Raw genomic sequence first — 72089 nt, 5'->3', positions numbered from 1 at the left:
GCACATCTTGCACACAGCCTAAGAGGGCTTCCCCTGGGGAGTCCCAGGTTGGGAAGCCTATCAAAGGGATGTGTTGCATTTTAGTCAACGCCCAAATGCGGGAATCTGTGGGAGTCCAGCTCTGACCTGCTCCTACCTTTTGAAGGGTTCTTAGGTAGAGCAGAGAGGGATTAAGAAATGACAGATAAAGAGAGATCTAGACGATGAGAAGAAAGACAGAAACACAGGATAGCTTTGGGAGGGCCTAGATCAATACCCACCAGCCTCATCCTTTATTCAAAAGGGCTTTTTATAATATGCCAAGGGGACAGGCAAAAGACCTCCCCCTTGCTAGATACAGCCAAGTGCAGCCCCTTCCAAACACCTGGTAACCACACCCATGACCAAATCATCTCCTCATGCAGCCCTGCTAGGTAAAGCAAGCTCAGATTCTCTGACCCTGAGTAAGTTCTCACTAGGCAGTCTCTCTGGGCTCCCAAACCCAAAGATTACTTTTTTCACTGAAACTAAAGCTAAAATTCTAGATTTTTCATTGGGTAGCCACACTTCTCCGAGTATACTTAACATGCACAGTCAGGGCCTAGGGATATACCTCAGTCGGTAAAGTGCTTGTGACTTCAGCATGAGGACCTGAGTTTAATAACCTAGAAGCCATATAAAAAAAGTAGGCATGGTTGTTCATGCCTATAATCCCACTGCTGAGGAGGTTGAAACAGGGAGATCTCTGGGCCTCACTGGCTGGTCAGTCTAGCTGAACTGGTAATGTCCAGGTTCAGTAAGATACCATGTCTCCAAAACCAGGGTAGAAAGCAATTGAAGAAGTTATGAGATGTTGATCTCCAGCCTACACATGTATACTTTCACTCCCATATATATATATACCTACATATACGTGTATGTACACATACCCATACATACATAAATACATACATAAATTTAAGATGCAAATCCCCCTAAGAGGGAAGTATCTATGGGTCTTCTTTGAGTGAATGTGCAGAACAGAGGGAAGAAATGAGGGGGGGGGGCTGAGGCGGGGGAGGGGGGACAGAGAGAGGAGCACATTCTGCACCCAGGTTCTGCACAAGTTTCCATAGCAGAATGTCCAATACTCACACTTTTCAGTGGATGCCAAGGAGGTCACTCACATCCTTCCCTACCTGAGTCCACAGAAGACTTGACTACCTGGTAATGTCACTCCTTGGGCCAGTCCTGGGACCCTCACCCAGGCAGAAGCACTGCAAGCCTCCAGAGCACAAGAACCTAGAAGATAAGGCGGGGGGGGGGGGGGGGTGCGCTCCAAAGTCTTCCCAGAAACAAGACGTTTTTTGGATCTAGGCTGCTGACCATGAGCCAGTTCGGACAACCCCACCTCATCTGGGCAGATAAAACTCCAAAAGTACCTTCTCCTCGTTGAGAAGGCAGCTGTGGCCTAGGAAACTGAATTTAAATCCCTAGTGGTCCCCTTGGCTCTGTACCCAGCACAGGATACATCCTGCACTGCCATATCTGTGGCTCTGGCCTAATCTGTGGCCATGATCACACTGAGGCAGGGCAGGTAACCTACGTTCTAGTGGTGGCACACCAGGGCAGAGGGTCCCATACTTCATTCCACATGCCCCCTAGATTCCTTGAAGTACCCTTGACTCCCCAACTTATCCCACATGTGGACCCCAGAAAGCCCCTTTGCACTGGTATATCGAAGGGAAGGATTTTGGTTTTCATTTTAGAGAAAGGAAATATGCAAATTGAAAACAACCTGTTTTAAACTCCTAATCTTTACTGGCTATCTCTTGGTCTCTGGAAGTGATGGTGGGGGGTCAGGATGGAAGGAATGGGGGTGTGGTGGCCTCTTCAAAGACCTCCCCAGTCACTGCCTCTTGTCCACTCTCGACATACCTCTCCTTGACACCCTCACTGGGCAACTTAACTTTACAGCTTTATGTAGAACTTTCCAGGGTCTTGGATGGAAATCCTGGTGTATCTTAAAATGGGGCTTTTATTAAACGTTTCACATGACCAAGCAGATATACTGTATGGGTGTTTTAACATCCATGTTTGAAAACTCTGCTAGCTGCATACTCCACTGCAATCCACAGCCTGAGAAACAACCATAACAGTCCTTTCAGTTTCATCACTAAATTTAGAAGCAAATGTTTTCAGAATATGAAATTAAATCATAAAGGTCAGAGGACAATGAATAATGTGTCCTGTGTGGTTAATTATACTGGTTAAAAAAAAAAAAAAAAAAAAAGGCTCTCCTCGCCTCAATATAAAAAACTGTGTATAGTTACTTCACTTTGAAATGTCACAGGGTTGCCTGATTTCAAAAAAAAAGTACCAAAAAGCACAAGAATATTTATATAATACTGAAGAAAAATATTTCTTAAGAGAATCTAACATTTAATTCTTTGTGGCTTCTCTTGTCCTGTGGCTGGTTTATAAATAGCACAACTCTCTGGGCTATGGAAATTAAGGGTTCATTTTTTTTAAAATGTCTTTTCAGAGAAAAGAGCCAAATGATTTAGCTATAGCAAAGAGATGTTTCCCAACAGCTATTGGATCTGATGAGCCACAATAATCATAAGGTAGATAGAATTACACGCCATCTTTTCCCAGGATGAGATCACCCATTATACTTATAACCAAACAAGATGCTGTTTTTATCTACCCATGATAGTTCAGACTTCAAAAGTAAAATATTTCTGAAATACTTGAGTGAAAGTCCTTTGTCTATGTAATTATTTTTACTTCTGCTGTAATTAAATTGGGGGGTTTAATTGGGAATGAGTTCATCCTAGAACTCTGTTCAAACAAACAAACAAACAAACAAACAAACAAAAAAGCCTTGTTGCTGATGGCAGTAATGGAAGCAATATCCAGTGAGTGTCTAGCAAATCCTGACCTGTGATGGGTCCCCCCCCAAAAAAAAAAAAAAAAAAAAAAAAAGGATCAAGCTTGCCTTTGCCATTTACATGATTTTGTCCTCCATGCCTTGGAAGAATTGAGAAGGATTTTTCACTCTACAAGTGTATTTCCCACTACCTTGGAATTGAGATTCATGCTTCTGCTTAATATAGCCACAGCAGTGAACACTTACTAAGTATCAGACACTGTATTGGATGTTAGGAAATAAAGCTAAAGAGTCTGGTCTTTAACAGACCATAGTCGTATGTGCCTATAATTCTAGCACTCTGGAGGCCAACCCAGAAAAATCATGAGTTCAAGGTCAGCCAGGACTACATAGAGACCGTTTGAGGAAGAGACAGTAGGAAGTGAGGATGGAGAAGGAAGGAAGGAAGGAAGGAAGGAAGGAAGGAAGGAAGGAAGGAAGGAAGGGAGGGAGGGAGGGAGGGAGGGAGGGAGGGAGGGAGGGAGAGAGGACTAGGTGTACCAGAACATCCTTACAAGAGGATCAGGAGTGCATAGTAATTCTCAGCTACATAATGAATTCAAGGCTACCTGAGACCCTGAGACAGACAGACTGACAGTCAGACAGATAAACAGACAGACATGGGGGGAATCAGAAGAAGAAGAAGGAAGAGATTGAGATTCATTTCTTGGTAGTCAAGGAGCCTAGTCAGCTGGGGGAATGGTGGTGACACACGCCTTTTATCCCAGCACTCAGGAGGCAAAGAAAAGAGGACCTCTGTGAGTTCAAGGCCAGCCTGGTCTACAGAGTGAGCTCCAGGACAGCCAGAGCTGCACAGAGAAACCCTGTCTTGAAAAAGAAAAAAAAGGGAGCCTGGTCAATAGAATTCAGACCATATATGAGTGTCCCTGCATCTGCGCCCTATGGTACTATAGCAACATCACAAGATGCTCATTAGTCCACCCCACAGCACTAAGTTTAGTTCAGAGATTCAAATTCTTTATGACTTAGTTAGAGTTTCTAATGCTGCGATGAAACTCCATGACCAAAAAGCGAGTTGAGGAGGAAAGGGTTTATTTGGCTTACACTGCCATATCGAGTTATAATCTATCATTGAAGTAAGTCAGGACAGGATCCTGGAGGCAGGAGCTGATGCAGAGGTCATGGAGAAGTGCTGGCCTGCTTCCCATGGCTTGCTCAACCTGCTTTCTTATAGAACCCAGGACCACCACTCACAATGGGCTGGGCCCTCCCCCATTGGTCACTAATTAAGAAAATACCTTACAGATCTTATGCAGGCATTTTCTTAATTGAGTTTCCCTCCTCTCAGATGACTTTAGCTTATGTCAAGTTGATACAAAACTATCCAACACATTTCACTGAATGTATTTCTGAAGAGACAGGGGCATGTTTGCGATGGTATGGTCATAGACTACTTGGTCAGTTTCTCTAGGGTCTATCCACGCTCTAAACTGTTTCCAGTTCTAACTGGGGACTCTTGGTTCATCACCATATCATCTCAGACACAGGGTTCATTAGCAAGCCTATGTGGGATATAGTATTTCTACTCTGTGGATGACAGTATGAGTGTTTATCTTTTTCAGACACTTCTGTTTCCCTGATGCTATCAACCTACTTAAAATTCCACAGTTGAGCCAGGTGTGGTGGCTCACACCTCTAATCCCAGCACTCGGGAGGCAGAGGCGGGAGACTCTCTGGAAACTCATTGCCAGCTTTGTTTGCCAGCCAGAGCTATACAGTGAGACCCTGTGTCAAACAAAACAAAACAAAACAAAACAAACAGCAAACAAAAACAAAAAAGTCCATATTTACATTTTATTACTAGAGGAAGGTGAGGTAATGGGTTTGCATTCAATTCATCCTCACTAGGTGGAGAATGGCTTTATCATCTGACATGTTACTTGCCCCAGATTCAAATTCTGAAAGAATTTATTTTGTTTTGATCCTTTTGAACTCAGTGAGAGTGAAATTCATTCCTCCAGAGAGACCTTAACATGGTTCCAACTTCTGGCTTCTTCAGCTGTCGGTTACCACCCTATCCCTGTGGGTCACATCACTGAAGTGGGGGGGGGGGGCTGCAAACTATTGGCAAACGCATAATGACCAACATAGGCGTTTATGGTGGTACTCTCCTGTGTCGTCACAGGACTTCACTGCAGCCATGGTTCCAAAGAGTCAACACATGTACTTTGCACTACACATAGCATCAGTCTACACAACACCAGTGCACACCTGCCTGAATCACCTTGGTGCAGGTTCAAGTTAGCATTGTAGTGATTTCACTAACCTAATATTTTCCTACCATCATTCTTCAGCATTGTATTAAATTAGTATATCTTGGATTTATATTATCATATAATGTTTGATTTTTTTTAAAAAAACTTTGGTTTAAGTTGCTAGCTTTCTGTTTGACTTTTTAAAAATCACTAAATTAATTTTGGCTTGATATTAGGATAAAATTTCTAAAGTGGCCTAAAAAGATATGTGTAGGATTCTGTGCTCTGTACTCAGTGGCATCCTCACCTTTGGCTATTGTAAAATCAAAATATCAATCAACTCTGAGAAACATTGAAGACGCTCTGTGTCCACTGACAGCAAATATTCAGTCAAGATTTAATTGTCTGTGTAAATATAAACAAGAAGGGCCAGCAAGAGGGCTCATGGGCGAGGGCACTTGCTACCAAGTCTGACCAACTGAGTTCTATCCCCAGGACCCACATGGTAGAAGGAGAAAACTGACTCCTGCAACTTGATCTTCAGCCTCCACAGTGCACTGTGGGACATATGTGATGTGCCCCTCCCCCTAAAATAAAATAAATTTTTTTTTTTTCAAGACAAGGTTTTTCTGTGTAGCCGACTGTCCTGGAATTCACTCTGTAGACAAGGCTGGCCTTGAACTCACAGAGATGTGCCTGCCTCTGCCTCTCAAGTGTTGGGATTAAAGGCATGAGCCCCCATCTCCTGACAGATAAATATTTTTTTTTAAAAAATGTAAAACAAGAATATCAGTATCAGTATGCAAAAAAACAGTATAGAAATTTGCTTTCATCTTCAATAAATGGTAAAATTATATGTATACCAAAGCATTGTTTTGAAACAAGTTTGTGTGTAATTTGTTATCAGTAAATGCTTTATTTGCGTAACTATTTTATATACCTGTGTGCTAGTTAGTTTCTGTTAACTTGACACAAACTAGACTCATTTGAGAAGAGGGAACTTTATTTGAGGAACTGCCTCCATTACATGGGCCTGTGGGCATGTCTGTAAGACATTTTTCTTGATTAATGGTTGGTATGAGAGGACCCCGCCCATACCAGCCCTAGCCCATATTAGCCTCCTGTGGCTAGAGTCAGACTTGGGCGGATGGTTATGGATTATATAAGAAAACAGGCTGAGCAAATCATGGAGAGCAAGCCAGTACGCAGCACCCCTCCACGGTATTTGCTTCAGTTCCTGCCTCCAGGTTCCTGCCTTGACTTCTGTCTGTGATGGACTGTAACCTAGAAGCCAAACATGTTCTTTCCTGTCCAGAGTTGGTTTTGGTCAGTGTTTTATCACAGCAACAGAAACTGAACCAGAATACCCTATATATCTAGAGGCATGTAAAAGTTAACATGGGTGAAAGAAAAAAAAAATTCATGAATGGAAAAAGTTAAAGAAGCCCTGCTCTGGCCAGTGGTTTACAGGGCTTCTTGTCAGTGAAAGACAGTGAGCCCTTCTGTGAATCAGCCAGGCTCAGGGTTACTGATTCAGGAACCATTTACTCTTCTATAATTCTTTCCTTTTCCACTTCCAAATCAATGAAAACATCCCCTGCCTCCAGCCATTCTCTCCTGCTTGTCTAAGTTCTGTTTTGTTTGAAGAGGTTTCAAGAAGACCCCAAATCAAATGACATGAACTGTAGACTGGTGAGTTGCAGCTTCGGACAAGGAGAGCCCGAGGCTTTCTCAGCCTCACAGCCCTCTCTACCCTCCCTGTCCCCATCCCTGTGCACTGCACAGGGGACAATCACCGCAGCAAGTGAAAACAGGCGTTAGAAGCTGGAGACACCTTGCAGTTCTGTGACCAGCTGCTCTGCTTCGTCAGCCTAGTTCACCGTCCAGTCAGTGACATCTACCTGTTACCTACACATTCTGAGTTTCTGTCAGAAAACTGCGGGTGATGTATAGAAAGAAATATGGTCAAATCGTCTATATTTACTCCCCCCCAAAAACAAGCTGCAAAGGCGGTAAGATTGGGTTCCTTCAGAAGGTCTTGTTTCCCACTCCTGGCCCCATGAAGGAAAATGAGGCAAACCAATTGTTGCTGGATCTGGAAGATCCGGTTTCCCTGCATGCACACACTGGGGTGCAGAGCAGGCTGTTATACAAACTGCTGGGCATCTGTCTTGCTGAGGAGGAATGTAGAGCATTGCCTTTGCAGAGCCGGGCTGTTACACGCCTCGGGAAAGTGTGTTGCTGGAGCTGTCTCGGGGACACCAATAGCCAGAGCTAAAGCCATTCCAGTCCAGGGGCTTTTTCTTGTGAGCCTTGTTCTTGCGCGGACTCAGTGAGACAGCAGCTCCTGTCTGGCACCTCAAACCTGTATGTCTCCTCGGCTGTTCCCCGCCCACCCTGCCAGTGGCCAACACTCACAGTCCCCAGCTTCTTCAGCGCCTCCCACCCGGCTTGCTCTTCACTGCAAGACCATCTGTCCTCACAGACAAGCAAAGGTACGCAACAGGAGCCTAGAGGGGAGTAGGCGGCTTATAAACTCACTGTCTGTTAAGGAGTAAACAAGTTCAAGCGGCTTGATGGAAAAGTCTCCCCACTTTTCCATCTCAGGATGGAAAAACCAGCTCAGGACTACAGCAGGGCTTGTCAAACTACAACGATCAATCCAAACCCTGAACGGAAACCTGTGTGTGTGTGTGTGTGTGTGTGTTTGTTTATTTATTTATTTATTCATTTTGTTTTTCCAGACAGGATTTCTCTGTGTAACATTCCTGGTTGTCCTGGAACTCACTCTGTAGCCCAGGCTGGCCTCAAACTCACAGAGATCCACCTGCCTCTGCCTCCCAAATGCTGGAATTAAAGATGTGTGCTGCTGGGCAGCGGCGGCGGCGGCGGTGGCGGCGCTATGCCTTTAATTCCAGCACTTAGGAGGCAGAGGCAGGTGGATCTCTGTGAGTTCGAGGCCAGCCTGGGTTACAGAGTGAGATCCAGGGAAGGCACAAAGCTACACAGAGAAATCCTGTCTCCAAAACTGCCCCCCCTCAAAAAAAAAAAAAAAGATGTGCGTGACCTCTGCCCAGCTACACTTTTATATTTTTAAGGAGCTATAAAAAGTAATAATAGCCAGTGAGAGGGCTCAGTGGGTAAAGGTGCTTGCTGCGAAGCCTGAAGACCTGAGTTCAATCCCTGGGACTCACATGATGAAACTCACATGGTGGGACTCACTTGCTCTCTGGCTGCCACACGCATCCCAATGGCACATGCACACATTTGTATGTGTGTGGGCGATCACACATGCACACACACGTGCGTGCGCATGTGCGCACGCGCACATACACACAAATAAACGAATAAAAAAAGTAATAATAATAAACAGGGACTGGGGGAGTGACTTCCATACTTACAAGGTCCAGTGTTGAATCTCAGTACCACAATGAATGAATGAATGAATGAATGAATGAATGAACGAATGAGAAAATGACAACAATAAAAATCCAACACAGATTAAAGGTGTGTACCACCACCACCTGGCTCACCCACTATATTTATTATCTAGCCTTCACAGCAAAAGCAGACTGCAAGGCTACAATACTTGTTTCTCCTCTGCCGGGGTCATTGTGAGCTCTTGAAGGTGAGTTCAGCTCCAATCACTCCTGACCCCTCACTGTCCCCCCAACTCAAAGTCCTGCAGATTCTGTGGTGGTTTCCTTACTCTCAAAAAGGGACTAAGCTACAACCAGCCCCTAGTGAAGGTACCTCTTCTTCAGAGTCTACTTGTTATAAGTTGTGTAAATACTAGTCTACCCTTGACATGCAGTGTTCCCCACCCCCCACCCCCACCCCCGCCCACAAGGCACAAGTCTCTAGGATTTTACAACCAGGGGTAGACACATACAAACCCAAGTTCAAAGAGACTATCACACAGCTAGAACTCAAGTCCATTCCATTGTAACAGAAAATATAACCAGCTAACGGGCTCCCAGGTCACTGTATGAGGGCACTTGCTTCTTGTAGACAGACTGAGTCCTCAGGTATGTACGTCCCCACGCTGAGTCCCCAAGCTGTCTGTAGAGCATGAAGTGAAAAAAGACAGGTATATTATTTATCAAAGAACAGCCTTAATACACACATCTGATGGTTCATGCCCTTGGGTCAAGGTCCCGGCCTTTCTGAGCAGTTCTAGACAATGCCTCTACCAACTCCGGGCTTCTTAGGGTGAGGTCTCCCAGGCCCTGGGCTGACAACTCCCCTCCCTGTCTGCCTCTTACAATCTCCCAGTCTTCTTCATGCAGTTGGCCAACTTTCCACCAGTTACTAAGAACATTCTAGAGCTTACAACCTGGATTACCCCCAGGTCACTGGGGCTGAGGTTACAGGCATGCTCGGTCTTCAGTGATTTCCTTCATGATTCATCTCGGTTTATTCCCTTAGTTAGTTTATCCTAATTCTCCCCCACCCCCACCCCTTCACCGATTCAGCCCTCAGAAGGTAACCTTATTTCCTATTTCCAGGTTTTGTGGAAGGTATTTTATTGTTATCTCATCTGCTGCCAACAAGGTATTTTTTTTAAAAAAATCTCGTTTGAAGAAGAAAAATCTCCATTCAGTGCAACTGTTTTTACTCTAGTTTTAAAATTAGCTACTTGAATTCAGGCACTTAAGTTGGTATTGCCTGACTTCACGAGGCAGTAAATTACGAGACTGGGTAAATGATTGAGGACACCCGGTGAAGGCCCTCTGCCTAACGTGTCTGGTTTGGACTCATCACATCTTTAAAATCTCTGACAATAATCCAAAGGAGAGAGAAAACAAAATTCTACCATAAAGCAACGAAATAACTTTGCCTCTACTGTCCCAGGTCAGAAATATCTTTCCTGTTATCTTTCTTTTCCCTTTTTCTCTCTGCTTCCCTCTCTCCTCCCCGGTCATGCATGGAGCATCTTCCCTGTGTTAGGCATAGTTTGGGGGAGTCTGACCTGGGAAAATATGATATAATAAAAGATTTCTAGTCAGCCAAGCATTGGTGGTGCATGCCTTAGATCCCAGCACTCAGGAAGTAGAGGCAGGCGGACCTCATGAGTCTGAGGCCAGCCTAGTCTACAAAGTGAGTTCCAGGACAGCCAGGGCTACACAGAGAAACCCTGTCTCAGAAAATAAATAAATAAATAAATAAATAAATAAATAAATAAATAAATAAATAAAAATAGGAGATTTCTGCTCTGTTGGGGTTTATATTCTAGTTTGGAAAGAAAGACCTTTATCGAAAATAGTCTGGAGATGTAGTGCAATCAGTAAAGACCTTACATAACATATACGAGGCCCTAGGTTTGGTCCCCAGTACCTCCTAAACAAGGATTTGTGGTTGGATCCCAGCATCCAACATTTGAGAGGTAAAGGCAGGTCATTCTCAGCTACGTAGGTAGTTTCAGGCAGCCTAGACTGTATGAAACACTGTCTCAGATAAATTTTTAAAAAATCTTAAATTAAAAAAAAAATCCTAAATGAATAAATCAGTAGTTGGTAAGTGCTATGCAGAGCATACAATTAAATGATGTGCTCGAGAGTGATTAGATGACGTCATCAGTGACAGCCTCTCTGAAGGGTGGCATTTTAGACGAAATTTGAATGTCAGGAACCAATCAAAAAAAAAAAAAAAAAAAAAAAGGAGAACACACAGGAAGATGAGGATGGAGAACAGGACAGGGACAGCAAAGGTCAGGGACAAAGCCAGACGGACAGTAGGGACAGGCTAGGGAAGGGCGGGGAGAAGGAGACCAATAAGAACAACCTCCCATTATGAGGCTGTGAAACGAGCAAGTGGCAAATACCCCCATGACTTCCTCATTTAGAGACCATGGCCATTGTGATTGCTTTATGCGACCTTGTTTTATTTGCCCAGTTCTTAAAATGTGTGATAAGGAAGGAGGGGGACACCATATGGGCTGGTTCAACCTTCATGAAATTGGCCCTGGCCACGTTCATGGTGTATCTTTTCCAAATTTACTAGGCTGTGACTCAAGCCAACCATGACAAATGGTATTCGAGAAAGCAAAAGGGCAAAGATGTTTAAACTGTATTGCTGTGTGCCTCAGTGTCTCAGAGGTCACGGGTGTTGAAAAGCAAAGGGTAAAAAGGCAGGACCACGGGGGGAGTGACTCCATCTGAACCGTTTTATTAAGGTAAATAAACCCTCCCCTGTGGAAGGTTGGAAATGTAGGGATTCGGAGTGTCTATATGTTTCTTTCATTCCAGTGTGTGTAGAAATTAATAGAAAGGTAAATTGGACCTTAAAACATGTGTTGGATCCAGGCGTTGTTGTTCAGCACTTGAAAGGCTGAGGCAGGAGCATTGTCACATGAGTTCAAGGCCAGGGCTATAAGACTTTGAGAGAGAAAGAAAGAAAGAAAGAAAGAAAGAAAGAAAGAAAGAAGAAGAAAGAAGAAGAAAGAAAGAAAGAAAGAAAGAAAGAAAGATAGAAAGGAAGGAAGGAAGGAAGGAAGGAAGGAAGGAAGGAAGGAAGGAAGGAAGAAATGGAAAAGGGTGAAGGATAGAAAGGGGGAAGCTAAAAGCAGATAGCTCAGGCTGTAAAATCTTTGCTATGCAAATATGAGGACCTGAACAGAATTCATAGCATCCATAGAAGAAGCAAGGCATGGTGGTACACACTAGTCATCCCAGCCTGGAGAGTCAGAGATGACTGCTGGGACTCACTGGCCGGCCAGCCTAGCCAAATCAGTGAGCTCCAGGTCTCAGTAAGAAAACCTGTCTCAAAATACAAGGTGGGCCAGGCAGTGGTGACGCACGCCTCTAATCCCAGTGCTCAGGAGGCAGAGGCAGACAGATCTCCGAGTTCGAGGCCAGCCTGGTCTACAGAGTGAGTTCCAGGACAGCCAAGGCTACACAAAGAAATGAAATCTCAAAAAGAACAAAAAAGGTGGGTGGCTCCTGAGGAACAATATCCATGGTTAACCTCTGATTTCCACGCATACATGCATGCACATATAATGCACATGTGCCCTCTCACACACATATACCCATGCACATTCTCCTTTTAAAGAGAGGTCTGAGGTCAAGGGTTTATAACTCCATTGCTCTCTGTTTATTTAAGGTAGAGCCGGCTCTGAAAAGTGATAAGCATTAATTAGAATTATAATGGGCTGGCTAATAAGTACACTATCATTTATTCATTATTCATGCCCATTGGTCAGCACAGGCTCTTCCTGGTAGGATTTGTGTTTGTGGGGAGGTACTGGGGATTGAATCCAGGACTTAGTACATGGCAGATAAGCACTCTACCACCGAGCTACACCTCAATACTTAATTTTACTCAGTCCTTACTGTCATTTTTATTCCTAGACAGAATCACCAAGTGGACTGGCCTGAAACTCAACAGTCCTCTTGCAGGGTCCTGCAGAAGCACTGGGGTTATAGGCAGGCACCTCTGCACGAAGCTGTGACAGTGTATTTGGGAAATGAAATTAAGGCCAGTAAGGTGGTATATCCCTGTATTCCTAATACTTCAGAGGCTAATGAAGAAGGGTAACCAGTTTAAGGCCAGCCTGGGCTACATCGCCAGAACCTATCTCAAAAACAAAACAAAAAACACAAGAGGTTGGTGGGTGGGCAGAGGAACTGAATTCACATGAAGAAGTTGAAATTTTAAATATGCAAGCTGAACAAATCATAGCTGGCATTACAGAACTATTTTCCTTAGCAATGGAAGACTGATGCTTCCTTTATTCAGCATAGGGACTGTTGCCAGACATTTCCTGGGGAGAAGTAAAGAAACATTTATTCACCCTCAAATAGAGAGGGTACCAGCAGACCAAAGACAAGATTCCATCCACATCCACATTGATGAACCAGTGAGTTTATCAGAGTTACTTAATGGGTGCACAGGTTACTTAACTACACTTCTGGAAGCCTCTCGGGCAACTTACAGTCAGTTACACCAGTGAAGAGACCCCCTTGGTGACACAAGGGGAGCTATACTACTGAAGGGTCCATCCTGCAGTCACCTTCAACCTATGTAACCTAGGGAGAGAAAACCCTTGTGAGGAACTCAGGAAGACTCACAAGGCTGGATCTCATGAGGGTCTCACACCAGTGCTCACAGATACCCTGACTCAAGAAGGCCATAGCCATGTCCACCAGAGAGGAACCAATGATATGACCGGGGAGTGTGGTTCCAACTGGGAAAATAACATTCTATTCTGCTGGATAGGGAAGGCCAAGGCTGGAGAAACAGCGGCAAAGTGTTATTCTCTGCCTTTCCTCTACACCTGCACCACTGTTTCCCAAAGGATCGTTTATCTAGAGGTCATTCACAGTTGATTGTGTCTGAAGTATTATTTTTAAGCCAGGCATGGTGGCTCATACCTGTAATCCTAACATTGCAGAGGCCCAATGCAATAGGACTGCCAAGAGTTCTAGGCTAACCTGGGCTATATAGCAAGCCTGAGCCTTACTTAGTGTGAGACCCTGCACCCATAGTGACAAGCCACATGTAAATGTACATACATTTTTTTTTCTCCATCCTATTTCTGAACCAGAACCTCTACCTCTGGATTGGGAATATAAATTTCTGCCTGTTCTTTGGAGGACTGTAATGCGCATGTATGTTCTGAAAACCACAGTTAGCTGCCAAGCTGTATAGCCCCGAAGCAGGTGCTAAACTTCTTTAAGCCTCGGTTTGCCTATAAAACAGGAATATAGGCCGGGCGGGTGGTGGCGCACGCCTTTAATCCCAGCACTCAGGAGGCAGAGCCAGGCGGATCTCTGTGAGTTCGAGGCCAGCTGGGCTACCAAGTGAGTTCCAGGAAAAGGTGCAAAGCTACACAGAGAAACCCTGTCTCGAAAAACCAAAAAAAAAAAAAAAAAAAAAACAGGAACACAACGGGTTCTTTCCTCTAGAGTTATTGGAGTTATTGTGGGATCGAATGACGTGTAAACTCTCAGCACATCGCTCTCCTGTTCGCTGTCATCGCTATTACCGCCCGCTGTCATTTTTCATGTCATTATTCAGTCACCACGATTCAGGTCATTCACACATGGGAGTTTTTCAAAATCAAGCACAACTATGTTCTTTGGTTACCACATTAAGAGAGCACACCCCTTGACAGACTCTTGGTACCATTTCCCAGGTTGCTTTTTATTAATATGTCAGTGCTCTGATTCTTTAGGCTGGAAAGGCTGGTACCCTAAGCCATTCCCACCCAGGTTTCTAGCAGCATCCACAGAGCTTGGCGTAAAGCTTGGAGGTCACCTTTGGACCTCAATGTTTGACATATTTTTGCCCTGCCTTGGAAGATGAGTTTACATCCCTACTTCTGAGCTGAAAGTTCCTCTGTGTGTGTGTGTGTGTGTGTGTGTGTGTGTGTGTGTGTGTCTCAACTGGTGTTCCTCAGGCTCCATCAACCTTGTTGTTGTTGCTTTGGGTTTTTTTTCGTCATTGTTGCTGCTGTTGTTTTATTTTAGTTAGTTTTGTTTCTTTTTTTTTTTTTTGAGACAGGGTCTCACTATATATATAGATATAGATATAGATATAGATATATATCTGGCCTGGAACTCGCTATGTAGACCAGACTGGTCTTGAACTCACAGAGATCTGCCTGCTTCTGCTTCCTAAGTGCTGGGGACTATTGGCATGCACCACCATGCCTGGCCTAACCTTGTTTTTGGAAACAGGGTTTCTCACTGGCCAGGAACTCATCAGGTGGGTGATGCTACTTGGCCATCGAGGCTCAGAGATACTTCTGTCTCTGTGTCCCCAGAGGCAGGATTTAAAAAGCACAGGGCCACCATGCTAGCTTCTCTCTGTGTATCCTGGGGATAGAACTCAAGTCCTCCTGCTTGCAAGGCATCCATTCCACTGACTGAGCTATCTCCCCAAGCCCAAGATAGAAGTTCTTTATTGACCTCAACAACATACCAACTGGTTTAGAATCATCCTCCAAATGTTCTGTTATTTTGTCTTTATCCACCCCTCCAGTGTTGAGGACCGAACCCAGGGCCTTGTGCTTGCTAGGCAAACACTCTACCACTGAGCTAAATCCCCCAACCCCTCCTCCAAATGTCTTAATTACATATCACCATATATTCACACTGTCCTTTAAAAATGTGAACAGAATTTAAAAGTAGGGTCCTCTCTTTGGCTGAGGGGCAGCAATCGTAAGTCAGAAGAACCCATGGGGGTACTATAAGAGCACCCCTCGAGTGGAGAGCCACACATCACTTTCTCATCTTGCTGGTCTTTGAAGGGAGAACTTTACAGCAGAACCCTTCCACTGCCTCTTCATCCGAACACTTCAAAAGCCGTTTATGAACTGTCATTAAGCTCCAAGCATCGCTGTGACGTGGATAATTACTCCAACCAAAGAAGGAAGAAGATAAGTGGAGCAGATTCCTAGGCTAGGCTGAGTCAGCCACAAAACCACCAGGGAAAACTTTAGTCCTTGCAACGAAATATTCCTGCACCTGTTTTCCCCAAATGTCAGCATAACATTTCAAACTGAGTTGTTGAGGGGTTGGGGAGACGGTTCAGTTAATAAAGCACTTGTCTTGCAAACACAAGGACTTGGGTTCGATCCCATCAACCCCGGAACTCAGTCCCGCAAATCCATGCGTAAAAGCTGGCGGGCACACAACTGTAATACAAGCCCTGGGAAAACAGAGGCAGGTAGAGCATTGGGTCTCTGTGCCTGGACAGAGTAACTTACTTGGAGAACTACAAGTAAAAGACCCTGGAAGGGGAAGAAAGGAAGAAAGGAAGGAAGGAAGGAAGGAGGAAGGAGGAAGGAAGGAGAGAGAGAGAGAGGGAGAAAGAAGAAAATGGGGGCTGGTAAGATGGCTCAGAGGCTAATGAAAGGCACTTGCCCCCAAACCCTGAAGACCTGAGTTAATCCCTGGGACTCATACGATAGAAGGAGAAAAAAATAAAACACCTAACTCTCAAAGTTATCCTTTGACTCCCAAACCATGTGCCATGGCTCTTACACACACACACACACACACACACACACACACACACACACCACACACACACAATAAATAAATAAATAAATAAATAAATAAATAAATAAATAAATAAATAAATAACATAGTGAAAAGAAAATTAAGGTGGACAGTAGTTGAGGAACAAATCTAAGGCCGGCCTTTGGACTTTATACGTGTACCCAAACATACACATTTGTTCCTACATAAGAAACAAAACAAAAACTGACTTGTTGAAAAGTTGATCTTTTTTTTTTTTTTTTTTTTTTTTTTTTTTTTAACAAAAACAAACCCGGCTCGTCTAACCAGGGGAGGAGAAAAGGAAAGCCTGACTGGTATCTTGGGGAAACAGCCGGGTCCAGCTACTCTGAGATCCTTTATGTCCCTTCCTCATCTTCCCACCTCCCAGTAACTGAGCTCCTACACTCGGATGCTGGCCAGGGTAGAACAGCCTGGGTTCCTGATGGCTGGCCCAGCTTGGCTTGACGAGCATTGCTGAGAACCATCCCTACCAGACAGAGAACCATCCCTACCAGACAGAGAACCATCCCTACCAGACAGAAAGCGTTGTACTCAGCTCTACCCCATTCTTCTCCAGCTCAGTTTCTGCTAAACATAGCTCAGCTCCCAGCTGGCAGGACTCTGAACTATTTTTAGCTGGGTTCAGAGATCAGGCCAATAAACAGAGATAGGTACCTGAGATTTAGCTCTAGTTTAAACACACACACACACCACACACACACACACACACACACACACACACAGAGAGAGAGAGAGAGAGAGGAGAGAGAGAGGAGAGAGAGAGAGAGAGAGAGAGAGAAAGAGAGAGAGAGATTTATATGTTTTATTCCTTTCATTACAATTGATAGTGCCTTCATTTTAAATTTTTTAAAAAATTAAAATTCAGGCCAGGTGGCTGTGGCAGTGGCGCACTCCTTTAATCCCAGCACTGGGGAGGCAGAGGCAGGTGGATCTCAGTGAGTTTGAGGCCAGCCTGGTCTACAGAGCGAGATCCAGGACAGCCAGGACTACACAGAGAAACCTTGTCTCTAAAAAAACAAACAAACAAAAAATTGTAATTCAGGGGAAAGAGGAGAAAGGCCAATAAAGCAAAGAAGAGAAAATCAAAATGGCCTGTAATCCTATTTATTGAGGTATTGTACATGCAACACACTCTTCATAACGTACTTTTATGGAAGCACGTAAGTATATGCTTGCTTAATTACCACTCATATCAGCATAAAGCATCCAGCATTACACCAAGTTCTCACTTGCCCCTTCTTACGAAATGTGCCCCAGAGACAAATCCTTGTCTGACTTCTAACACTTTTCATTAGTTTTATGATTTTCGTTTCATTTAAGGATCGTTGTTCTGTTTTGATGCCTTGAGACAAGGTCTCTTGTGGGCTCTTCTAACCATAAACTCCTAGGTAGCTGAGGGTAAAGTTGAACTCTTGATCCTCCTGCCTCTGCCTCCCAAGTGCTGAGATTACAATTGTGCACCTGTTTGTACACTTCATGCAAATGACACCATGCAACTTAACATTTTTACATCTGTGTGACATTCATCTGTGTTATTACGTGTAGAGAGGTTTGGTTTTACTGTGTAGAAGTCTACCTTACTCACTTGCTGTGGTTTTCTTTATCGGCTCTTGCTGTGTGGCACTTAGCTTGTTTCCAATTTGGGGGTTATTACAAGTCAACTTGAAAGTGAACATTTTAGGGCATGTCTTCTAGTGGGTCATATGCACTCATTTCTTCTTAATACATTGTAGAGCTAGAACTGCTAAGCCACAGGATAGGTTCACATCTGGCTTTCACAGTCACACCAATATTCTGAAGTAGCCATACCATTTTACATTCTCACCGTCAATGTGCAGAGTTCCAGTGGGCCTGTATCTTCACGAACACTTGATAGTATTTGTCTTTTAATACTAGCCACGTTATGGTTTTCAGTATATCCCCTAAATGTGTGTTGTGTACCTTCTTAGATACTTGATAAATAATATTTAGAATTCTCTATGAAATCTCTGTCCTTTTATTTTCTCATTGGTTTTAGGAATTGAGTTTTGAGATATATATATATATATATATATATATATATATATATATATATATATATATATATATGCAGGAGGAGTTCTCCATATGGTTATCCAATACCAAGTGGCCAGACCTGAAATCATATATATACAGGTAACATTATACAGATTCAGCAGGTTGTATATTTGTATACTGATATAATTTATACTATACTATATATATATAAAATAAAGAAAAAGAGGCCATGAATTTAAGACAGAGCAAGGCATTGTATGTGGGAGGGGTTGAAGGGAGGAAAAGGGAGGGGGAAACGATGTAATTATATTTTAATTTAAAAAAAAAAGAAAAAAGAGAAGCCGGGCATGGTGGCACACGCCTTTAATCCTCGCACTTGGGAGGCTGAAGTAGGCGGATCTCTATGTATTTGAGGCCAGCCTGGGCTACAGAGTGAGTTCCAGGCCAGCCAGGGCTATATAGAGAGAAACTGTCTCAAAAACAAACAAACAAACAAATAAATAAATAAATAAATAAATAAATAAATAAATAGAATAAAAAGTTCTTATTTTTTTATGAAATCCTACTTATCAGTCTTTCGTCTCACAGTTAGTATATTTTTCAATGTTTAATATCTTTGATGTTATTAATATATTCTCTGATTTATTAACCACAAGCTGTACTTTTGTCATTAGGACTCTAATCCACTTCAAGTGAATTTTCATAGGCTGTGAAGTAGAGATCAAAGCTCTTTTTATAAGAAGATTAGATAATGTGAGAACAGTATTGATTGAAGCCAGGAGTGATAGCTCATGCTTGTTCTAATCCTAGCACTTGGGAGGCTAGGCTGGAGAATCCTTGTGGATTCGAGGACAGCCTGGGCTACAGAGTGAGAACGTCTCTCAAAAAACAGAAAGAAGGAAGGAAGGAAGGAAGGAAGGAAGGAAGGAAGGAAGGAAGGAAGGAAAGGAAGGAAGGAAGGAAAAAAGAAAGGAATACAAGGGACTGGAGAGATGGCTCAGCGGTTAAGAGCACTGGCTTCTCTTCCAGGGGATCCAGGTTCAATTCCCAGCATCCACACGGCAGCTCACAGCTGTCTGTAACTCCAGTTCCAAGGGATCTGACAACCTCATACAGACATACACACAGGCAAAATATCAATGAACATGAAATAAAAATAAGTAAAAGACACATATGTCCAAAATCTCCAAGACAGAATTGTTGATTTAAAAGACTCTCCAGGACTGGGGATATAGCTCAGTAGTGGAGTACTTGCTTAACATGTATGAGACCCTAGGTTTGCTATTCTGTACCACACATGACCATCCAGCTTTTCCTCCATTGTGTGTGTATGTGTGATACTGTATCTAGACTCTAACCTCTCTCCTACCAATTTGTCTATTCCCGTGCCAATATCACACTCTAGTCATCTTGTATTAACTCTTTTAACCTGAGAGTATAATCTGTCTGCTTTGATCTTTCTCTTCAAGATTGTCTTGTGTATTTTAGATCTTTTACATTTTCTCATATATTTCAGTGTCAACTTGTCAGTTTTGACCACCTTTCAAACAACAACAAAAAGGTAGTAGAAGTTTCATTAAATGGATATTGAATCAAGGCTGGAGAGGTGGCTCATTGGTTAAGAGCACATACTACTCTTGTCAAGGACCCAAGTTCAGTTCCCAGCGCCCACATTAGGCAGCTCCCATCCACCAGTCACTCCAGCTCTAGGACATCTGACAGTCTCTTCTGGACTGCAAAGGAACCTGCCCCTCATACATATACACAGCCACATGGAGATGCACACACATACACATAATTAAAATATGATAAACCCTTTAAAAAGTAATTAAACTCTAAAATATATTTAAAAGAAGTATATTGAATCTGTAGATAAATTTTGAGAAGGTAGATTTTTCTTTTGTTTATTTCCCTTTGTTTTGTTTTTAAAAGAGCATCTCGCATAGTCCATAGTAAGGCTCCCAACTTACTATGCAGGAGAGAATGATCTTCATGATTTTCCTGTCTCCACCTCCCAAGAGCTATGTTAGAACTCCTTATATAGACCAGGCTGGCTTCAAACTCACAGAGATCGACCTGCCTCTGTCTCCCAAGCGCTGGAATTAAAGGAGTACACCACCACACCCAATCTAGATGGACTTCTTGATCCTGTGTTTCCCAGTTGTACTGAATGTGATGTATAACTCCATTTCTTTGGGTCTTTAACCATAGTCTACTTTTCTCACTTTATAGTGTTAATGTATGTGTAACTATGTCATTAAACATTCTCCTAGAACATGACATTTAATGAACTCATGGTATCTACTATTTGGGAATACCATACATTAACTTCATCCCTAAGCATTGGGCATTTATTTCTAATATTTTGTTCTTATGACAAATTTGGAGATAATCCACATTATAAATTATCTTGGAGCAAAAGCACTGCTGTGCAGAAGGATGTATCTGTGCACATGGATGCGTGCACATGTGTATAGTGCTGGAGCTAGAATCCAGGGCCTTGTACATGCTAGGCAAGTACTCTATGACTGAGCTACATGCCCAACCCGAAAAGAGACTTAAATTGTGTACGTGTATACTTGTGTGTGATATATGTGTGTGTTCACATAAATGCTTGCATGTGTGCATGTAGTATACAAGTTCATGTGAACATATGGGTGTGAAGGCCAAAGGCTGGACTCAGCTATCTTCTTCAGTGGCTCTCCATTGTAGTTTTGGGACAGGCTCTGTCACTGAATCTGAAGCTCACCCATTTGGTTAGGCTAGCCGGCCAATGAGCTGCAAGGGCTCCATCCACCTCCGGTCCTTTAGCCCAACACTGGATACATGCCACTGTGCCTACGTTTTATTGTGGGTGATGGAGACTCCAACTCAAGACCTTATGCTGGTGCAGGTCACACTTTGCAGCTGAGTCATCTCACCAACCCCCACCAGAAGAGACTTCTGAGGAGTAAAGATAAGACCTTCCACCCACCCAATCACCAGAGAGAGAGAGAGAGAGAGAGAGAGAGAGAGAGAGAGAGAGAGAGAGAATTCTTGGTCTGTAGAATATGTTGTTATATTAAGCATGTGGGTTTTTTTTTTTTTCTCATTTTCTGACCAAACAGGTTATACGTTTTTGTGACTCTGACAAATTCTATTCTATACAGGAAATTCAAGATTTCTAAAAGCAAAAGGCTAAAAACACATTCCACTCAATCCAGGTATGCTGTGGGATGTCTTTCTGTACTCTGTGAATATATGTTGCTATGACTGGTTAAAAAAGAAGCTGCTCCGGCCTATGGCGAGTCAGGTTATTGCCAAGCAGGAAATACAACAGAGAGACAGGAAGGGGAAGGGCAGAGTCAGGAGCCACCAGCCCGACACAGAAGAAGCAAGATGACAAGGCAGAACTAAGAAAAGGTACCAAGCCACGTGACTAAACATAAATAAGAATTATGGGTTAATTTAAGTATAAGAGGTAGTCAGTAATAAGCCTAAGCTAATGGCCAAGCAGTTATAATTAATATAAGCTTCTGAGTGATTATTTTGTAACTGAGCCACAGAACTGTGAGGGCTTGGCGGGACCAGAGAAACCTTCTGACTACACAGATATGAGAGAAATTTTGTTTTTAACTATTATTAAAAATGATGATTTTGAGGCCGGGCGGTGGTGGTGCACGCCTTTAATCCCGGCATTTGGAAGGCAGAGCCAGGTGGATCTCTGTGAGTTCGAGGCCAGCCTGGACTACCAAGTGAGTTCCAGGAAAGGCGCAAAGCTACACAGAGAAACCCTGTCTCGAAAAATAAAAATAAAAATAAAAATAAAAATAAAAATAAAAATAAAAATAAAAATAAAAATAAAATAAAATAAAATAAAATAAAATAAATGATGATTTTGTGGCACTTTCTCAGACTCCTGATTTTCTCGGCTATACGTAGAAAAAGGAGCCAACTATGGTGGTGCACACCTGTGATCCCATCACAGAGGAGGAGCAGAGACAGGAGACAGGCTAACCTAGGCTGCCAGTAGCAGGCTAGCCTAGACTATATTATGAGTTCAAGGCCAACCGGATCTGCATAATGAATCCCTGTATCAAAACAAACAAAACAAAACAAACAAGCAAAAAAAAAAAAAAGGGCTGGGGATGTAGCTCAATGGTAAAAAGTATGCCTAGTACTCTGGGTTCAATCCCCAGCACCTCTAAAAGTAAACAAGTAAATGAGGTTCCTGACATTAAAATCCCTCCAACTTTGAACATTTCACTATTTCACTAAGTTCATGGGGTCAAAACAGATGGATGAAAACAACCAGTACATATATAAGGAAAACAGAATGAAGGAAAGTATATATGCTAAGCATAAACAATATGAGCTGCCCATCTGTGATGGTTAACACTGATTGTCAACTTGACAGATCCTATGGTCACCTAGGAGACAGGCCTCTGGGCATTCCTGAGGGAGGTTATCTAGATTAAGTTAATTAAGATAGGAAGACCTACCCTAAATGAGGATGGTACTATCCCATGGACCAGGCCCTGGGCTGAACAAAAAGGAGAAAATAAATTGAGCACCAGCATTCATCTCCCTCTGTATCCTGATTGCAGATGTGATGTGAACAGTGGCCTCAAGGTCCCGCCACTGTGGCTTCTCTATCATGGTGGGCTGCACCCTGAACTGTGAGCGAAAAGCGACCTTCCTTCTTTAATTGTTTTTATTAGACATTCTGTGGCAGTATTAAGAAAAATAACACACAGTCCAAAATATGGAAACTGACACAAATATATAGATTTAAACATGAATAGTCAATACCCAGTTATCTTCCTTAAGTAATCAGGAGAAGTGAACAAGAAGTTCATAAATTAAAAGTACAGTAAAGCTCGTTAAAATAGGAAATTAACACGCCATCAGCCTGTCATTATATATACATATATATGTGAACTGGCAAAAAGAAATAGAAATGGTTAAAATGCCAAAAATTCTTTCATGGTTATGAAGTATTCAGCTACACACACACACACACACACACACACACACACACACACACACACCAAAAAAAAAAAAAAAAACCTACCATTTTACAGGTAGCTTCCTAGAGCTGAGCATGGAAGTTGTCACTGGGTGAAGTTTCCTGGGGAGCTATGAAATTACTTCTGTTGTTAAATAATGATTCCTAGCCAGGTATGCTAGGTCATGCCGATAATCCCAACATTTGAGAGGCAGGAGAATCAAGAATTCCAGGTCAGTCTCGCCTAATAAGACCCCATCTCAGCAATGCAAACACACACAACAACAGTTATTCTAACGAAATAATGTAGAGCTGGGCGGTGGTGGTGGCGCACGTCTTTAATCCCAGCACTAGAGAAGCAGAGGCAGGCAGATCTCTGCGAGTTCAAGGTCTATAGAGATAGTTCCAGGACAGCCAGGACTACACAGAGAAATCCTGTCAAAAAAAAAAAAAAAAAAAAAAAAGGAAGTGGAGGGGGAGAAAAAGAAATAATGTAGATGAAAAGGAACAGTTTACAGAATTTGGACATATTTCTTGTTTGTCCAGATACTGAAGTAAAAGAACAAAGCAACAGCTAAACAGGAAAATGAAGTCTTCAATAGAAAATGTATGCCGGGCAGTGGTGGCACGCGCCTTTATTCTCAGCACTTGGGAAGCAGAGGCAGGTAGATCTCTGAGTTTGAGGCCAGTCTGTTCTACAGAGTGAGTTCCAGGACAGGCACCAAAACTATACAGAGAAACCCTGTCTTGAAAAAACAAAAAAAAAAAAAAAAAAAAAAAAAAAGAAAAGAAAAAGAAAGAAAAGAAAATTCATCTATGCTTTCATTCAATAAACATTCAAGTGGGTACTATCAGAAGAAAATGAATTTTGTTTGTTTAAGATAGAGGCTCACTATGTAGCCTAGGCTAGCCCCAAACTCACACTTCTCCTACCTCAGCCTCCCCAGCGCTAAGACTGCACGCATGTCCACCATGCTTGTCTAAGGAAAGGGATTTTTAAAAAAGAAAAGAGGAGGAGGGAGAGAAAGAGAGAAAGACACACACACACACACACACACACACACACACACACACGAGAGAGAGAGAGAGAGAGAGAGAGAGAGAGAGAGAGAGAGAGAGAGAGAGAATTCTTCCTTAAATTTGGACTCAGGGAGATAACATGAAATTTGTAGACATTCCTTTAGGGCTTAATATGTCCAGGTTGGAAGGGATTCACTCTTAATACATAACCCTGAGAGGTGGCATGATGACTAATATTCCGTGAAACCTGATAAGGAAATAACCTTAATATTAAACAGAGCATTCCAGCACAGGGAAGCACCATAGATTGTTTCGCTGCTCATCATCTGGCCCAGTTGTTAAGGGGCAGCTCTGGGATTTGGTTGGAGGTCACATGGCTCCAAAGCTCGCTGCCCGGACTCCCACACCTACTGTCTTGTTCACTTTTTATTAGGAATTATGGGGAAAGAAGTGGCAATAGGTACAAAGTACCACGGGAGCATGAAGCATAAAACTGTGGGTTTGGCAGGGGTAGAGAACAGAGGGCGGGGCCGGATCAGGGAGGACGAAGATGTAGAAAAGGCAAAAGACACACCCTGGATTGGGCAAGACATCGCACACCCAGCTAGGTGTTTAGATGTTATCCTGAGGACAAAGTGCAACGGCTGAAGGATGTAAACTGGTGAATGGTGCAATCGTGCTCGTCTGGTGAAGTGGGAGTTGGAGGATGGGGGAGGAAAAGCAGGTTGGAACAGTGCGAGTGCTGAAGAGGATGAATTGATATTCTCCCTCTCTTGCCAGCACAGAAGCCTGATGAAGGGAAGGACCGGGGCTCTGCTTTATCCGCAGCACAGGGGCGATGCCCAATAACTACATATTAAATGAACGAAGTACAGATCATTTCTTGTGTCAAATAGCAACGAGTTTCCACTCTCCTGCCTCACATTCCAGGTCCTCCAGGCCTGCCTTCTTAATTATCCCATCGTATACAACACAGTCTGCTCTGGAGGTTCCAACCTCCCCATTCCTCTATAAACTTCACCTGGGGCCGTGAAGAATCCTCCTGTCTCCATCTCCGCCTCAGTCTCCTGGCCAGAATGAATCTCTTTAACAAGTTCTGCTGCGTTTCCTTTTGTTTGGTTTTTGAGATCTCCATCAGTGAAAAGTGGGGGAGGGAGTGGATAGTGTTGCGAGGGGATTTCCAGGGACAATGTTTCAAAATATAACATTATTTAGGAAAATGTTCCCTAAGTAACTCTTTGTGTTGAGACAGGGTCTCACTTTGCAGTCTGGCTTTGAACCCACATCATAGGCCTGTTGGCCTTGAACCCAAGATCCACCTGATTCTGCCTCCCAAATGCTGGGGTTATAGATGTGGACCACCAATAGCTGGCTCCCCAAAGTGATTCTACAACAACACACCAGCCGCTTGAACTGCAAACCGCTGATGTAAACTACCCAATGCTTCAAATCTTTTTCCAGCATTGGTGCTCTGAAGGCTTTGCATGACCCCTCTGGCCTACTGACCTCTTTAAAATTCATTGGAACTCTAAAAAAGCTTAGGATACAGCCCACACCTCCAGAAACAGTCATGCTGTACTTGAATAAGATAAAGGTATAAAGGTTTCTCTCTCTCTTTCTTTCTTTCTTCCTTCCTCCCCCCCCCCCCCCCCCCAAGACAGGTTTCTCTGTGTAACAGCCCTGGCTGTCCTGGAACTCATTCTGTAGACCAGGTTGTCCTGGAACTCACAGAGCTCCTCCTGCCTCTGCCTGTGATTAAAGGCACGTCCCATCACAAGATAAAGTTTTTTTTTGTTGTTTTGTTTGTTTGTTTGTTTGTTTGTTTGTTTGTTTTTTACAGGAATGTAATGTTGACCAGGGAGCTACATAAAAGGGCAGGAGGCTCCCTGTCCTTCCCCTAGTAGGAGCTAAAAATCACTGTCCATGGTTCACTTCCTAGAAGACTTCCTCTACCACCCAAATTGACTGCTTCCTTCCCGATGTGAGCCTCAGCCTACCAACACAGCAGTCCGCATCCACTGCCCTAGGCCCTACACTTGTCTTCTTCTCCCTGCAGACTCCAGAGCTGCTACCTAACTAGCCCTAGGCAGTTGGAGGCTAGTTAAAGCCTCTTAGCCTTCCTTCCCATAGCTTCTGTAAGCATTCTCAGCTTACATTCTCAGCCTGTGTCCCTGGGGTGTGTCTCCGTGGGTTGAGTGCTCACCCCTCACAGTTCCCAGCACTCCATAAAACTGGGCGTGGTGGTGCATGCCTGCAATCCTAGTACTCCAAAGGTAGAGGCTAGAGGCTAGAAGTTCACCACCGTCCTTGGCTGTTTAGCCAGTTTAAGGACAGCTTGAACTACAGGAGGCCTTGTTTAAATAACAAAACAACAGCATGTGGCATCTCCAGTCATTGGGTTTTCTGACAAAAATGCTATTATCTATGGTATAGGCACAGGGACACAGAGCATCGCTATGCGGACTGACCTAGGTACTAGAGTTTGAGGTTGTGTATCGCATTCTCTAGGTGGTCTGTGTAAGCTTGCAGTGGGAGAGCAACCTCTTGTAAGCAAGGAAGATGTCATCCTCTGGGCTGCTGGCACTGTTAAACACTTGGGGACACAACAAGAAAGAGTGGTCATTGCTGTTATGGTTGCCCTCGAAAATAAAATTAAGAATGTGGGCCGGCAGGGGATGCCAGGTTCTAAGATGTCAGAGCAGGAAGGAGAGAGGCAGAAAAGAGGAATGTCTTGCATAGCATGGTATCTCTCAAGTAAAAATCTGGGAGTGACAGAGAGGAGTAGAAACAGCAAGGTCCAGATGCAGGTTCCAGTTTCAGGATTACGTCAACGAGATTAACTTTTATAGATCTCAACTTCTAGTTAAAAGTAATTGTGTCTTTTTTTTTTTTTTAAGTTCCTAGCACAGTCTGTCCACTCCCTGTTTTCCTTTTGTCCTTCCATCCCCATCCTTTGGTTAAGAGGCCAACTTCTTCTTAGCAACCAAACCCCCAGACATCATAGCTACACTGAGTCCACCCTGCATATAGTCTCAGAGTTATCAGAGCATCCCTGCCTTTCCAGTCTATGAGGCCAAGCTTTGGGCCAGGATCATCTGATAGTTAGAAGAGAATTTCCTTCATGCTTATTACTCAGGGCAGTAGAAACCCCTGTGTAGGTGGAGTTTTTTGTCAGGACCATCAGCTTCCCAAATAACCACACAGAGACTTCTTATTAATGCTCAGCCAATAGCTTAGGCTTGTTACTAACTCATTAACCCATTTTTTTTAAATCTATGCTCTAGCACGTGGCTGTGCCTTTTTTCAGCATGGCATGTTCATCTCCTGCCTGCTCTACGTCTGGCTGGTGACTCTGCCCTTCTTCATCCCCATGCTCTCTTTTTGTCTACAAGTCCCGTATAACCTAACTATTCTTGGCCATTTATCCTTTTATTAAACCAATGAAAGCAACAAATATTCACAGTGTACAAAAAGATTGCTGCACAGCACCCCTGAGAGGTGTTTTCTGCTATGCCAAATTAGAATTTTTGGGGAATGTTTTCCATTGATGTTTCAAAGACCGGCAGTTGAAGTCCACACTGCTATACTTTCCTATAGTTCCATTAAGGCTCAGATAGGTTGTGCAGACCAATCTGGAAATGCGGCCTTTGTACCACGGTCTCTGTGGGAAAAAAGAGTCTGTATTCCAGAGCAATTGACTTTTTGGAGTTGAGCCAGTTCCTAAGTTGGGGACATTTTGTACACTGTTACATTATATATGTGTGCTTCATCTGTGTGTCTTAGAAGCAAAGACTTGCCAGGGGTAGAGGATACCATAAAGAGTATTTTAGTAATGGAAATCTTTTGTAGTTAATAACACCCAAAGTCAGAAGATGGATTGGGCTAACATTGTCCAGCTACTCTGGTCTTCCACCTTTGATCTGATTCTTTTCCTGCAACCCAACTTGTTCTGTGGTCAGTTTCCCACATGGTCAATGACTTTGCCAAAGTACCTCCTTTAGTGCAAAATCAAACACAGTTTCTTGATACTCAGCTTTGCATTTCACTTTAGAAGTCTGTTCACTGTAAGATTTCTGTAAATATCGCTGGAAGGTGGGGGGAGTGGGCACACACCTTTGATCCCAGCACTTGGGAGGCAGAGACAGGCAGATCTCTGTGAGTTCCAGGACAGCCTGGTTTACAAAGAAGTTCCAGGACAGCCAGGGCTATACAGAGAAACTCTGTCTTAAATGCCCCTCCCCCCTAAAAAAAATTCTGGGAATAACAGGGACCACAGGGTATTTCAATTAAGAATGTATGTGTTGGGGGTGAAATGGCTCACTTTGTAAAGGCGCTAGCTGTTCCAATCTCTGGAACCCATGTAAAGGTACAAAGGCAGAATCAACTCCACAAAGTTGTTCTTTACATGTGTCCATGCACACAAAGATTCTCACACACAATAATCATACAACTTTTTTAAAAGAACAGATTCAGTGAACTGGACCTACCTAAAATTAAGGTGTAAATAATAATTCATAAATACTATATTTAATTGGTATCTCCTACCTAAAAGGATTCGTTGGTGATAAGTCTAACTGCAGTGAATATTTATCACAGCTACATTGGTTTTAGTTTTAGGAGATATAAGCTGTTCATTTTTATGTGTTCTTACAGAAGATGTATTGATTTCATGACATTTTAGAAAACTCATCTTGGGCTAGGGATATGTCTGCTCCATGGGAGAGCACTTGCTTAGAGTGTGTGACGTTCTGTGTTCCACCCCCAACGCCCAAAGGAGAAAGAGAGCGGCAGGGAGCAAGTGGAAAGGAAGGAAGGAAAGAAGACAGAGGTCAGAGATTTATTTACCAGAGTCAGTTGAAAGAGAAATTTCGGAAACCGTTCAGGTAACTGAAAAGGCGAGCGGAACAGTTTTGGTCGTAGAGACCAACTTGTATTAGTGAGAAAACATTTCAAGTGTTTCCTTTGAAACAAACTTTCACTTAGTATATTTTTTTTCCTCAGCAACAAGTAGCTATTAGTGAGCTCTTGGTGTCCTGTTTGAAAGAGAAACATTTTTACCGATGTAGAGCACAGAGCTTGTTGTAACAAACTAAGGCTGACCTAAATACATACTGGCCCTGTAATCTCTCTACAAGATAAAAGGAATGGCCACAGACTCAGCTCTTCAACCAAAAAACAGCCACCATTGATGGTGACTGTTCTTCTAACCTTAATTGCCCTCTATTAACAGTTTTCTATGGCTAATTAACCCTTCAGTCATTAGGGATTTGTTTTCTATTCAGTTTATCTTGAAGGATCAAGATGAAAAAAAAATGCTCTACTCCATGTGGTGTGTGTGTGTGTGTGTGTGTGTGTGTGTGTGTGTGTGTGTGTGTGTGTGTGTGTGTCCCTGTTGGGGGCCAGGATAAAGCAGAAGTCTTTGCCCAAGATCAAGGAGGAGACATTTGTGCTTTAATTATTTTGGACTAAGGGAGGATAGTGTGTATATAATAAAAGTACATATGTATGTATAAATATTAAAAAATGGATAGTGTCTAAAATGACTGAGGACACGGATTATGCCTAGTTTCCTTTCCTTTCTTTCAGTTTTTGTTATTTGTTTGTTTTTTGAGACAAGGTCTTATTATTGAGCTCTGGCTGTCTTGGAACTCACTGTGTAGATCTCCCTGGCTCTGCCTTCCCAGTGCTGGCATTAAAGTTGTGTGAGTCACCACACCCACACCCGGCTTTAGTTACTTTTCTATTGCTGTGATAAGACACCATGACCAAGACAACTTATAAAAGAAAATCTTTAATTTGTGGCTTACAGTTTCAGAGGGTTAGAGTCCATGATCATTGTGGTGGAGAACACGGTAGCAGATAGGCATGACACTGAGCAGTAGCTGAGAGCTCACATCTTAAGACAACCAGAAGACAGAGCAGACAGAGAGGCTGGGAATAGCAAATGGCAAGAGCCTTCTGGAACCTCAAAGCCCACTCCAGTTGGCATGCCTCCTCCAACAAGGCCAGACCTCCTAATCCTTCCCAAATAGTTCCACCAACTGAGGACCAAGTATTCAAACATGTGAGCCTATGGGAGTCATTCTCATTCAACCCACCACACCTTCTTGGGAAACCAATGGCTTTTAAGCATGTCTGCATATAACAGAACCCTAGTTGTGGATAAAGCTTTAAGTTCTTTTCTATGGGATTCACGGGTCCCATGAAAATTGTAAGACACCTAGTTAAACATTCCCAAGTTTTCTGAATTCTTAAGCTCATGAAAGAGATTTAGGGAAGTATTGTGGAATAATCTTTTTGTTTGTTTGGTTTTTGTTTGTTTATTTTTTTGTTTCTTTAAGATAGGGTTTCTCTATGTATCCTTGGCTGTCCTGGAACTCACTTTGTAGACCAGGCTGTCCAGGAACTCACTCTGACCAGGCTGGCCTTGAACTCAGAGATCTGCTTGCCTCTGCCTCCTGAATGCTAGGATTAAAGACCTGAACCACCACTGCCCGGCAAGAATAATTTTTTTGTACACTGTGGAGATGTGTCTTTGTTAGGGCACCTTCTGAATGGTTTAATAAAAAGGTAAATGGCCAATAGCTAGGCAGGAAGGGGTTAGGCAGGACTTCCGGGTAGAGAGAGAAGGAGTGGAGATGAATCTAGGCACAGGAGAGATGCCAGAGGACACAGAGAGGAAACAGGAGGTACAAGATGGAAGAGAGGTAAAAAACCATGAGGCAAAATGTAGATTAGTATAAACAGGTTAATTTAAGTTATAAAAGCTAATTAGAAACAAGCCTAGCTTTCATAATTAATAAGAAGTCTCCATGTCATTATTTGGTACAGAGAAAGACTTGCTACAGAGAACTGACATAATATCTACCTCCATCTGTAATTGACCTCTTCTCTGGTTTCTAAAAAGCAGAGTCAGTTTTGTGGCCCGTCTTTAGCAAATCAATAGGATCTAACACCATGCATTTTGCAAATAAAATTGCTCATTTAATCTAATCTTCCCCATTCTTGGTTTCCTTTTGTTTCATTTTCTTCTGTACTTCTAAAGAGATATTTTTAGCCAGACAGAGCACGCCTTTAATCAAAGCACTTGGGAGATGGAGGCAGGTGGACCTCTGGGTTTGAGGCCAGCAAGGTCTGCAGAGTGAGTTCCAGGACAGCTAGGACTACTCAGAGAAACTCTATCTCGGGGGGAAAAAAAAATTTATGTATATGAATGTCTTGTCTTCATGTATGTTTGTAAATTATCTATGTACAGTGTCCACAGAGACCAAAGAGGGCATCAGATGCCCTTGGACTTGTTAGGTCTCAAACCGGGGACAGAAGGCTGAGGTGCCTACTTAACATATCAAAGAGGCTGCTGTCCACCACGTTCTCTCAGCATCCCTCAGTCTCTACCTGTACAGGGTGACTGGCATACCCTACCTCTTACCCTAAACTTCTCCAGCCCAATGACTGGGCTGCCCTTCCCCATATGCATCCATTTTAGTTGGTTACCTGCCCCCCCCTTTTTTTTTTACCTTTTGCCCTCTTGGATGCTGCACTTGGTGTGTGTGTCATCTGTCCCCGTCCCCCCCTCCCCCCACTCCTCACTATACTCAGTGTCATGTCCACTCTGGACTCTCCCAAGTGTCTCTGCCTCTGACTATGCTCTCCCTTTTATCTACAATAAACCTTCTCCTCCACCATACCTAGGAGCAGTCATGTTCTTTCCTTTTTTTATTTCTTGTTTTCATTCACAGCTGAAGTTTATAGGTGGTTGTGAGTCATCATGTGGGTGCTAAGAACCCCACATGCTCTACCAAAGCAGCTAGTGCTCGTAACCTCTGAACCATCTCTCCAGCCCATGTATTTGTTTAAATTTACCCCAACTGTCAGCACTTATTTAAGTTAATGTACATCTTTCCTTCTGGAATAAAGTTGGGTATAAATAAAGTGGACTTGAACAAAATACCGTGAAAATGAGCCATTTCTTCTCCTCTAAAAATCCCCAAAGCAAACTGCTAGTTTTCACAGATTACTCCAGAGTCTGTGTAATCTACATTAGCTATCAACATACAGGCTACATTCTAAAATAAAGAAACAACTAAGGGGGTGTTTTAGAAAATTCTAGCATTCATCTGGACATGTAAAGTACTTGATTACATACTGTTTTTGCCAAAACAACACACACACACACACACACACACACACACACACACACCTACCTTAGTTTCTGCTCTCCAAGTTTGTGTCAAAGCATATGCACGTTTGAGAAAGAACATTGCAATTTGGTACACATTCTAGCACTAGATTCCTGGGTTTGAATCCCAGTTCTCACGTTTGTTTGGCAACTAACTCATTTAGTGTCCCAGATAGTCTTACCCACAAGTAGAGGTAATAATGGTACCTGCCACCTAGGGCTTGCTGTAAGGATTAAATGAGATGATGTTGCGTGACATCTAAATTAGTGCCAGGATACATGATCTCAGTAAGTGTTAGCTATTAGTGGTATGTGAGCGAGAAAAGCATACCCAGCCGTGCGCTCTCAGCCTCATGAAGTTTGATTTCTGGAAAAGCACCGGTTTGGGGATAGGTAAAATCTTTGACCTGAACTCCTGGGATCTTTGCCTATATCTTTTCCGTGGCTATTCTTCCTACTGTCCTTTGGTGGCAATTTAGGTGTTGGAAGAAAAGGTGAGCAACGAACCTTTCCAAGTCCCCGAGTTTCTATTTCTCCCTGTCTTGTATGAACCAGATACTTGGTGGGTGGTGCAGCCACAAAGATCAACGTGGTGTGTTTGGTGTCTTGAGACAGGAACTCCTGTAGTACAAGCTGCTAGTCCTGTTATGTAGTTGATGATGACCTTGAGCTCCTGAATCTGCCTACATCTCCCAAGTGCAGGGATTACAGGTGTCTCATGCCCAACAAACGTTGATGTTATTCTCTAGGAATCGAGTGCAGGAGAAAAATGTTTAAGTTATCACAAGATTATTAATCTTCATAAGAAGATTAAGCAATATAATAGAGCAACGAATAGAAAAGCACTACAGAAAAGTGAGATCTAGAGTGTATGGAGATGTAAGATATGATAAAAAGGTTACAGAGGCAGAAACCGGGAGCGTGTAAAATCTTATTACTGATGACTGGGGCCCACTTTGATGCTTGTTTCATCCAGGGCCACCTGGAGAATCAGCCCCACTGGTAAAAACGATAATAACCCCTCATTTGCAATGTCAATATTTTTCAGCAGAGAAGTCTCCTGCTTCCAACACGAGTAACTGCGGCACACGTTTGTTTCCAGCTCAGCGGAACCATGAGGAACTGTTTGCAAAAAGCAGTGAACGGAACCAAGAAAAGCAAAAAGCAAGGCGGGAGGGACGCAATCGCTAACTCTGCGGAAACTCCAGGCCCCTAGGTAGCAAGAGAAGAGAAGAAAGGTCATTCGTGCCTACGCGGGCTCCGCGTTCGCTCTGCGCAGCCAGGTTGGCTCCGCCCTGCGCCTGCGCAGTCCGCCACAATTCGGCGCAGTGTCTCTCTCTCTCTCCTCTCTCTCTCTCTCTCTCTCTCTCTCTCTCTGCTCCCCCCTCTCCCCCCGAAGCGGGAGGGAGCCGCACCTGCGCGTTAGCTGCGGCGGAGGCGAGGGCGGGGCGGGAGAGGGGGGGGCGGGGTGAACGTGGCGCGCGTGCGCACGGCTCTGCGCGGCTCGGCGGCGGGCCCGGGCGGAGGGGGAGGGCGGGACGCTGAGGGCGGGGCTCTCCGCGGCGCTGGCGAGCTTTGCGGAGCTGGGCGGTGCCGAGGAGGAGGAGGAGGAGGAGGAGGAGGAGGAGGAGACGGTGGCGGCTGGGGTCTGACGCGGCCCGGTTCGTGGGGCGCCCCCCACCTCCCCTTCCCCTCTTCTCCGCTCCAGCTTGTTTATTTATTTATTTTCTAGTGGGTTTCGCCGGGCGCGCGCGTGTGTGCGTGCGTGCGCGCGTGTGTGTGTGTGCGCGCGCTCTCGCTGCTCGGCGGGGAGGGGGTGGGGGGAGGGCCCGCGCGCCCGGGGGGGAGTTGGAGCCGGGGTCGAAGCGCCGCGTGACTCGTAGGTGAGAACGCCGAGCCGCCGCCGCTGCCGCCGCCGCCGCCGCCGCCGCCGCCGCCGCCGCCGAGAAGCCCTTGTTCCCGCTGCGGGGAGGAGAGTCTGGTGCCGACAAGATGGCGGACGGGGAGCTGAACGTGGACAGCCTCATCACCCGCTTGCTGGAGGGTGAGTGCGGCGCCGGGCGGGCCGCGGGGCCCTTCCCGCTCGAGCCGAGCCCGGGGGAAGAGGGCGGGCGGCCGGGCCTCGGTGGTCCCGGAAGCCCCGGAGCGCGGGATGGCAGGCGGGCGGGCCAGCGGGGAGGCCGGGCCTCGGCCCGAGGACCATCGGCGGGTACCGTCTCCGCTGCAGGCGGCGGGGCCTCGGCTGGACCGCTGGGCCGGCGGCCTCCGCTCACCCCTTCCAAGAGAAGGGGCGACGGGGCCTGCCGCTGGGCTTTGTGTGTCCGTGGAATGTGTGTTTCTTCTCTGTTCTCTTTGTGCGTTGCCCTTGGCTGCCTCCGATCGTCGTTCCGGTTGTGAATTTTACCCCCCCCAAAAAAACCCTTCCCAGGAAGGCTCTTGGATCGTTTGCATTTTTTTTTTTTTTTTCCTGGATGCTCCAGAACAGCTTAAGGGGAGGATAGGATGAATAGTTGGCCATTTCTTATCTGGCGTACAAAAATAGTAAAAATCTTGGATCGGGTTAGAGATGTCCGTTAGGAATACGAAACGCCCGAATACATGGGGGCTGAAGGGATTGATAATGGGGGGCTTAAAATTATAACACGTTTGAGCCGAGTTTAATTTCTGCGCAAACTTAGTAAATGCCTGTTGTAACAGCCTCTGGGGCTTAAAAGGTATTTACAAGTCTTCACAGCACTTGAAGTTCCGGGCTCTCATGTTTTTTATTGATTAGTTAGTTGTGTGTTGGTGGGAACATGAGGAGGAAAGAGAAGGCTTGATAGAGAGACCAGTAGTTTTAAATGTATTGATCTGTTGCGGGATACTATTCAAAGTTAAGGGCGGGTCTTGGTCAAAAAAAAAAAAAAATCCTTTTACTCTAAAATTCGCGTCGTCACTAATTGTTTGGGGAGTGTGTAAAAAAGAATTGCCTTTTTGAATGATTTAAGAGTCGTCTTTGTCAGACATCTAATGAATGCGTGTGTGCGGCTTTTGTTTACTACATACAGCGAAGCAGTTTGTGCTTATGTTTGGAAATTTACCAAAGAGGATTGTATGGGGAGGGGTGTGACTTTTTCAACTGAGGTACAACGTTTCTATTCCTTGTTAAAAAAAAAAAAAAAAATCTCTGAATATTTGCTCCAGATATTAAAGCTTTCCAGCAGCCTTAAGGCTGAGAAAGAAGCAGAAGTTTTTTTTTGTTTTTTTTTTTAACCAGGAACTCTCTCTTATTTACCTTTTCCTTTAGTATCAAGTTATTCCTGGGAGGCCCCCTGGTGCTTGCTGCGTTCACTACTTGGGACTGGGTCTGTGAGACGTGTGTTTAGAAAAAAAAAAATTATACTTACAGTGCATGACTGGCTTTATAAGGGAAATATAGTTATTTAAAATTTTTTTATATCTTGTTAGTCTTTGGAGAAGGGGAATTTAAGCCTACCTATGTCTTCGTATTCTTTAAAGTTTAAATCTGATCGTATCTCAGCTTATTCATATTTAAACTTTTTCATAAATACCTAATAGCCGATTCATGTATTTTAAACTGCTCTAGAACCCTTTAAATCAAATGTACCTTTATATCATTACAGATACTTTAACTAGTAGAGGGTTGTAGAGAAAGGGGTGAAAGCAGCCTAATGTTTGGTTCTAGCTTCAGTCACCCCCAACCCCCTTTTTGGGGAAGAATTCTTGTCAAGATACATTGTTCTTTTTTTCTAGTGTAGCAACTGTTTATTGACTGCCTGTGCCAGGCACCAGGAATCCAAAGATAAGACACATCTCCACTGGAGGAGCTCAGTATAAACAAGCCACTCCAGTGTTTTGTAGCCTTCTTGCTCTTCCGATGTTAAACACACAGTTTACTAGTGGGTTTTTTTTTTTTTTTGCAGTCTTGTTCCTTTATCCAATTGAAGATTATTTACCTTGACATCTCCCTGTTACTCTGAAATATTACCAGTCCCTCTCTTCCTCCCCAAATCTGGACCTGTTCAAATAATTGTCAAAGACTTGGATTTTCTAGTGAGTAATTTTAGTCTTTTTTTTTTTTCCTTTACTTTGGTTTTTAGAGATGTTAGGTGCTAATTTACATCATTCAAGTGTTGCTATTTTGCAAAGTTGCCTAGCAGAATAACTGGTTATATTTGTGTGTGTGTGTGTGTGTGTGTGTGTGTGTGTGTGTGTGTGTCCTGAATGAAAGTAAACATTTAAATTGGACCAGTAAAGATACATAATTATGGTTAGAATACATTTCAAAAGACTTCTATCATAGCAAGATTAGTGGTCATTGTATTGAAAAACCATGAAGAGAACATATGTTCTGTGCTCTAAGCACAAATATGATAGCCTTGTGAGATAAAATTTGTGAATTCAATATGTTCAACCATTTTAGTGTATGTACACTTAAAAACATCATGTTGTACCTAAGAATATGCAGTGTTATCTGTCAATTAAAGTTTGCTTTTGGCTGGGCAAAAGATGTGGCTGGTATATGTCTTTAATCCCAGCACTCAGTTGGTAAAAGCAGGCAGGTCTTTCTGAGTTTGAGGCCAGCCTGATTTTACATAGCAAATTCTAGGCCAACAAAACAAAACACCTTGCTTTTGTAAAACTGTTTCTGTATTAAAGGAAAAAAAATGACCAGGATCTAGTTCCATTTAAAAGTGCTTACTCTATGTCACAATATATTCCTTTAAAAACAACTTCTACTGTTTTGTCGCCTGTACTGACCTTGTAGAATAACTCAACAGTATTCTTGTGATTTATCATGATTGATTGATTATTTAAATTAAGACTAGTTTGTATAAGGTAAGCTAGAAAACCCAGTAAAAGGTTTTTGCTAAGAGTAGTTGTTCTGTAGGTATCTGAGGTGGAAGTGGGAATCCCCTAGGGGCTTCAGGTCACATTATAAATGCTATTTATTTTGGAAGAAGTCAAAAGGAATAAGTGGAACTATGATGCTTTTGGGAGGAGACTCAAATGGTGCTCTTGGAGGCCGGAAGATCTCCTAGAGCTGGAATTCAGGTGGTTGTGAGCCACCTTGTGGGTGTTGGGAATCGAACCTGAGTTTTCTCTAAGAGCAGCCAGTGCTCTTAACAGCTGAGCCATCTCTCCAGCCCAAACCTTCCCTTTTAAAATGACGGCTTTATGAGATGCAGTTCACGGCTTGCCTGTAGCTGGTGTGTTAGTGGTTTTTAGTGTGGTCACGGTGTTTTGCAGTCATCACCACCGTCAGTTTTAGAGCATTTCCACACACATCTCCCACAAAAGCCCCGTTGCCTTTTTCCTTCATCTGTCTAGGTAACCTTTAATCTGCCTTCTGTCCCCATGGATTCGCGGTTCGTGCTCACTTCATGTAAATGAAAGTGTATGTGATGTGGTGGTTTTTCTTTTCTTTTGAAACATTTTGAAACAAGTTGTCACTATGTAGCCTTAGCTGGCCTCAAACACGGAGAGATGCTGCTGGGATTAAAGGCTCCGGGGCCTCTTTTAATGTTTTTAAGTTTCATCCATTTTGTAAAATGTATTAGTACCTCATTCCTTTTATGGCCGAATAATATTCCATTTTGTCTACGTACCAGTTTTCAGAAATACTCACTGGTAGCTGGCTATTTCGGTTGTTTGCCCTTTGGACCATTGTGGACAATACTGCTCTCAACGTCTGTGTTTAGGTTTTTGCATGGACTTAGGCTTTCGTTTTCCTAGAGTGTGTTGCTAGGAATGGAATGCCTCGGCACATGGTAACTCTGTGGTTAGTGTTTGGAAAAACTTGTAGACTGGGTAAAGCCCCTTTACTGGTTAAATTGCTTAAAATTCAGGCCCAGCAGTTAAAAAGACAAGGTTGAAATGCTAGCTGCTCAGGCCACCTCTGCATCCACAGGGAGCATCATCCTACTGTATGTATCATACTGCGTGTGGGTGTGAGGCAGGACCCATTAAAAATAAGAACAGGCTAGAAAGTAGAGGAGCTCATTGGAGGTAGACTTTCTGGACAAGAGGTGAGTCTAGCATTCATAGAGAGTGACATTCTTTTTGTAAACTAAGTCATAGATCACTCCCACCCCCCTATTAAATAGTTCCAGCAAATAAAGGAAGCTAATTTGAGAAAAACAATCCATGCTTATTTTTAAATTTGCTACTTAAATCTAGCCCTGGAAGTTTTCTATGAAGTTTCCAAATTCAAGATAAGAATTCATTGAGATTTAGAAATGTATTTGAATTTCTATTCATGAAGAAAACTGTAAATTACATCTAGCAAGATTTTTCTTTTGTTACTGGGGGGGGGGGCGCCCCCACCCCCGCCCCTGCCCTCTTAGGTACTGGGGACTGAACGAAGGACCTTACACTTGCCTGCTAGGCAAATGCTCTACTAGTGAGATACTTCTCCAGCCCTTTTTAATTTCTGTTTTAACAAATTCTTGCTAAGGAAGTAGCCGTTCTGGCCTTGAGCTTACTTGTATCCCAAGTAAGCCTTGAACTTTGAATCTTCTGACTTAGCTTCCCAGGCAGCTAGGATTACAAGTGTATGCCACCATACTCTACGTTTATCATTTAACAGACTGTTCATTCTCCACAGCCACAATGGCATACTCATACCAGTAAACAGAATCATCAAGGTATTTTTACATGACTAAACTCTCATTGAGTATTTCTGAAACTAAAGTCTCAGAATTAATTTCAGTGTCAGTAGGCAAGAAATGGTTTAGTGGGGTATGTTTGGACTCTTGAGTCTCCTGGGATTTAGTTTTGATCGGGTACAAATTACAACCTCTAACAACCACTTCTGTTGTAACTATAAATAACCATTTCAAGGGCTGACTTTCTCTAGGAAAAAAGCATCCATGAGGTAGAAGAGGGAAGTCCTCGGTGTGACTTGGGGATAGACACTGTCAGTTGGAAAATGGTTCAGCTGCATTATATAGTTGATTAAATGTTAATAGATCCAAGAATGCTATTTGTTAACCTTGGAGGTCTCATCGTAAGAGACTTTAAGACTGGATGAAGTAGTAGAATAGATACAAAGTTTCCAGTGTTTAAATTTTTACACTGAGCTGTTGAATTTCATCATTGGCTGTGAAGTACTATTTCTTTGAAATGGCAGGTTTTTGTTTGCTTTTGAGAGTGTCTGTTAATATGTAAGTCTGGTAGCAATAGTTTGTCAGGCATGTGCTTTCCTTTGAGACAGTTACTGTGTTGTGGTATGCAGCAGACATGTTTGGATACTTTGCATTTTCTCATAGATGATTAAAGATGTAATTGCAGGAGCTGGGCGTAATTGGTCATTCTTGCTGCTTTTATCACAGTATTTTATGGAATCGCATGGCAGTGAACACACAGGGTTCTCAGTAGTTAGGTGCCTCTGATCTACTGTGTGTCAGAGGCCAGCTGTTATGAGCATATTGCTTCTGTCCCTCAGTACAGATGTCCGTGTAATGCAAGGGTCTGTACTTTGCACTGGGCACTTCTTTATTCCTGAGCTGTGTCGCCCCAGCCTGCTTATCAACATTCTCCACTCTGAACTGTACCAGCTCTTTGACATCTCACAGATCCCCTTGAGGATTCGTGAAAAACACTGTCAAGTTTTACTTCCTGTTGCTATAGACAGACTTTTGTGCTCAGTGTGGAGCACCTATACAGAATTAGGAAGTCTAGATGAGCAGACATTAGTTAGCGTTGGGGTGCTGAGGGGAGGGATGCATCAGTGGAAGTGAAGAAAACTATCAGTAGTTAGTGAGGATGACTAGGAGGTTGTGAGGCCCACATGGAAAGGGGATAGAATTGCTTCTTCTTGGTTTCCTGCTGTCCTTTCTGTTTTAGAGAAGGCTGCAGGTGATGGTTAGTGAAGGAGTACTTTAGTGTGCATACAAGATCGCAAAGACACATCACAAAGCCTTTTTAGTTTAAAAGACAAACCTGAAGCCGGGTGGTGGCGGCGGCGGCGGCGGCGGCGGCGGCGGCGGCGGCGGCGGCGGCGGCGGCGGCGCACGCCTTTAGTCCCAGCATTTGAGAGGCAGAGGCGGACGGGTCTCTATGAGTTCAAGGCCAGCCTGATCTACAGAGTGAGATCCAGGACAGGCTCCAAAAGCTATGAAGAGAAACCCTGTCTCGAAAAAACAAAACAAAAAAAAAAACAAAAAAAAAGAGAACAAAGCTGACCTGTATTGGAAAATTTTCAAACAAATAAAATTATAATACAATGGTGAGTACAGTTTGATGTTTTGTTTTTGGAATTACTGGAATGGAATTCTTTTGGAGAGAATTCAGCATTTTACTTAAGATTCAAAGTAAGCGTTTTCAATGTTGATCATCAGATTTGATTGTAAGTTCTCTCATCTGTTGATGCTGATCTGTAATGAGATTTTATGTATTTAATCTTGAAAGATGCGCTTTCACACAGATAGGGGCTGCCAAATGCTAACAATCGTCTATAAGCATGTGATTTTTTTTTGTTTTGTTTTTTTCAAGACAGGGTTTCTCTGTGTAGCTTTTGAGCCTGACCTGGAACTCGCTCTGTAGACCAGGCTGACCTCGAACTTACAGAGATCTGCCTGCCTCAGCCTCCTCAGTGCCAGAATAATCAAAGGTGTGCATCACCACTGCTCCACTAAACATATGGTTTTAATTGAGCATGTTCATTACTTAGAACACATTTATATATATATATAATATATATATATATATATATATATATATATATATATTTTGTTTTGAGACAGAATTTCTCTGTGTAACAGCCCTGGTTGTCCCATAACTTCTCACAGAGATCCGCCTGCCTCTGTCTCCCAGTGCTGGGATTTAAAGCATGCACTACCACACCTAGCCTTGAGTGGTTTTTCTTACCCTTGGATAGTTGACACTTGTTACTAACGTGCTAAGCTGTTGGGGAGCTAGTGTTCAAACTGAAGTGACTACAGAGTTAGCCTGTGGAATAGCCAGTGTGGAGGTACACGTAAGAAGGTTTTCAGTTCAGTGTGACCTACAGCAGAATCTGCTAAAAGTTACAACTGATGGTGGTAAAATACACATAAAACAGGGAGGGGGAAACCTTAGCTAGCTGGACAATTTTATAAAGCTTGTGAAATTGTAAAATGTCTTTTTTTTTTTTCTTTTTCCGAGACAGGGTTTTCTCTGTGTAGTTTTGGTACCTGTCTTGGATCTCACTCTGTAGACCAGGCTGGCCTCGAACACACAGAGATCTGCCTGGCTCTGCCTCCCGAGTGCTGGGATTAAAGGCGTGCGCCACCACCGCCCGGCCAAATGTCTTTTTTTAAATTTACTAATTATGTATACAATGTTCTGCCTGCAGGCTAGAAGAGGGCACCAGATTTCATTATAGATGGTTGTGAGCCACCATGTGGTTGCTGGAACTTGAATTCAGGACCTCTGGAAGAGCAGCCAGTGCTTTTAAACTCTGAGCCATCTCTCCAGTCTTTGGTATTTTTAAAGTCTATGACACAGATATTCTGCAGAAAAAGTACCTTAATCTATCATGTTATCAACCAGGAGTATCAATAACCAACTTCATTTGCTCAACCATTATCAGTTTTGTGATTATGTTGGTAATAGATTGTAACTTCAATTTTGTTTAATGATAAAAGTTTTCTGAATTAAAATTACTTAATTACTATGCATTTGTCTGTGTGTAGCTAATGAGCACATGAGTGCAGGTACCATGGGGACCAGAGGTAGGGAACCCTTAGACTGTGGCTACAAGAAGCTGGGTGTGGAACCCAACAGATCTTCTGCAAGAGCAGCACATGGTCATAACTGCTAAGCTCTTCAACCCATGAAAGTTATTCCTAATTGTTATTACTGATGCAGAATCGTTTTAGACAGGCTCTTAATATGTAATCCATGCTCCCTTTAAATTCAAGATCCCCCTGCCTCAGACCACAGAGTGCTGGAGTTACAGGTGTACATGTGACCTCACTACCCAGCACTTAATGCTACTTAATAAGTTCAACTTCAAATTGTAAGAACTCCCCACTACACACAGTTTGGAAACAGTGTAAGTCATTTTGACAATAGTGTTTTCATTTCCCATGCTATTAAAAGTTAAAATAAGTGAGATCTTTACTCTCATAAACCTACAACAAATTATTTCCCAATTCCCTATAGCTTCCTTCAGACCGTAAGTGCAAAAGCAATTTCCACATCAAAACCCATTTACTGTGCAGCTAAGCAGCTTCCACCTAGCTCTGTATTTGGAAATAGTCAATATGTAACACAATAACATGTTAAAAGACAAAAGAATTGTAAATCTGGGTGGTGGTGCACACCTTTAATCTAACACTCTTAAGACAGAAACAGTGGATCTCTTTGAGTTCAAGGCCAGCCTGGTCTACAAAGCGAGTTCTAGGACAGCCAAGGGCTGTTACACAGAGAAAACCTGTCTCCAAAAACCAGAGAACAACCACTCAAAATCATCTCTCTCTCATTTTTTTAAATTGTTGCTATCATCCCCAGTGTCCTTAATCCGGCTAATAGTCTTTAAAATTATTGTCTCAAGATATTTTTAAAGATTAAAAAAAAAAAAAGAAAAAAAAACCAAAAAAACCAAAAAAACAAACTGACTGACCAACCAAATAACCCCCCCCCCCAAAAAAAAAGTCAAGAATGCTCCCAGAGCTTAGAAGTCATGCCTTTCAAGTGACAGCGACAAGGATAACTGATATGTCACCTAAACTACTAAAGCCCAAACAGAATGACTTTTTTAAGACAGCAGAAGAAAAGAATGCTTACCTAGAATTCCAAATCTACTGAGAGTGTCCTTCACCAGTAAAGGCAAAAATAAAGATAAGTTGGAGCAGAGAAAATTGAGATGGCTCAGCAGTTAAGAGCAAGGCTGCTCTTGTTCAATTCCCAGCACCCACATGGCAGCTTGCAACCACCTGAGACTCCTGTCCCAGGGAATCCAGCCTCTTCTTCTTCTGCAGGAGGAGTTCACCAATGTGAAATATGCGGGAAAACACTTATACAACTTAAAACTAGAGGGAAAAAAGTAAGGGAAGCCTGGCACGGTGGCACAGGCCTATTTTTAAAAGTATTGCTGAACTGAGGAGCTACAGCTCAGTGGAAGAGCACTTGCTTGGTGTGTGAGGCTCTGAGTTCAGTCCTTAGCAAAGTTTATTGCTGACATGTAGGCATTAGAAATCACTTCAGGTTCTTCATGTAGAAAGCAAATGGTGGCAGGTAAAAGTAAACAACTGCAGAAAGACATGAGCAAGAACAAAGGAGCAGTACAAATGAATTTCAGATGTTCAAAATACTGAAGTGTGGTTTGTGGGATTGAAAAGATGTGGAAATGAGATAACTGTAGAACTGAGAAAAATTATTTATTTAGAGTGACCGCTGAGTGAAAGATAAAATATATGTAACTAGAAAACTAAGCTAAGCATGATGGCAGACACCTATAATCCTATATTCAGGTGAAAGGTGAAGTCGGGAGAAAGGTCAATTCAAGATCTTCCTTGGCTACATAGTAGGTGTAAGGCCACCCTGGGTTATAGGAGACCTTGTCTCAAAAATAAACAGTGAATCAAAGAAAACAGGTTAGAATGTGTTGATTTCCCCCCCCCCAAAGAAATGTAAAAAAAGAAAAACAGGGAAATAAAGAACAGATGGGTCAAACTGAAAACAAAACAGTGATAAAAATCTCACCTGATTTTGTCAGGAACCGTAGTAAATGTAAAAGAAACAAACATTGAAATTAAGACAATCGTAGCACTGGGAAGCAGAAGAATCACCAAAGGACATAGTAAGTTTTAGGGTAGCCAGACATACCTAGTGAGGCCCTGTCTCAACAAGTAAGGGAGGGGCAGGTGGAGAAAACTTGGAAATTTACATACTATACATAAATTATAGGGCATATTTTAAATTTAGGAACACGGGTGAGAGGCTGGAGAGATGGCTCGGCATTTAAAAGCACTGACTGCTCATCCAGAGGACCTGGGTTCAGTTCTCAGCACCCGTGAAGTGGATAATAACCATCTGTAACTCCAGTCCAAGGGGATCTAACACCTTCTTGACCTCTGTAGGAACCAGACACACAGTGGTACACAGACATGCATGATGGCAAAATACCCATACACAAGCATAAAACTTTAATAAAAAAGAAAGACGGATAAGTACAAAAATGGGAAAACGCTATGTCATGTCCACATTAACCAAATGAAACCTGGCTTGACTATGCTAGGTAAAGCTGTAAGCTTCAGTGTCACTAGAGATAATGAAGGATATTAGTGCTTTCATGATAAATTCAACAGAAGTGAATATTTATGTCTCAAAAAATATGTCCAAAACAAAAATGGAAAGTCACTAGACCTAAAAAGACATATGGAGAAAACCTTATCCCCATAGTGTGTTACTATACCTTCGTAACTGGTAGAACAAACAGAACACCCAAAGAGCTGGAAGTTAAGGACCAAAGACATCACACAAATTGGCTTGTGGAGATAACCCAGTAAGCTTTCGTGAAGATCTGAGTTGGATACACAGAAAGTATGTGTAAAAAGCTATAGGTGTGGTGGTGTGGGCCTATAACCTCAGCATTGGGGATGCAGAGATGGGTTTGCGGAATCACTGGTCAGTTCATTTAGCCTAGTTGACAAGTTCCAGGCCAGAGGAAAGTGGACAACACCTGGAGAATGCCACCCCAAGTTTTCCTCTGGCCTCCATACACAAAAGAGTGCTGATTCAGACAGTAGAATAAGTATTTTATGAAAGTAGAAGGAAACAGTAACAGAAAGTAAGTATAGATCTTCCTGATGAAAAGATTAAAAGTTTATGCATCTAGAAAGACTAATGAAGTTCTAAAAAGAGTATCAGTAAAGAGGAAGGAAATAACAGTATTGAGGATACTAGTAAAGGACCAAGATAAACACATGTGATTTATTATTGTGCTAGAGGAAAACAAATGCTTTACAAGATGTGATTGGAACAGCTGATTATTGTCTTTTAAATGTTAAATCCTAAGTCTGGTGACTTGTACTGTGACTCTGAAAGGGGTAGTGTTACCTACTATTATGTTAAGAGGTGAAGGGACTTGATGCCTGCCATCTGTGAAAATAGTTCAGAGAAAAGTGTGACTGTTGTTGAAGGACAATAAGATAGAAGTAACTTGATGGTAATAAATGTGACAGTGTAGATGAAGAAATTAACTGACAGAAAATGTTAGTATTCAAGAAAATGAGCTTGTATTGAAACACCTCAGAAAATTCTAGGTTCAGATTGTTTTAGTAGTGATCTAAAATACAAAGATGTTAACATCTGTTTATAACCTTACAGATACATACAAAAATATAGGGGCTGGTGAGATGGTTCAGCAATTATGAGCACCCACTCCCCTTACATATAACTAAGATTATGTTCCCAGCAGCCAGCACGGTGGCTCACAACTGCCTGTAACTTCAGTTCCAAGGGACCTAACTTTCCTCTAGTCTCAGCTGGGCTGTTATACATATGTGGTGCACTCATGCAGGCTCATACACACATACATAAATAAAAATAATAAATCTTTTAAAAATAAAAGAGGTAATACTTCACAACTTGTCTTATGAAGCTTGCACAACACTTTACCAAAACTGACAATAACAAGAAATGAACCAGTATATGAATACAGTCCCCAAAATATTGAAAAATGTGTCATTGTGAAATCCATTAATGTGTGTTAATAATTATGATCTTAAAACCTCAGCAAAATATTCGCAGGTTGAATCTTGCCATGTATAATAAAGGTAGCATGTCATGAACTGATGGGCTTGCTTTAGGAGTCCAAGTTTACTCTAATACTCAGAGCTTCAGTTAAAATAAGTCACATTAACAATATAAAAGGGAAAGTTAGTGGTTTTCTTGATAAAAAGTATTTGGTAAAAAAAAAAAAAAAATTCCCAGCTACACAAGGAAACCCTGTGTGTGTGTGTGGGGGGGGGTAATTCCCCTCACCCTACTGGCAGAAATTCTTAATAAAGTAGAAACAGGCCTTTTCTTCGAGATTAGGCACGTAGTGTTATCAGACTTGATGGTGAGATGCTAGGTGCCATTTCCTCTAAAGGGTTCAAAAACATAATGGGAGAGACAGCATCAATTCTGCTTCTGAAAGCTCTAGCCAATGCAGCAAGGAAGGAAGAGAAAATTAACAAGGATTATGTCTTGGTCATTTTTCTATCACTGTGAAGAGACATCATGACCAAGGCAACTTTTTTCTTCAAGACAGGGTTTCTCTGAGGAACAGTCCTTGCTGTCCTGGAACTCACTTTGTAGACCAGGCTGACCTCCCGTTTACAGAGATCTGCCTACCTCTGCCTCCCAAGTGCTGGGATTAAAGGCATCACCACAGGGTCCCAAGGCAACTCTTGTAAAAGAAAGCATTTAATTGGGGGATTGTTTACAGTTTCAGAAGGTTAGCCCATTATCATCATAGTGGGAAGCAGACAGGTATGGCATTGGAGCAGTAGCTGAGAGCTTTGCATCCTGATCCACAGGAAGCAGACAAAGAGAGAGACTGGGCCTGGTTTGAGCTTTTGGAACCTCAAAGCCCACCCCCAGTGACACATTAATCCTTCCCAAACAGTTTGTCAACTGGAGACTAAGTATGCAAATGTATGAGTCAGTGGGGGCCGGTCTCACTCAAACCATCACGTTCCACTCTATGCTTGTATCATCATGCAAACGCATGTAGTTCAACCTCATGAGTCCCCACAGTCTTTCAGTCTCTATCAAGTCTTTTCTGAGACTCAAGACCATCTCTTTCATTGTAACCCACTATAAAATCAAAAGGCAAATTGCACATTTCCATCATACAATGGTACAGAATATACATTATCATTCCAAATGGAAGGAAAGGGAGCATAGTGATGAAATACTGGACCAAAGCAAGACCAAAACCCAGCAAAGCTAACTCCAAACTCTGCGTCTCTTCAGATCTCCAACTCCTTTCAGCTTTGTTGACTTCAGTACACTTCTCTCTCTTAGGCTGGTTCCACTCCCTGTTAACACCCCTCCTTGGCAGGTAGCCCACAACTCTGACCTCTCCAACATCTTGGGGTCTCCTACACAATCCAGGCTTCACCTTCACAGCTTCATGCAGTGGCCTCTCTGGGCCTGCATGTGGGGACTGCCCTGCTAAATGCCTGGCTTCAGCATCTATCTTTCTTTAACCACAGAGGAAGGTTCCGTAACCCCTTTCCAATATGCTTCTTGACTGAAATCAGAACCATGTGGCTGAAGCTGCCAGGTTCTGCTGCCTGCCTGGGCTGATACCTGGCTCCCTCTATGACTTGTATTTGCATAAGTTCTGACCTAGTGGTTTCTAGGCTGAGGAAATCTCAGGCTTGTTCCTTTCACTGGGTGGGGCCTTGCCTGAAGTTACCGCTCCCTTTATTCCATTTAAGCATTGGGCTTTTCTTTAATAATTTCATCTTGAGCACAAGACTCGGTTCCAATATTACATTTCCTGGCTCTCCTTTCCCCCTCAAAGTGTACATTTTTTATTTCTTTGTCCAGCTTGCCTTTTCATTGTAGATCTGCATAAGGGTGATCACTAATAACTATGTGACACAGTTCATAATAGACTGTCTTGAAGTCTCTTCTGCCTGTGACATTAGCCTTAGGCAGGTTTTTAGGACAAGGGCAAAAAGCAGCCACATTTGCTGAATTATCACAAGAATGGCCCCTAGGTCAGCTGATAATATTTTTCCCCTCTGAAAACTCTTGAGCTGGACCTGCATAGTTCACATTGGCCTTCAGCACTACCGTCTTCCAAGCTCCTACGAGGATGGACTGTTAAGCCTACCTATAGCATTCAACTGCTTTTCTAATCTAAGTCCCCAAAGTCTACTTTTCACTAACAAGCATCAGTCATAGCAATACCTACTCCTGGTACCAACTTCTGTCTTAGTTATTCTTCTATTGCTGTAAAGAGACACCATGACCAAGGCAACTCTTATAAAGAAAGCATTTAACTGGTGGCTTGTTTACAGTTTCAGAGGGTTAGTCCATTATCATCGTAGTGGGAAGCAGACAGGCATGGCACTGGAGCAATAGCTGAGAACTTTGCATCTTTACATCTTGATCCACAGGCAGCAGACAGAGAGAAGAGAAACTGATGAGCAACTGAGCTTGGGCTTTTGGAACTTCAGAGCATACCCCCAGCAACACACCTACTCCAACAAGGACATATCTCCTAGTCCTTTCCAGACAGTTCATCAGCTGGGGACTAAGCATGGAAATATGAGCCTGTGGGGACCATTTTCATTCAAACCACCATGGATTGGAAAAGAAATAAAACTGTGTTTTTATAACTGATAGGATTGACTTTAAAAATCCAAAAGAAACTGTAAATGTTTGTAATAGTACACAAAGTCGGTATACAAAATTGATTGCTATGTATATTCCTATGGGTGTGTGTGTGTGTGTGTGTGTGTGTGTGTGTGTGTGTGTGTGTAATCACATAGTGGGAAAATGAAACTGACATTTACACTAGTTCTTCTAAAATCAGTGTGATGAAAAAATACACAAGACTGCCACAGTAAAACCTGTGAAGGAAAAACAGACATTGCTGAGGGAAATGACCAGAGCTAGCAAGATATCCCAGCAAATAAAAGTACAGACACATAACATACACACACACACACACACACACACACACACACACACACACACACCAGAAATGAAACAAAAGGATAAGTGACAGATAAAAGGAGAGGAAAGGTCATGGGTTGGGAAACTCAAAATTAAGTCATCAGTTCTACAGACCCCCTCAGTTCATTTTCCATAAACCCATAAGCCCTACAAACTTGGAGTCCCATAGATACAAGCCAACTTTAAAACTGGAAAATACAGCAGTGCCCTGATTGCCTTCAGAGTTTTAAAGATCAGAGTTGAATGTTTGTATCCCATACACTGAGACTACAAACACTGTGATAGTGTGGTGGTGATGTAAAAAGGAGACACAGTAATAACAGTGTGGTTTCCTACCAAGCTGGAGGGAAAGGTTCATCTCTAACAAGTGCTGCTAAATCAGTTGTCTTTGTACCTGGACAAAGTGAACTCTGCGCTGGAGAGAGATGGCTCAGCAGTTAAGTGCTCTTGCTCTTCCAAAGGCCCTAAGTTTCATTCCCAGCGCCTATGTGACAGCTCAGAACTGTGAATTCATTTGGGGGGGGGGGGGGGGTCTGGCAGCCCGTGTCTTCCATCTGCACTGCATACGTGGAGTACACAGATACACATGCAGGCAGACACCTGAATTAACCTTGACTTTCACCTCAAGCAATATACCAGCCGAATTCAAGATGAACTATACAATTCAATGAGCTGTAACCAAACATCAAAAAACAAAACAACAACAGATGTTCTTAGGAAGGGTCTGATTTCTTGGTAAGATGCACAGAGTACAAAGGTTAACTTAATTGAAATTGTTTTAAGATCTATAGTCATTAAAGAACTTTTAATTGAAACCGCATTAAAAGATGGGAAAAGGTCCATTATCAAGTTTTAAAGAATAAACAAGCAGACTTAATTTGCCTCAAAACAAATGTCCAAATGACCCATTAATTATAGGAAAAGGTATTCAACAACCTTAGTTATCAGGGAAATGCACATTAAGATTTCAGTGAATGCTACTATAGATCCAGCAAAGTCATTAAAATTTAAAATACAGATAATGGCCAGTGTTGGCAAAGATACAGAACAATAGTGATGGTTTTATTATAAATTGATACAATCACTATGAAAACTGCTGGCATCTCTCTCTCAAATAATACTCAGCTTTCTGTGACTGTTTTACTCAGTGTTACAGACATGCTCAAGAGAAATGTACTTGAAAGTGTTCATGACATTGATGGTGGTAGAGTCATTCAGTGGAACACTTCAGATGACTGGACACAGTTGCATGTGTTGTGGAATAGTATTTTAAGATGTGTTACGTTACTTCTGTTTCTGGTGCATTTGTTTATCTCTGTGAAGCTGTGTTACTGTGTCTGTCTAAAACACCTGATGATCTAATAAAGAGCTGAATGCCCAATAGCAAGGCAGGAGAAAGAGAGAGAGGTAAGAAAAGCTGGCTAGAAACTAAACCAAACTAAGTCCAGGCATTCATAATTAAGAATAAGCCTCCTTGTTTGTGATTTATTTGGGAGCTGGGTGGCAGGCCCCTAAAAAAGAGCAAAAATAAGCAACAACATACATGGGTAGTAGATCTCACAGAAAAGATTATGAACAAAAGAGTTTATTTATTTTTATTTTTTATGTGCATTGGTGCTTTGCCTGCCCATATATCTGTGTGAGGGTGTTGGGTCTCCTGGAACTGGAGTTACAGACAGTTGTGAACCACCATGTGGGTGCTGGGAATTGAACCCGGGTCCTCTGGAAGAGCAGTCAGTCCTCTTAACCGCTGAGCCATCTCTTCAGCCCCTTATTTCTGTTTTCTAAAATTCAAAAACAGGTCACATTACTCTGTAGTGAAGGAATAGTGATCTTGGGTATTGTTGGGGCACAAAGGAATGTTGGTGGTTGCAGGAAACATCATATCTTGAGCTGAGAAGTGGCTTACTGTGTGATAGCTAAAGATTCTTTGAGTTATACATACTAGCTTAGTTTTCTGTATATACTACCGTAGACTGTTTTTGTTTAGTGGTAACTAGCGTCTGCTCTGTCGGGGTCTTACTTAGCTTGACTGAAGGTTGTTACCGGGAAGCTTATATACAGAGTGGAGAGAGCACTGGCTGTTCAGTGTCTGCCTGTGCACTGGGCCTGTTGCGGCTGTGCTGCTGCGGCTGTGTAGAGGCTGACTGCTGTGGTCTGGGTTGTTTAATCTCTTATCTACAGTGAAGATGACTTGGAATTCCTGGGCTACCAGAGGGACGAAATGAAAGATGGTGCTGGTGTTCAGAGCCTGATGGAGCATGCAGACTTACTGTAGTGCCTTCAGAATGTGCTGTGGCCTTATACCTGAACCCTTCATTCAAACACCAGAGTCCTGGCAATGTTGTGGGCTGCTCTAGTTGCTCCATGTAAAGGAACGGCCGACTTCTTGATTATAATGCCACCACCATCCCCCAAAATGATTGAGAAATGTGACGTGCTCTTAGAACTGGGAGTTTTTCAGGGCTTGGTTTTGAAATGAAAGAACTGAGTTGCTCTGGGGACTACCCGAGTTTGGCCTGTTAATTTTTGAGCTCTCTTGATAAAGGCTTTTGGAGCCTTTAGTTTCTATAATAGTATTTCATCAGCTCCTAAGATACATTTTGTCTGAAATGCACCTTTATGTGCTACTAGGTGGGAGAAAAACCTGGTAACCCTAAGAGGAAGTAATTGAGCAATAATCATTTGCAACATGGTTTTGTTTGATAAAATTTTTAGTTTTGTAGATTAACATGTGACTAGTTAAAGCATTTTAAACTTTGTAAATGTTAGTCAAAGTCACATAATTACTCGGGAATTCAAAATCAAACCTACAGCTGGGGAAATGGCATGCCCAAACATAAATGCAGACCCGAGTTCAGCCCCCCAGCACCAATGTTAAAAGCCAAGTATGGCCACCTGTGCCTTAACTACCCCCCCCCCACACACACACATGTGGTGGTGCTAACTGGATAACACTTTAACTCGTGGTCAGTGGGAAGTCCTGGGAATGAGACAGAGCCTTAGAGCTGAATGCCTAGTGTCCTTTTCTGGCCTCTGCATGACTCACAGATGAGCACACACACAAAATTAAACACATAATTTACTGATAACAGAGAAAGAGGATATCCACTTTAAACTGACATACTGAGATGACCCACACTCATCTTCGGACTTACTGTAATTGCTGTTAAGTTTCAACTGGTTTTGGAACTGAGTATTTTATTGTTCATAAATTGTACACCTCATTGATGTTACTGGGGGCGGGGGAGGTGTCTCACTGCTGTTTAGGCTGACTTTGAATTTTAGGATCCTTTCACCTTAGATACATGCCATTGTGCCAATTTTGAATGTTTTTGTGACAACCAGAAATGTTTTCATTGACTTTGTTGCTGTTATCTTTAACAACTAGTACACAGTAGACTTTCAAGTATTTGCTGAATCGATGACTTCTGAACAATCATTTTTAGCTCTGCATTTACTCATCCAGAGGCCTTTAATCTTTCAAGGTGAATGCTTTTCCCTCTTAAACCAAAAGTCTCCCAATTTACAACTAATTCCAAACCGAGCATGGTGGCCCACACCTTTAATCCCAGCACTCAGGAGGCAGAGGCAGGTGGGTCTCTTGAGTTCAAGGCCAGCCAGAGCTACACACTGAGACAGTGAGAAAAATAAATACAAGCAAATAAAACCCTAATGCCAAAACCAGGTGTGGGATTGGATGCTTTAATCCCAGCTCTTGGGAGGTAGAGCCAAGAGGATCAGGAGTTCAAGGCTATCACCTACTATATAGTTGAGAGTAGCCCAGATTACGTGAGATCCTATCTTAAACAGGTAAACAACAAACCAATGCTAGATTAAAATTTGTTCCTATATTGATGCTAGTTTTCCAGAATGTTACTTTGAATTTCAAGGGTAGTTTTTTCTGTTTGTTTTGTGTGTGCGTGCACGCAGTGCACACATAAGCATACGAGTGTGGAGGACAGAGGACATCTTCGGGATCATTCTGCATAAGTGCTCCAACTACAGGTGTGAGCACACTTGGATTGTTCTAACTAAGCAGGTTGCGCTGGCTGGACAGGGAGCAGCAAGGATCTACCTCCTGTTTCTGCTTCCCCAGTGCTGGGATTACTTCACCCTGCTTTTTACTTAACGTGGGATCTGGGAATTTAAATTAGATCCTTGTGCTTTTACGTTGGTCTTATTAACTGGTATATTTGCCAAAGCACATTTGTACATTGCATCCTCTTACCTCTTCTTTGGTATTTTGGTGTTAATATGGTCATAGAATGTACAATTTTAATGTATGAGTGCCTGACTTTTTAAGCCTTTTTCAATTTGACAAAAGAATTATAGCTGTTGTTAGGGAATAAAATATGTGTTTCATTTATAAATAAGAACTAGCCGGGGTATATAATATGGCATGTTTTAGTGTTTATTTTAATCAGCAGCTGTAAGTGTAGGTTGGTAAGCCTTGGTGCTTCTGATAACTTTAGGGAACTGCTTGAAGCTGAATCACCTCATCTCCCTTTCTTTTTTTTTTTTTTTTTTTTTTTTGGTTTTTCGAGACAGGGTTTCTCTGTGTAGCTTTGCGCCTCTCCTGGAACTCACTTGGTAGCCCAGGCTGGCCTCGAACTCACAGAGATTCGCCTGGCTCTGCCTCCCGAGTGCTGGGATTAAAGGCATGCACCACCACCGCCCGGCTCATCTCCCTTTCTTTATGGGCACTGGTTCTTAGTGATGCTGTTCTGCTTTCTGCTTAGTGCAAGACTTGAGAGTAGGCCAGACCTTACGGTGCTAGCCTTGAAGTCGTTGAAGTACCTTGGGCTCCTAGCTCATGCTGTCCACTGGAGAACAAGGAGGAATACATTTAATTGGTCCAGATTTGAGGAGTATCCTCAGAAACCAGCAACATTGGAAATTAATACCACAGTTCATAAAATAAACTCACTGTTAGCCGTACAACCTAGTCCATGTGTGACTTTTCTGGTCTTCAAAATATGGATGTAGCTCTTTTGGAAGCATTATTACTTTGTGGATAATCTGGAAAACTGATGAGTTTCCTTATTGTTTTATCAGTACGAGGATGTCGTCCAGGAAAGATTGTGCAGATGACGGAAGCGGAAGTTCGAGGCCTGTGCATCAAGTCTCGGGAAATCTTTCTCAGCCAGCCTATTCTTTTGGAATTGGAAGCACCACTGAAGATTTGTGGTATGTAAATGGCAAAATTAGAAATGAATTCTTTTTTCTAGACCAGACTGGCTTCAAACTCACAGAGATCCTCCTGCCTCTGCCTCCCAAGTGCTGGGATTAAAGAAGAGCACCACCATGTCCTACAGGAAATGAGTTCTCTAAAGCACATTTTCTCCTGTAGTAATATCGAGGGTGTGTTAGAGAAAACTTCCAAATTTGAATTAAAACAATTAATAGGTTTTATTAAGGGTTCATAATAATGACAGGTTAGAAGCAACAGAAACATTTTGGTACATTACAGACGGTCAAAGGGCGCTATCTGTAATGTATAAAATGGTCCTGGAAATAGACCAGTGTGTTAAGAAAAATGGGCAGATCTTAGGAGAGAGCTAAAAATCAGTGAAACTTGTCCCTAATTTATCAGATTAAAAAAAAAAAAAAAAAAGATGAAGAGTGATAGTTAGTGCTTGTAAGGATGTGGGGAAATTGGCATTCTAGAACGCTGCTTAGAAAAACAGTCTTGAATGTGCCAGTATAGCAGTGCCCATGGTCTTCTGGCTTGGAGTACTTTTCAGGTTACTAGTTTATAATCTGTGTGTGTTCTTTTAGGTCTTATATTGGTTTTAGCCTAAGACAAAACTTAAGACTTTAAATTGATTGATCTGTTATAACAAGAAAAATTATTGCATAGAAAGTAGCATTTTTCTGTGGTTCACATAAAACAAGAAATGATATAAATACTACAGTATGCTGGCTTTTCATTCGGTAATACAGGTATTCTTTGTAATGGTTATGTGTTTGTGAAAACACTGTTATATACTTAGGACAGCTTCAGTAGTTTGTCATATGCAAAAATGCCCTTCATTCTGCTTGTTTCTAAGTAATCTACCTTGAAGCCATGTAACTTGAAGATGTTTAGTGTACTTTTTTAAACTGTTTAGATATTCACTAATGGGGCGATAACTTTCCTTTTCCCTGGCCGCTGCCCCTCCCATCCCAGGGTTCCACTGAGTTCAGTCCTGTTAGGAGAAGGTCCTGGTGCTCGGGCACCTGGTTTGGAGGAGGACTTCATTCCTTTCTAGGGGTTACTGGTCTTTTTTGTTGGAAACAAGGCGCATTGGGGGGTAAGAGTAATTGGCCATTAGCACTCAGAATTCTATGTTGTCCCTAGCTGGGGTTGCAGGCTTAAGTAGGGGTTGTGGGTATTTACCAGCCTCAGCAGCCTGAAGGCCTCAGGGATTAGACTCATAGGATAGTGCCAGAGAGGCAGCTCTGGGCAACAGCTCCTAACTGGTAACTGGGTTTGGGGAGACATCACCAGGGGGCTGTAGTAGGGTAGTCATTATGTATGTTGAATTGGGAGAAGTAGATGACTGGGTTCTTCTTGGACTGGAACCGCTTGGGCCAGGGTTCCCTGGTGTCCAGGCCTCGAGTTGCCCCAGTGGTGGCCCACACTTGTTCCAACTTGGAGGGCCTTGTTTCAGAAACTATTGCAGAGTCATGGTTAGGTTCAGGGTCCTACAGATTTAGTGTACTTCTGAAGTACTTTGTATTCCCTCTCTCTGTGGGGTTTTATTAAATTGTGTGTGGTGCTTTGTACAGTATACAGCAGATAAATAGTAGCAAAGTAAATGTTTGTTGATTAATTAGCTTAGACTATCACCTTTACATCAAAAACCGGTAGTTTGAAACTTTTCTGGAAGTGTTCAGTCTCTTGTGATTTATAAGTAAAGTAATTTAGTTATTTGTAGATGATCTAAAAATTATTTGAAGTACAGATCCTCCTGGATTTATGATACGGTTCTATCCCAGTAAACATTAAGTTGAAAATAACATAAGCCCAGAATACATTTAAAACACTGAATGCTGAACACTGTGGTTTGATACATTACACTGTAAAGCATCAGTTTACTGTCACAATCAGTGTGACTGATGGATGGTTACAGCTTGCTGCTGCCACCTAGTGTCTCCCAAGTGTTGTACCACATTTCACTAGCTTGACAAAAAAATCCAGAATCCAAACTACAGTCTCCTGACTACACAGTGCTTTTGCACTGTGAGAACCTTGTAAGTCAGAACATTTAAGTCAATGATTGTATTTCATACAAGTACCCCATTCAGATTTTATTTAATACAGCAATAAATGAAGATAATGGAAGTTATTTGTGTTTTAGTTCTTGATATTTGGTATAACAATATGATTTAAGTGCAGCTACCAGCTAATGAGAGTAACTGCCAATTACTATTTTATAAGAAATTGCCTGAAATTTTTGTAGTGTAGAGCCACAGAAATTAGTTTTTCATCTCAGTTTCTATAGGGTAGGAATTCAGACTCAGCTTTGCTAGATCTTTAGGTTCTAAGTCTCTCATGACACTCCAAAGTGTGCTCTGGGCCTTGGTCATCTGCAGGCCGCACTGTGGAAGGATTCAGTTCTGTGTAGGCTGCGGGACGACGGGCTTTTATTCCAGCTGCATGAGCTGCTGGCCAAAGTCTCTGCTCTTTATAAGACAGCAGCTTCATCAGCAGCTTGAGAGAAGGAGTGAGGCTGCAAGTGTGACACAAGTCACAGTGGTTTGTAAATGAGCCCTAGAAGGGACTGCCCTCACTTCTGTGCTATTCTGTTTGTTAGCTTAAGTCTACATAATGACCTGTGCTTTAAGGGGAAGGAAGTATACACAGTTCCTGTCATAGAAGCTACCTAAAACTAATCCGTTTCTCTACCCTGACTTGTTTTTAGGAGATATTCACGGACAGTATACAGATTTACTGAGACTGTTTGAGTATGGAGGTTTCCCCCCAGAGGCCAACTATCTTTTCTTAGGCGATTATGTGGACAGAGGAAAACAGTCTTTGGAGACCATCTGTTTGCTGTTGGCTTATAAAATCAAATACCCAGAAAACTTCTTTCTCCTAAGAGGGAACCATGAGTGTGCCAGCATCAATCGCATTTATGGATTCTACGATGAGTGTAAGTGGAATTCAAAGCTTAGAGTGTGATTAGTTTCCACGTGCCTTTACAGTTCAAATGAATCTCTTCAGTTCAGGGGAGCTGGATGGTTTCGTTTATATATTTTTTAATATGGTCTTGGACAAAGGTCCAGAAAGAGCCTAAAGCTAGGAAACACATTAAGTTGCTTTCTTGGGATCTCCTTGGTCATGTTTCAGATTGGCTGCAGCTTAGTTGGCTGAAGGAGGTCTTGATGAGTTTACCTGGTAAGATACCTAAGTGAAACAAACACGGTTACTGCAGGCAGTGGCTTCTGCTTTCCTGCTGTTAGTAAGGCTTGCTTTTTACATTCATTTGTTCACTCGTGTGTGTGCATGTGTGCAAGCTTGTGCATAGGCACACTGCATGACACACATTTGGAGATCAAAGGACAGCTTGCAGTTGGTTCTTTGTACCTAGGCCTCAGCAGTTAGGAGCCCTGCTGCTCTTCCAGAGGGCTCAGGTTTGGTTCGCAGCATCCACATGAAGAGACTTACAAACTGCCTTTAACTCCAGTTTCGGGGATCCCATTCTCTTTGTGGCCTTGGCAGTCACTTCATGCATGTGGTCCATATACAGAAACAAGCAGACACACATCATAACATAAATAAAATGCTAAATGAAAGTCAAAATTCATTATTAAAATGTTAATTTTTTTTTTTTAAGCATGCGCCACCACCACCCGGCTATTTTTTTTTTAATATTTATTTATTTATTATGCATACAGTGTTCTGCCAGCATCCCTGCCGGCCAGAAGAGGGCACCAGATTTTGTTACAGATGGTTATAAACCATCATGTCGTTGCTGGGAATTGAACTCAGAACCTCTGGAAGAACAGTCAGTGCTCTTAACCTCTGAGCCATCTCTCCAGCTCCCTAAAATGTTAATTTGCTTATATAGCTAGAGAGCTAGGTTACTGAATCCTCAGGGTTACCTTTGTTACATTGTGCTCTTGGTTTTTAATCAGCAGGAAGTCTGGTGGGCTGCTTTGTAGAAGTCTTTTCAGTGTCGTTAGCTACGTGTGGATTTGATTTTCAGTTTCATTAGATTGAATATGGGAGTAATGTATTTGGTCATTTATAGTAGTTTTCTAATTAAATTTATTTTTGACGGCTAAATTGTTGGTTTGAATCTACTTTTTCTCTTTTCCTTTCTTATATATGGTAGAGTCGTCATCTACCTTGATTCCTGTAATATAACAAATGTTTGTGAATGTGTTATATATGCTAGTCACTTCTGACACTGGAATGTGGTAATACTTAGGGCAAGTTACTTTTAAACAGACAAAAACAGAATTTATGTTATAATGGTAATGATTCTGTATTTGATTTTTACATTTTTGTGATCTGAATTGTCAGACTTGTACAGAGGAAAGTAAGTTGAAGTACATCAAATTACAGGCATCTTCCTAAGCTACAACAGAAGTTGGGGTATATTGGCATATTCTTAGAAGATAAAGTGAGACATGAATGTCCTTTAGGGCAGAAATGACATCAGATGGAATGGCGTGTGGGAAAACAGCTTGTAAACAGTCTATAAGTTACACTTATTCATTAAAGGGTAGGCTTGGACATAAAAACAGGAAATTAATAGCTGTGACTTTCATCCCTTCTTTGGCGTGGTAGTTGAACTTAATGCCAAATCATGAAAATCAGGTAACCCTTAGTTGAAGTTGTCTTTGTTGTAGCTGGGCTACAGGAAGATTATAGCCTTGCGTCTTTTCACTTGCTCTAGTGCCAAGTTGTAATCTGCTCTAAAGTGAATACGTAGGCACTTGGAAGTGCTCCTTTCCTGGCAGTAGGTTTATACCTCGTTACTCAATGCTGAGTCAGGTTAACGTGGACCAGCTCCAGAGACCACTTTCACATTTGTCTACTTACTTGGCTAGGTAAATATATTGAATGGGGAGAAAGTAGCTAATACCCTATTAGACAATTTTAAAAATACTGTATTATAGTGATGTTATACGATAAAGTGGTTTGATGTAGTTGTTTGATTTAACAGTGTAGTCTTTGAAGTCTTCGCAACTCTACAGATGGTGTTGAGTGAGGTACAGTGATAAACCTGCGTGTTGGACAAGTACTGAAGCATGACCTTACATCTCTAGCACATGAAACTGAACATAGCTTGTTCACTTACAGAAAAAAAATGTGCTAAGACAGAACATTAAAACAATCATTCTACCTTTGAGATAACTAATAAGAACAGTTATTGATTCTTTAATTCCCATTTTTTTTTTTATAGGTAAACGAAGATTTAATATTAAATTGTGGAAGACATTCACTGATTGTTTTAACTGTCTGCCTATAGCTGCCATTGTGGATGAGAAAATCTTCTGTTGTCATGGAGGTAGAGTAATAAATTTGCTATATAGAAGAGACCTTAATAATAATTCAAATGCTGTGGGAAATGGGAGTGAAGCAGGAGGTGCACAGTAGCTCAAAGCCAGCCAGACCAGCAGATGCCAGGCCAGCCAAGGGCAGGGCTGCATAGGAAGACTGTCTCCAACCAAAGCAAAGTCATGCTATGAATAAACAAAAACTGCTTTAAGCATGCCTAAGACCTCCTTCAGTAATTGGAAATGTGTGATTATTAATAATGAAAATTAACATTGGTCCTTATAAAGACTTCCTCATATAAAAGTATTGGCCTGAGAGTAGTCTGTACACGCCTGTAATCCCAGGATTCAGAGGCTCTGAGGCAGAAGGATTTCAAGGCCATCTTGGGCCATGTATACTATCTGGGGAAAAAGAAAGAAAAGAGAACTAGATGGTTTTAAGAAGTACTTTCACTTTGCCTCAGTTTAGGTCTGGTCGGCTGAAAAAGCCAGCCTAGTTTAACCAGTGAGCTCCAGGCTAGTGAGGTATCTTCTTTAAAACAAGCAGAGGCAAGACATGCTCAGAGGCAGGCGTATCTCTCTGAGTTCAAGGTCATCCCGATCTATGTACCAAGTTCCATGTCAGCCAGGGCTTCGCAGTGAGAACCTGTCTCAGAATAAACACAGCAACAACAACAAACATGTGGATTGCTTCTGAGGCAACCTTCTGCACATAGAAACGTGCGTGCACACACGTACAGACACTTATCGAATAATTTATTAACAATATTGGGTTTGCGTATAGGGAAGAAATGTAATGAACTAATGTAAAAAATTGGTTGCTCAGTGTCATCCATGGGAATATCTTGTGGGGAAGTGGAAATGCTGAAAAGACAAGTAGGTAGGCCTGAGCCGGGGAGCGGTTTGTTCTGACCACACCATTCACTGTAGTAGTTGAATGTTGTGTTCCATAGACTAAACGTTTAAGGAGTTGTTCTTGGGCATTAGTGTAGCTGAGACAGGAGCATGGCAGTTTGGAATGTGTTTTTGACTTCATTCCTTGTGGTGATAGTTGAATTGCTTACTAGAGAAATATTAGCTTATATTTATGTTCTGTTTTAAAGACTTCAGAGTATGTTCTTGTGCTTTTTCTTGTTTATCTTTCTGATTAATAGTTTCATACACATTTTTGCACATAATGAGCATGTTGAGGTAGGATATGGGGGAAGTTCTTAGGGGACCAAAAGAGGCGTTTTAACTTGAAAGTAAAAATGATTTAAGATTTGGTGGTCATGAAAGTACAAAAGTAGCAGGAAAGGTTGCAACCAAGTGTGTTCTTGTGAAGGATAGGGGCATTTGGAAAGAAGAGAGCGGAGTTCCTCCTTGGAGTCTCTTTGAAGTATAACAGTTTATTTCCTTGGTAGGAGGATAGAAAAGACAACACTATTCTAGTGTTCTGCTAGATATCAAATCTTTCTCTTTTTATTTATAGGACTGTCACCAGACCTACAATCTATGGAACAGATTCGGAGAATTATGAGACCCACTGATGTCCCTGATACAGGTAAGTATATACAGAAGTTTAGTTAGTTGCTTTGTGTAAAATGTTGACATGATTGAACCTAATTATATTTAGTGAAAGTCATTCAGAAAGCTATCATCTCTGAAACCAGTTAACATTTGATACTAAGTTTCTGTTTCTGGAATATTTTAATGGAAAGTTTCTGAGATACTGAAAACGTTTATTTTGGTATTTGACTTTCTGTTCAGCCTTCAGAAATATAATAATATAGGCCATAGATCTTTTCCTAGGTTCAGACATTTCTCAGAGTAAGGATCTGATTTTGTTCTTCATCATATTTAATACTGTAGAGATTAGAAAAGCAGGCTGTAAAGTGGAAAAACAAAGAATCCAAAGTGATCAGGACAGTCAGTCCTGGAGGAAAAACATGACAGAAAAAGACTAGCCCTGTCTGCCAGATAGAAAGTCTTACTTAAAGGTGTTAATGTGTTGGTTAATGATAAATAAATAACTCGAGGCTAGTGCTCAGTGGTATATAAGTATAAGGAAGTGATAAGCTGTTTAGAGAATGATAGCAAGAAACTAAACAGAGATTCTAGTTACTATGCTTGAGTGTGCCACGCACCATTTCATGTGTACAGAAATCATCATAAGTGCTGCCTTAGGAAGTCAGGAAAGGTTCTGTTAGTATGGTTGCTTTAACAAAGAATGATTAAAGTATAAGGAGGCGGGAGAAAGATATATATTCAATTCATTTTTTTTTTTTTTTCTGTTTTCTAAAGGTTTGCTGTGTGATTTACTGTGGTCTGATCCAGATAAGGATGTACAAGGCTGGGGAGAAAATGATCGTGGTGTATCTTTTACTTTTGGGGCTGATGTAGTCAGTAAATTTCTGAATCGTCATGATTTAGACTTGATTTGTCGAGCTCATCAGGTAGGCAATATTAAGACTCTTGATATTTTATTGTTAATTTCACACACTTTCATTCATAGATAGATAGATAACCCCCATCCACCCATGTGTCTTAGTTACTGTTCTGTTGCTGTGAAGAGACACCATGACCAAGGCAACTTATAAAAGAAAGCATTTAATTTTGGGCTCACAGTTTTGGGGGGCTAGAGTCCGTGAACGTAGCATGGAGTGTGGTGGCAGGCGGGCAGACATGGTGCTGGAGCAGTAGCTGAGAGCTTCCGTCTTGAGGCAACAACCACAAGGCAGAGAGAGTGATGACTGGGACTGGCTTGGGCTTTTGAAACCTCAGAACCCCCAGGGACACCTCCTCCAACACGGCCACACCTCATACTTCCCAACAGTTCCACCTTCTGAGGACCAAGCTTTCAAATATAAGAACTGATAGATAAGCAAGGTAGTATGGGGGTTGAAGAGGTGGCTCAGTAATTAAGAGCACTGACTCTTCTTCCAGAGGACCTGGGTCTGATTCCCATCACTCACATGGTGGCTCAAAACTGTCTGAAATTCCAGTCCCAGGGGATCAGACACCTGGCCTCAACGGCAGCAGGCATACAAATGGTGTGCAGACATACATGAAGGCAAAACACCCATACACATAAAAATAGAATAATCAATTAAAAATTTAAAAGATACTATGGTTTGTATAGGGAAAAGAGTAGGTGAGGAGGCCAGCATCTAGTCTCACATAGTCTTGTGGTCAAAATGTGTGGGTATTGTTATGTGACAACAATAAACTGCGCTGTGAGAAATTTTTTGAGGCAGTTGTGGAATGTGTTTATAAACTGGTTAATAATAATACATTGTTAATTATTTTAGCTATTATCAAATCATTGAGACTGTAAAAAGAGTATCCACTGTTCTCAGTAATGCATACTCAGTGCTAATGGTCTGTAAAACATAATTGGTTTGTAGTACATTGGCTGGAAGGCATTCCAAAAATAGTTTTGTCCTCTTAATGTTATTTTTAAAGTGTATATTTATTTATTTTTATTTTTTTTATTTTTTTGGTTTTTCGAGACAGGGTTTCTCTGTGTAGCTTTGCGCCTTTCCTGGAACTCACTTGGTAGCCCAGGCTGGCCTTGAACTCACAGAGATCCGCCTGGCTCTGCCTCCCGAGTGCTGGGATTAAAGGCGTGCGCCATCACTGCCCGGCTAATTTTCTATGTGTGAATATTTTGCTTGAATGTATGTACTTGCACCACAAGCATGCCTAGTGCCTAACAGGTCAGAAAAGGTGACAGACCCCCTGGAACTAGCGATATGCATCTTTTTGAACTACCATGTTGGTGTTTGGGAACTGAATTCAAGTCCTCTGAAAGAGAACAAGTGCTCTTAACCGCTGAGCCATTGCCTCAGCCCCTGGCCTCTTTTTGTTGTTGTTGGTTTGGTTTTGTGGGTTTAAAAAGAAAGTTGTGTGTGTCTGTGGGGAGTATGTGCAAATGGGGAGAGTCATTTTCTTTTCTTGCTGTATTTGGGAGGAAAGCCAGGGTCTTGGCACCTGACTGAAGGAGGATTGGCTGTTTGGCCTTTGCTTCATTAACTTGCATTAGCATAGATGGTTAAAAATTACCTATTAATGAGGGTTTTTATTTCCTTTGGCAGGTGGTGGAAGATGGATATGAATTTTTTGCTAAACGACAATTGGTAACCTTATTTTCTGCCCCCAATTACTGTGGCGAGTTTGACAATGCTGGTGGCATGATGAGTGTGGATGAGACTTTGATGTGTTCGTTTCAGGTAAGACATGAAATAAAAATGTCTGTCTTTCTGCTTTTGAGACAGGATCTCCCTGTATAGCCCACAGACAGACCCTGACCTCGTCTTTCTGCCTCTCCCTCCTGATTATCAGGATAACAGGCATATAGTGCCCTGCCTGGCTTGGTAGATTTTTAATGACTAGACATTCGTTAAAACTATTGTCAGAGTCATTTTTCTTTTTAAATAATCTCTCTCTGAGCAGTGTGTTGATTTTAATTCAGAATTTATTACCCTCCAGGGCTAGAGCTACAGTTCAGTGGTAAAATGCCTTCTTATCACATGCCAGGCCTTTGGTTCAATCTCCAAATACATCAGTGGAGGTCACACACACACACACACACACACACACACACACACACACACACACCCGCAAGAAAAAAAAAAAATACACACAAAGAAAAATGTGATTAACATTCAGACTGATTAAAACTTTCTGGTTTGGGTCATGAACTTCTAGCTTTGGGTCTGTAACCAGTGATGGTTTTAGAAAAGTTTAGGCCACATCATTCTTGTTCCTAATGTTTAAATTATTAATTCTTGTGTGACATACTGGCTAGTGTAGAACCTACCAAAAGAATGTGGATGGCAGGCTGGGAAGCTGACTCAGTGAGTGAAGTGCTTGCCATGTAAACATGAGTGTCTTTACCTTAGTTTGGACTCCTAGCGCAGGGCATGTGCCTGTAATTTCAGTTGGAGGAGGTGGAGGCAGGAGGAGTGTGCTGGCCAGCACAGTAGCCTGTTAAGGAACTGCAGGTGCATTGACCACTCTTCATCGAAAGAGTGGAAAAGCAGTTGAGGAAGACTCCCAACATTGGCTTTCTCATACATGTGCATTCTCCCACACAGCAAAGAATGAAGGCAGTGGACAAATTAGGGTTTTGTTTTCTTTTGCAAGATTAGTACATGAGATAGGTATTGAGGAAGAAAGAATTATAAATTTAGATGAAAATAAAATGCTTAACTAAGAAGGAAAATTTCTAGTAATCTTACGTTCCCTTATAGAAATACACAGGTTTAAAAGGCTCTTGCTTTGTCGTGCTGCTTGTACAAACTTGTTACTCACTGACTGAAAAAGCTTACTGCTAGAAAGGTGATTTCATGATCTTGACATGTTGCATTCAGAACTCTCATTACCAACATCTGAGGATGCATAAATTCCTTGTATAAAATGGTATTATGTTCATATATAAGTGATATATACCCTTCCTTCTGTATGGCTTAAATAATCTCTAAATTGTTTATAATTGTACAGTGTATATACTGTATAAGTAAGAATCATGTTGTTTAGAGAAGGACCAAAAATGTTCATACATGTTCAATCCAGAAACCTTTTTCTGAATGTTTTCACTCTAATATTAGTTCAGTTCTTGGATTAAACTAATTGATAGAAATCCACTGGTGTGGAACTGACTCTGTTTCTAAGTGTAGCAAGGCTCCTGTCTTAAGAGTTTTTATTGCTGTGAAGAGACACCATGACCATGGCAACTCTTATGAAGAAAACATTTAATTAGGGTGGCTCATTTACAGTTTCAAGAGGTTCAGTCCATTATCATCATGGCAGGGAGCATGGCAGTGTGCAGGCAGACATGGTGCTGGAGGAATACCTGAGAGTCCTATATCTTGCAGGCACAGGAAATTGACAGACACACTGGGAGGTATCCTGAGCATAGGAAACCTCAAAGCCCAACCCCATAGTGACACACTTCCTCTCATACCCACTACAACAAAGCCACACCTAATAGTGTCACTCCCTATCAGATTATGGGGGCCAGTTACAGTCAAACTACCACATCCATCAACTACAACTGAAAGCTAAGTGGTTGGTGTCTTCACGGCATTTTAAGGGTTCTAACCAGGTCTTGTCCCTCAGCAGTTGTCGTAGAGGAGTTGGATTAGTGTATTTCTTCAACTGATATACTCTAGTATGCAGAGTGGTTTTAAGAAACACTACATAAATCTTTTCTATATTTGGTCTTGTAAAATGATGACATTTTCTGTTTCTAACAGGGAATGCTCTATTTATGCTATGCCCCTGTAATGAGTGTAATAAAAGTAACAGGTGTTTATTCAGGACATGGTTGCATATACCTTTAATCTTAGTACTCAGGAAACAGAGACAGGCACTTGTCTTTGAGTTCAAGGCCATCCAGGACAACATAGTGAGACCCTGTCTTTAAGAAACAAAATGTTTGGGGGCTGGAGAGATTCAGGGGTTAAGAGCACTGGCTGCTCTTCCAAAGGTCATGAGTTCAATTCCCAGCAACCATATGGTGGCTCACAACCATCTGTAATGAGATCTGGTGCCCTCTTCTGGACTGCAGGGATACATGCAGGCAGAACACTGTATGCATAATAAATAAACAAATTTAAAAGAAACAAATGTTTATAAGGACATGGAACACTTTAAAACTTAATTCATTCATGGTGGAAATACAGATGGCTACAGCTGCCCTAGGAACGCAGTGGCAATTCATTAAAAGTTAGACATGGTGTTTTCAGATGACTGAGCAAAATCAGGGCACACAAATCTTGTAGCATTATTTATAATAGCTACAAGTGGAAACAACCTCAGAGCCCAGCTGAAGAATGGATAAATAAAATGTGCTATCTGTCCAGACAATAGAATCTAATTTAGTAATGAAAAGGACTAAAGGTACTGGTACGTAGTAGTACAGCATGGAAGAGCTTTGAAATCTTACGTGGAAAAGCCATTCACAAAAGACCATGTGTTATTTGACGCCATTTATATGGAATAATCTAGAATAGGCAAGTACATAAAGACATAATATAGGTAAGCGATTGCAGATGCTTATGGGGAGATGGAGAACCGGAATACGAAGTGACTAAGAATGAAGTTTCTTTTAGGGTTGGACAAAAACTACTAAAATCAGATCATTGTAGTAAACATATAGCTTATTAAATAAATAAGCATCCTAAAAACTTGTACACTTTAAGCAGTTAAACTTTATGATATGGAAAATAACCATAAAAATATCTAAGTAATATCTACATGTAAATGGAAAATAAAGTCGAAGTTGTGTGTGGTGGCTTATGTAATCTCAGCACTCAAGATGCTGAGGCAGAAGGATTGCCATGAGTTTGAGGCCAGTCTACTGCACTGACAACCTGTCTCAGAAAACCCAGGGGGAGCGGTCAGAATTAAAGGGAGAACCTAGGGTTTTTGACTCAAACCAGTGTTTTTTCCTCTCTAATGAGGTGAACTAAAGACGAAAATTTTCACTTAAAATTTAACGCTCAGCAGCTATTGAGACTGAGTACCCAAGCTTTTGTTACTAAAATACAAAGGGACTCATAACTAGGAAATGTTCCTAAGGGTGGTGCTGGAGGTGGGACCCAGGCACTTTTTCATGCTGAGCACTTACTGAGCTGCTCTGACAAACTTAAATCTCAGAAATGTTTGTGGAATGTTGTTGAGCTATTTCTGTATTTTCATTGGACTTTAACAATTGATGCCATTTATTGAAGAATAATGTTGCTGATTATTTATTTCAAGATATTGAAACCATCTGAAAAGAAAGCTAAGTACCAGTATGGTGGACTGAATTCTGGACGTCCTGTCACTCCACCTCGAACAGCTAATCCACCGAAGAAAAGGTGAAGAAAGGAATTCTGTAAAGAAACCATCAGATTTGTTAAGGACATACTTCATAATATATAAGTGTGCACTGTAAAACCATCCAGCCATTCGACACCCTTTATGATGTCACACCTTTAACTTAAGGAGACGGTAAAGGATCTTAAATTGTTTTCTAATAGAAAGATGTGCTACACTGTATTGTAATAAGTATACTCTGTTATAATAGTCAACAAAGGTAAATCCAAATCCACAAGTATCCATTAAAGTTCTATCTTCTGGTATCACAATTTTTCAAGTGGAAAAGCATCCCAGTTAAACTAGCTGTGGTAGTTACCCAGATGAAAGCATGGTGTTCCAGCTGTGTCATGGGGTTAGTGTTGCTTGGTTGTTAGTATTTTGGGCTTGTTTTGTTTTGTTTGTTTTTGCTAGAATAATGGCAACTTTTCCTGTTTTTCCCTAAACATTTTAAAAAGTGAAATATGAGAAGAGCTTTAAAGACATTCACCAACTATTATTTTCCTTCACTTACCTACTTAAGTAACTGTTTGATCTTACTAAGAAAACTTATGCCTCATAATAGCAAAAAGGAATTTTAGAGGTTGATAGGTTTTAAAAATACACAAACTATCTGATCCAATGATTTTAATCAAACAGTTTGACTGGGCAAACTTTGCAGCTGATAATGAATATTTCGCTTTTTTCAAAATTGCCACTGATTTGGATTTGTGCACTCTAATTTTTAATTTATTGATGCTCTATTGTGCAGTAGCATTTCATTTAAGATAAGGCTCATATAGTATTACCCAAAATTAGTTGGTAATGTGATTATGTGGTACCTTGGCTTTAGGTTTTAATTCGCACGAAACACCTTTTGGCATGCTTAACTTTCTGGTATTACCCTCACCTGCATTGGTTTTGTTTTTTGGGGTTTTTGTTGTTGTTTGTTTGTTTGTTTTTAGATCCACACAACATGAGAATCCTTTTTTGACAAGCCTTAGAAAGCTGGCGCTCTTTTTTCCCTCTCTATGTGAAGGATGTATTTAAATGAATGCTGGTCAGTGGGACGTTTGTCAGCTCTGAGTATCGGGGTGCTTCACTGTCTAATAATTGCCATGTGAATGTTGTTTTCGACTGTAAGGCTTTGTCACTAAAGATTTTTACTCTGCGTTTTCATAATCAAAGGTCATAATATGTATAGACATGCTTTGTAGTGAAGTATAGTAGCAATAATTTCTGTACATGATCAAGAGTTGATTGCAGCATTTCTTTTCCTGTTCTCTTTTTTAAGGGTTAGCATTAACAAATGTCAAGGAGTAGCAAAGTCAACAGAGATTTTAGGAGGGCTTAACAACAGGCACTGATCTGTGACTCTTTGGATGTGACACTATTGGATGTGATTCTAAAGTCTTTTTATTGAACATTGTCAAATTTGTAAGCTTCATAGGGATGGACATAATATTTATATAATGCCCTTCTTATGTGTTACCATAGATGTGAAACCTTATATTGTCTCTGAAAATGTTAAATTGAGAACTCTGTTAACATTTTATGGATTGGCGCATTGTATTACTGCAAGAAACATTTGATTTTCAGCACAGTGCAAAAGTTCTTTAAAATGCATACATCTTTTTTTTCTAATTCCATTTTGTTTTAAAGCACATTTTAAATGTAGTTTTCTCATTTAGTAAAAGTTGTCTAATTGATACTAAGTCTGAGTGATTATTCTGTGTTGTTTTGTTTTTACAGTGAGACATGTAAACACACATTGACATAGTTGTAGCCATGTTCCATTAGGTCACACATGCCTTTATCTAATGTGATTTGATAACTTTACTGGAGTATAAATCAAACAGTTGCTAATAGGATTTTAGATGTTCTCTCTCAGTAGTCAATATTTAAGGTAGCTCAAGAAAATAAGCCTTAATCTCAATGTTAGTTAATCCATGTTAATCTGTGTCTTATAGACTGGATTTTTATAAACATTCTTTCAAATTAAAACTAAAGAAAAGTAAGCAAATTAGTATTGGTTGTTAAAGGATGGACATTTACTATGTTAAAAAATCATTCAGACCTTTTAAAACTACTTTACAGCTTCTTATGGACAAATATTCAGTACATTATGTGCTCCTAAACTGTAATATCATAGCTGAACACCTGTAACTATCACAGATTATTATGCTAGTTTACTGGCAAAAATCACAAAGACAAATAAAATACAGGCTGCCTTAAATCCCAGGATTGTGATGCAGACAGGAATACCTATGAATTTGAAGCCTAGTTTACATATTAAGACCTGTCTAGGGGAAAAAAATTACAGAGTCTGATCACTAGATGAAAAGTTACAAGGGATTGCAGAGGACTGGGTTCAATTCCCAGTACTCAGAAGGTTGCTCATAGCTGTCTATAATGCCAGGCCAAGGGGATCTGCTGCCTTGTGCCCTCTGTGGGCACCAGGCATACATGTGGTGGGTGCATAGACATACATGTAGGCAAAACCCCTATACTTATAAAAAGAAAATGTTTAAGTGATTTTTATTTGTTTGTTTTGTTTTGTTTTTGGAGGACAGGGTTTCTAAATGTAACAGCCCTGACTGTCCTGGAATTTGCTTTATAGACCAGGCTGGCCTCAAACTCACAAGATCCACTTGCTTCCGCCTCTCGAGTGCTGGGATTAAAGGTGTGCGCCACCACCACCCAGTGGATTTTTTGTTTAAGTGCTGAGCAAATACAATGAGTATTTTGATTGGGGGGTTGTCACTGTTGTTGCTGTTTGTTTGAGACAGATTCAATTCCAGGTTGGCCTCAAGCTCCAGTCCTCCTGCCTTAGCTTCCTGCGTGCTGAGACTGTAGGCGTGACCCATGCTGGGCTAAAACATCTATGTTAAGTGTGTAACCTGCTGATAACTGCTAGCCACCATAGGTGCCCCAGAAACTTCATCTCTGATAGAACTCAGGAACCTCCTCAGCATAGCAAATTAAACTACTTGCTGCTTCAGAGGTTTTGTGGTTTGGTTTTGTTTGTAAGATTTACTCATTTATTTAATGTGTATGAGTGTTTTGCCTGTGTGTACGTATGTGCACCACATGGGTGTCTGGTGCCTGTAGAAGTCAAAAGAAGGTGTTGGATCCCCTGAAACTGGAGTTAGGGGTGGTGGTGAGCCACCGTAGGTGCTGGGAACCTGGATCTCCTGCAAAAGCAAGTGCTCTTAACCAATGAATCTCTCCAGTCCTTTCCTTAAGTCTTACTGTGAGGCCCACTGTCCCACTCCCAGCATGCAGTCTAACTAGGCATAGTGACCACAGTCTGTGGCAGGGGATTGCCGTTTGAGCCCAGCCTGGGCTATAGATCAAGACACTACCTCAAAAAAGTCACTGACAGCAAAACAAGTTTCTCAGTCAAGTGTAGTGAGACCTGCAGTCCTGGTTTTTAGGAGTTGGAGGCAGGAGGATCAGAAATCCCAAGGCCAAGTTTTAGCTACACAGTAAGTTTGAGGCCAACCTGAACTATATGAGACCCTGTCTTAAAATAACCACACGTGTACTGGGGGTGGGTGGGGGCAGAGGCCAAGGCTGAGGATAAGTGGCTCTTGGGTGCTCAACCCTAAACCCATCTAGCACCCCAACACCCCAAGTCTCAGAACATAGTGCGAACAGGGCAGAAGGATGGAGAAGAGTGCTATTCAACACCGTCTTCTGGACATGACATACTCATGAACTATGGTTACCTTACCTGCACAAAACTGAGCTTGTCAGCATTCTAGCCTGGGTGACTGATGGGCTCACAAAGGCCCACTCCAGGTTACCGGGGAAAGGAAGTCTTTTCTTTAGCACTGTAGCCAATGCTAAGTTGCCCCTGCTCCAGTAATTAGCTCCACACCCATGTTCATACATGCAACTTAAAGTCGAAAGGTCCAGAAGGAGAGGGTAATGTGATGAAAATGATTAAAATATTATAAACACGTTCAAAAGTGTCAACAAATATTTTTGAAACTTATCCCCCAGGATAATAGCCTGAATCTTATATAACAGACCTGTTGACCCCACTGAAGTTAATTCTACTAGTTACCGGAGACCTAGGTTACAATTGCTTACCATAGTGTACTGTCTGTTTTGTTAGGAAACTAGTCTTTTTAGCTTTTGAATTCCCTAGACTTTGAGTGAACTGTCAATTACTCCTTACATGTATGTGTTGGGTGCCCCTCGAGACTATGTAATGTTTGGCCTTCAAACCTTTAGGTGCCTACACAAGATCTGGAACAGAGATGATTGTTTTTCATTACTGATATATTTCCTGGAGTGATGCTTGGCACGTCAGAGACATAAATATGCAGCATTTAATGAATCACAGATTTTTAAAAATGACTGCTCAAATTACTGTTGGCACTTTGACCCTATGAAGAAAATTACAACACAGTTCCAATTTCCCTTTATTCTCATGTCTCAAAACAAAAATATTGGAGTTGTCTCGGGAGATTTTGAGTCTGTACTGCCCAGATAAATGGCTCATTGTGAAAACTGTCATCCTAATAGTTAAATTTAAGGAAAAAAATAATTAGTTTGTGGAAGAAAGCTGACACATACTTACCTTTTAGAAATGAGGTTTATCACTGAGGAGGCAAAGGCAGGCCGATCTCTCTGAGTTCGAGACCAGCCTGGGGTCTATAGAGAGTGAGTTCCAGGACAGCCAGGGGTACACAGAGAAAACCCTGTTTTGAAACAGGTAAGGGGAGGGGAAAAAGGATTTATTAGGAGA

General features: G+C 41.9%; 1 protein-coding gene and 1 pseudogene across 1 annotated transcript; one reads left to right on the top strand and one right to left on the bottom strand.

The window, feature by feature from the left end:
* Positions 1-34227: 34227 nt before the first annotated feature.
* Positions 34228-69045, top strand: Ppp1cb (protein phosphatase 1 catalytic subunit beta). Its single transcript, XM_059248202.1, has 8 exons — positions 34228-34382; positions 54068-54199; positions 56920-57150; positions 59413-59517; positions 60978-61049; positions 61790-61941; positions 63583-63717; positions 67253-69045. The coding sequence occupies exons 1-8, from the start codon at positions 34331-34333 to the stop codon at positions 67355-67357; spliced, it is 984 nt and encodes a 327-aa protein (XP_059104185.1). The 5' UTR covers positions 34228-34330; the 3' UTR covers positions 67358-69045.
* On the bottom strand, positions 55330-55683 carry LOC131897724 (host cell factor C1 regulator 1-like; annotated as a pseudogene).
* Positions 69046-72089: the final 3044 nt, after the last annotated feature.

This window comes from Peromyscus eremicus, chromosome 22 (genome assembly GCF_949786415.1).
Source record: "Peromyscus eremicus chromosome 22, PerEre_H2_v1, whole genome shotgun sequence".
Lineage (NCBI taxonomy): Eukaryota > Metazoa > Chordata > Mammalia > Rodentia > Cricetidae > Peromyscus > Peromyscus eremicus.
This window is presented reverse-complemented; position numbering and strand designations above follow the sequence as displayed.

Excerpts from the sequence above, each read along its gene's own strand:
- Ppp1cb (XM_059248202.1), top strand. The coding sequence starts at position 34,331 with ATGGCGGACGGGGAGCTGAACGTGGACAGCCTCATCACCCGCTTGCTG. Across the intron at positions 54,200-56,919 it reads AGCACCACTGAAGATTTGTG|GAGATATTCACGGACAGTAT; the intron begins GTATGTAAATGG and ends ACTTGTTTTTAG. Across the intron at positions 57,151-59,412 it reads TTATGGATTCTACGATGAGT|GTAAACGAAGATTTAATATT; the intron begins GTAAGTGGAATT and ends TTTTTTTTATAG.